The 72,089-nt window shown below is 45.0% G+C and overlaps 1 protein-coding gene and 3 non-coding genes across 4 annotated transcripts; all 4 read left to right on the top strand.

Moving 5' to 3' along the window:
* The first annotated feature begins 29,252 nt into the window (after window positions 1–29,252).
* CCT6A (chaperonin containing TCP1 subunit 6A) lies at window positions 29,253–64,761 on the top strand. The gene is made up of 14 exons (XM_086954576.1): window positions 29,253–29,574; window positions 39,028–39,091; window positions 39,552–39,686; window positions 40,420–40,593; window positions 43,329–43,432; window positions 45,258–45,368; window positions 45,789–45,948; window positions 46,291–46,373; window positions 47,305–47,401; window positions 48,324–48,471; window positions 48,738–48,871; window positions 62,159–62,261; window positions 62,616–62,688; window positions 64,424–64,761. The coding sequence occupies exons 1-14, from the start codon at window positions 29,438–29,440 to the stop codon at window positions 64,494–64,496; spliced, it is 1,596 nt and encodes a 531-aa protein (XP_086810702.1). The 5' UTR covers window positions 29,253–29,437; the 3' UTR covers window positions 64,497–64,761.
* On the top strand, window positions 41,038–41,171 carry LOC147729691 (small nucleolar RNA SNORA15). Its single transcript, XR_015308929.1, has one exon. It is a non-coding gene; the product is annotated as a small nucleolar RNA SNORA15 (small nucleolar RNA).
* On the top strand, window positions 45,016–45,141 carry LOC147729690 (small nucleolar RNA SNORA15). Its single transcript, XR_015308930.1, has one exon. It is a non-coding gene; the product is annotated as a small nucleolar RNA SNORA15 (small nucleolar RNA).
* Window positions 45,550–45,680, top strand: LOC147729689 (small nucleolar RNA SNORA22). Its single transcript, XR_015308919.1, has one exon. It is a non-coding gene; the product is annotated as a small nucleolar RNA SNORA22 (small nucleolar RNA).
* Window positions 64,762–72,089: the final 7,328 nt, after the last annotated feature.

Here is a 72,089-nt window from a genome sequence, read left to right as displayed (position 1 = left end):
GGCGGCATGGTATACAGAAGAGCTCAGACTGCACCGACAACATTGTCGGAATTTAGAAAGACGTTGGAGAAAATCCTATTGCCCCAATGATAAGCAATCCTATAAAGATGCCTTAACCATTTATAAAAAGGCCATCACTGCTCGGAAAATAACTTTTTTTTCGGACCAAATAAAAAATGCCAGGAATTCGGCCAGAGAACTGTTCTCAGTGGTCAACTCCCTATCCACCCCTCCATCGGGTCTCGGAGTAGAACCCTCCCAACTGTTTTGCAATGCACTGTCCACCTTCTTCACTACTAAAGTGGCAGATATCTATGCATCCTTTGGGGGAGATTCAGGGGCTCGATCCACTACCAGCAATAAGGAACTTCCCCTTAATAACCATAACCATCTTTCTTTATTTGCTGACACCTCAGAAAACCAAATCAGCAGACTCATTTCCATCACCAAGTCTGGATCCCCATTGGACCCATGCCCTCCCTCAGTGATGGCTAATTTAAGTGAGGTGATTTCCCACCCACTCATGGAAATCTGCAACACTGCCTTTCAAACCGGATGTTATCCAGCCCCGTGGAAGAAGGCAGTGATTAAGCCTCTTCTGAAGAAGCCCTCCCTGGATCCCTCCGCCCCGGTCAGCTATAGACCAATTGCCTGTCTTCCCTTCCCGGCCAAAATTTGCGAAGCTCTGATGAATATACAGCTCTCAGAGTTCGTCGACACGCACCAACTCTTAGACGAAACGCAGTTTGGCTTTAGGAAGGGACACGGGACGGAGACCGCTTTAATAAAAGCTTCTGATGAAATCAGAACCATCATGGATCAGAGAGGAACGGCCATTTTAATTCTTCTGGACCTATCCGCTGCTTTTGACACGGTCGACCATGCTATTTTGGTCGACCGTGTCACAGCTCTGGGGATTGATGGTTCGGCTAGAGACCTCATTTCATCTTTTCTGGCCGACCGCACCCAGACAGTCAAGTTGGGTAATTTCTACTCTCCCGTCTCTGCACTACCATGTGGAGTACCACAAGGCTCCTCGCTAAGTCCCACGTTATTTAACATCTACGTAGCGGACTTAGCGAGGGTAATAAAGGCCCATGGGGTGCGATTAACTTCCTACGCAGACGATACCCAACTGGTGCTGGCGATCCACAAGAACGGCACAGCAGTGGCAGCTAATTTTCAGGAAGCAATGCTTGCTGTCAGTGCATGGATGTCCTCCAACTGCCTAAAGCTCAACTCGGATAAAACGGAGGTTATGACCTTTGGCAACCTCGCCCCAGAATGGTCCTCCATCTGGTGGCCCAAACAACTGGGCTCTCCACCCGTCCCAGTGGTAAAGGCGAGGAACTTGGGAGTCATCTTCGACAGCAAACTAACCTTCAACCTTCATGTTAACAAGGTTGTCTCCTCTGCTTTCTTCACGCTAAAGCAAATAAAGAAATTGCTGCCTTACCTCCCCTCCTCTGCTGGGAAGACTTTAGTTACCACTCTGGTATTCTCCAAAATAGATTATGGAAATGCCCTCTTCCTCAACACCCAGAAATCTGTGCTGTCAAAATTACAGTCGGTACAGAACGCGGCTGCCAGAATTCTCTTAAACATCCCCCGCCGCCAGCCCACTACCCTTGCCATCCGCCAGCTTCACTGGCTCAGAGTAGAGAGCCGTATTAAGTTCAAGGCTCTCTGCATTGCCTACAAGGCAGTGCATGGCACAGGACCCAAATTCCTGACTGAGGCACTTCAGCTGTACACCCCCAAAAGACTGTTGAGATCTGCTAACACTTGCCTTCTTCCTGTACCTCGCACTAGAACTGCAACTTGGGGAGACCGTCGCTTTTTAGTGGCTACACCAAAACTCTGGAACCTTCTTCCTTTAAATATCAAAAATGCCCCCAACCTGATGAGCTTCCGGAGGCTCGTAAAGACATGGCCGTTTGACCAGTGAACTCTGCTATTATGGTCCTGCTAGCTCACACATGCGCCGAGACACCCTAGGGTATTTGTTTGCGCAATAAAAATCTCAAAAATAAAATAAATAAAATAAATAAAGTGGATAATTTCTTACAGTATGTTTTATCGAATAAAGTATTTGCACCAGTGTTGATCAGTGATGTTTCGAAAGTTCATATATTGAGCATCTTCTGTCTTAGTGATTAGTCCTTTTAGTTTAATGTCGTATTTATTTTCGGTCGGGCGGTAAGGTCATGATCGGTGAGCAGTAATTGGAAGATCCCTATGGGGGGGGCGTCACCCATTACGGATGGGAGCGCCCGGGGGGAGGTGGCCATTGGCCCCTCAACGGGGAGGCGGTCCCTTCTAAGGATGGGACGCCGAAAGGAAAGGGAAGGCGGTCAAGGCCCCTCCCTGGATAGGAGGGGCTACGGGCTCCTCCTGGGAATTTCCCGGGGCCAGGACATCTGCGACGGCAGATGTGGTAAGTTGTGTGGGGTGGGGAGGGGGGTCCACGCTACCTTCTAGACACCTCACACGAGTCCTCGGACGACCTTCAAATGGCTTCGAGTTAATTGGGGCCCCCGTCAAGACAAGGGAAATTGGTATGTGCACATGAGGTACAGTCCTCTGTGTGGCCGCACCTCACAAGTGAGGGGGTAGTTCTGGTTTAGGGATCTGACACCGGTTACGACCTTGCCGTTGGCCCTTAACGTTAGGATGTACAATTTCAATTTAAGAATGTTTTGTAGGATGTTAGTATCGGCTAGGAGAACCTTTGTATTAGAAATATGTTAAGGTCAGCCAAAACATTGTTATATGGAAATGAAATTGTACATGATATGAAACTGTTATTTTAATGTTTTAATTTTGTTTCATATTTTAATAAATACGGCCGGGAGGGTAACTCCCTCCCGCCTTCCAAAAGTTCAGAAATGTTTCCGTATTCCCATTCTTGGGGATTGTGTTGAGAGGGGGTGGCGGGTATCTCAGCCATATGAAGCTCGTAACAGACACCAATAGTACGTGGGAGGAGCAACACAGCGACAGGCATGCTAATAGAAATGACACGCCTTGCTATAGCGTGCGCGCGTGCGTTTACCAATTATGGACTTTTTTTTTTTAATTTTAATTATGGACTTTTTTTTGAACGGCGTGCTTTAAGCAACAGTAAAGGAATGCCATCTCTCCCTCGAAATTCGGCTCTAGTTGGGTGCGTTTACCAATTACGGGCTTTATTTTCCAAACGGCGTGCTTTAAGCAACAATAAAGGAATGCCATCTCCCTCTCGAAATTAGGCTGTAGTTGGCTGTCTGCACAGAGAAGTACAAAGGTAGGAGCAGTGACATACATGCAGGAAGAATGCGCGTTTATACCAATTACGTACTTGCAGCCGTACAGGAGTACTTAACAGATCTTTAAAACACCATTTACTTGTAAATTAGGCTTTTCTTATGTTTTCACTCCTTCTCATAGGTACTCTGTCTATGGTTGTTAGAATTAGCCTCCCCCCTCCGAAAAAATTCCCTCCACCCCCGAAGACAAGGATTTTTTTTATATCAATGTGGATATCCCAGTGGGCTAAGGATATGTGGGCATATGGTGATGACTGAAACGCAGTGAGTGAATATGAGTGAGAATAAAGAAAGAAGTGCAAAAAAGATTAAAATTGGAGAGGAAAGAGGACAATAAATTTAATCGGTACCTCTCTGCTTCCAAATCAATAAAACCAGTGCGAAAAATACAGTAGTTGAACAAATAGCTACTACACAAAGTCATAGGTCAACATGCAGAAACATGTTGACCTATGAATTTGTGTAGTAGCTTCTTTCTTTATCCTCACTCATATTCACGCATTGCTTTTCAGTCAGGTTTCTGTTCTCTCTTTATACTAGTAGTATAGATAATGAAATGAGCCTTACCGAGATGGTGTTGTGTTCACCTTCCCCTGATCTTTAGAATGCAGCACTCTGATCTCTGATGTATTACCTATTTAGTGAGCTGCAGTCTGATCTCTGATTATGACCTATTTACTGAATGCCTTAAACTCTGTTCTACTATTTCATGATTTAATTTAATGATTTGCATGGTATTCTGAGCTTCATGCTTCTATATGACAAATGACTGACTTCTTGCCATTTATTTTGATTCAGGCCTTTAATAAATCTGCATAGTTTGCATTTTAATACTGGTCCATCTTTATTGTGAAGACTACTGTGTTTTACATTTAACTGTAAAATGTTATTTGATATTGAATGTTTATGTTGACCAAATCTAGTGGTGGAGAAAATAAATACTTATGGGATTTACAATGCTCCCGGTTCATGGCAGGGCTCCAAATTAGACACTAGAGAAAAAGCACTACATGTAGTACCGAGCCTGCATAACGGCTAGAGCAGCTGACTTTGAAACTGATGAATTAGGTTTGAGTCTCCTTGTCAGCTCAACAGCCTTCATTTCTAGGAAATCACTTAATTTCCCCATGCCTACCAAAAATGTGTCCTGGTGTAATGTAACCAGTGCTCATGTATAGCGCTACAATACCTTTGCGACAAGTTTGCACAATATAAAAACTGCAAAAAAAATGGGTTTGAATCTCGGTGTCGGCTCGACATCCTGCTATTCTGGTCAAATCACTTCATCTAACCTTGCTAAAAATATATAACTGCAAAATCGAGCATTGGTAAATGCATTAGGTTTCACCTACGTGATTAATAATAAGCTGCTTTTGTTGTAGATTGCTGAATAGTTGAACAATATAAGTTACAGAAAGTCTGTTAAAGTGTTATGACATGTTTAAGTATAAAAAGGCAATATATTGTGCTGTTGTTAGTGTTTTAGTGGGGGTAAGTATTAGCAACCTTTTGAAAAGTGAAAGAGGGAAATAATAGAATTAATTGATGTGATAGCAATATTATGTGTTTAGAGGTGTTCTGACAACTTGTGGGCCTTGTGCCACTGCACCTGCTGCACAGTTGAAATCATGACCCTAGTGCCTGGAAGGCAACTGTACTTCTGACTGCTTATTTAGTAGTTAAATAAAGCAATATTTGGTGCTTAGAGGAGTTCTGAAAACATTTGGCCCCGGTGCCAATGCACCTGCAGCACTATTAAAATCCTGGCTCTAATGCCTGCTAGATAACTGCACTTGTGACTGCCTGTTTATTAGTAAACTTTAGCAATATTCTGTGTTTAGTGGGATCCCTAGAGCTTTTGGCCCCGCTGCCACTGCACAAGCTGCACCATTCAAATTAAACACCTTTTAACTGCAAGATAACTGCAATTGTGTCTGCCTGTTTAGTAGTAAAATATAGCAATATTAGGCGTTTTGAGGAGGTCATTACAAATTTTGACCCAGGGTCACTGCACCTGCTGCCCCATTCAAATTATGACCATGTTGTCTGCAAGGTAACATCACTTGTGACTGCCTGTTTCTTAGTAAAATATAGTAAGATTAGATGTTTAGTGGGGTGCCGACAGCTTTTGGTCCTGGTGCTACTGCACCTGCTTTACCATTTAAATTATGACCCATTTGCCTGCTAGATAAATGTTCTTGTGAGTGTCTTGTTTAGTAGTAAAATTTTACAATAATCTAGGTTTACTGGGGTCACTAGAGCTTTTGGCCCCAGTGCCACGGCACCATTTGAAAAAAGTCCCTTTAAACTGCAAGGTAACTGCAATTGTGACTTCATGTTTAGTAGTCAAATATAGCAATATTATGTGTTTAGAGGCATTCTGACAACTTTTGGGTCCAGTGCTCCTGCACCTGCTGCACTATTCAAATCATGACCCTGTTTCCTGCAAGGTAACTTTTCTTGTGGTTGTCTGTTTAGCAATAAAATATAGCAACATTAGGTATTTAGTGCTGTCCCTGGAGCTTTTGGTCCCAATGCCACTGCACTTGCTGCACTATTGAAATCATGACTTCAGTGCTTGCCGGATAACTACACTTATGACTGCCCGTTTAGTTGTAAAAGATAGCAATATTAAGTGTTCAGAGAAGATATGACAATATGTGTGCCCGGTGCCACTGCACCTGCTGCACCATTCATATAATGACCCTTTTGCCTGCTAGATAACTGCGCCTGTGACTGCCTGTTTAGTATTAAAAAATATCAATATTATGTATTTAGTATGGTGCCTAGAGCTTGTGGTCCTTATGTCACTGCACCTGCTGCACCACTGAAATCATGACCCTGGTGTCTGGAAGGTAACTGCTCTTGTGACTGGTGTTTAGTTTTAAATTTTAGCAATAATCTGGGTTTAGTGAGGTCTCTAGCGATTTTGGCCCAGATGCTGCTGCACCATTCAAATCAAGTCCCTTTTTAGGTCTCACCTGAGCTAGCGCGCATGCGCTGCTCAGCGAGGCTTCTAGTAAAGTCTTTAAACTCGGACCACACGCTCGTGAGTGTGCTTTTTTTTTGCTCACACACTATTGGCCTTTGTGTGCGTCTTTCTAAGAAAGACAGCACGTTATTGGCCAAAAGTGGGTTCATGTCCCGCCTTCTCTCTCCCCTGGCCTAGGGAGCTTGGGTGCAGCCTCCTGGCTCTCTGGAGGGGGCGCTGTGCGTGCTCTTCATGCAGTCTCCCCAGTTCTCCGGGGGGAGCGCTTCCATTCTTCCCCCTCACAGCACCCGCACTTCCCCCAGACCTGGCCGTCCCTCCCTCCCCCAGGCTTGCTGCCACCCGGAGAGCGTGGACAGCCGTCACCCGCGCCTCCAGAGAAGCCCCGAGGGCAGGTCTCGCTGATCAGCACCTCCTTCATGCTTAAAGGAGACACGTCGTACAACCAGGCGATGGTGCACTGGACAAGCGAGAACAGCAGATTAAGTCACTGATTGTGTCCCACTGGGTGTTTAAGAGGTTGGAGGTGTGTGCACCGTTGGATGTTAGAATAGTTGGCGCTAGAGGTGGGAATACTATCAGAGCTGTGAGCGCTAATAGTGTGAGCACAAGTAGAGGTGTGAGCACTACTGTTTACAAGGACCCTGCCAGACAGCCCCCCTCCGCTGGGAGCAGCACGCGCTGTATGTGATGTGAGCCTACCCGGTGTTTGCGTGCATATTGCTGTTATTTTGTGACACGCCATGCAACAACTGCACGACAGGCGTGCTCTCCTTATCGAACTTTAAGCGCCTCAGTTTTCCTAAAGTGAATGCATCTAAGATTGTATCAACTCCCACTTATCTGTCACGTTTATCAAGATTAACATGTGTCCATGCATGCAGTGTGTTGGAATCCGTATCTGCACCTGGTCATGTGTACTGAAATATCCAGAATCAGACCCCTCTTCGGGCTGTGCCTGCTTTCTTTCTTTGAGTTAACCTGTTGTGCAAAGTCCCTGTTCTCCCAATATCATAACTCAGACAGGAGAGCTTACAAAAATATGTGTGATCTTGAAGAATGTTTGGTCTGTGCAGTTGGTGGTACATAAAAATGTCTGTTTGAGGACAGTAAAGGCGGCTTGTGTCACTGCAAGGCTGCGTCCCCCTTAACAGCCATAGCTGCCAAGTACGGCACTCTGTAGCTAGTTGTGGCATTGGTTGTTAGTGCATGTCACATGAGGGTCATGTGAAGTATGTAGAATGTGTGTGGTCACATGAGATATGTAGAATGTGTGTGGTTGAATGTGTAGCCGGGTGAACTTCGGTTAGTAGACGGTTGGAGTTGGAAGAGGAGGAAGCTGTCTCCGGTGTTGCTGTTACCTTCTACCATTAAAAGAATTATAACTTACTTCCTACCGTCTGGAGACTTCATTCTTCACAATGTCGATGAGTTGGGAGTACAGCGGCACTAGTGACTTTGTGTTTTTGCCATTAATCCTTAATCAGCGATTTTGATTAATTCTGCGCTGAGATCTTGGATTGACTGACTGAATTTCTACTACTCTGCGTGCATTCAGACTTGGTCCAGTTTTCACTTCTTGGGCTTTTCTTTATGGTTTCGGAAATTTTGAAAAATCGTGACATCAGTCAACAACGCCTCCGTTCTGTGTTCAAGGTCCAATCAACGATGGTTGCGTTCCAGCGTTGCGTCCAACATTTCCATAGCAACTATTGGAATTAAAGTGCTACAACGTTCTACATTCAGTCTTCGACGCCTGCGTTCCAGTGATGCGTCCAATGTTTCCTTGGCAACTAATGGGAAAACCGAAGGGATCTTTAGTGTTCTCACAGAGGTTGTTCGTCATTACGTGTATGACGTTGGCAGCCATTTTTTTTTTAACAACTCTTTTAATTGACAAATTGCATATAAGACACAGCACTCCGTACCCCGGAGGAGCTGCAGCAAGTACAGTATAGCATAATCAGCGATTAATTTTACATTGTAATACTTAACTTTAACCCCCGCCCCCTTCCCCCACCTCCTTGGCCCACTCCCTCGCCTCTCCCCCCCTGCACAGTGTCTCTCCATTCCTGTAGAAAATTGTTCATACATAAAACAGAGTGTATAACATCGCCCCCACGTACCCATCACATCTGTCCCTCTGCGTCTCTTAGCGGTGCCGGGGGTTCCAGGCATAGACCCCTGTAATCCGCCCACCGTTTCCATATTTTATACTGTTTCCTGGGGCAGCGTTGGCAGCCATTTTTAATTAATTATCTCCGTCCATCAGGAGCAATACCATCTGTTGCGAATACCCAATGTTGTCTGCAGTTAAGTGCTTCTTCTGCTTCTCACGGAGGTTGCTGGAGTTATCTTCAAGTATTGTGTTCTTCCAGCTAACTGTTTAGTGGCTGCTACCTTCTACCATTAATAGAATTATAACTTACTTCTTACCATCTGGAGACTTTATTCTTCACACTAGTGCGGACTGTTTAATCTCTATTACTTTACACATTCAAATTTTGGAAGCTGTGTTTAGTGAACAAAAAAAAAAGACAAGGCCTATAATGCAGTGTTCTAATGGACTAAAAGGGATAAACACAACTTGGCGTCACTATAGTTGCCCAGGAGAAGCGAAGTTGTTTCTTGATGCTGGCCCTTGTGTGTGAAGTGCCTAAAAGCACATAGGTCTGTAACTTGTTTCCATTGCTGTCGTCATTTGGGGAAACACAACATTAATACCATGTATTGTGAATTTTTATAATGTGGGCTGCTCTTGCCGAGACATTGTAGAGCTTTATACACACAATTTCTGAGGTCACATACATTGGTACGTTGGTACGATTAGTGTATGTAATCTGTGGTAGTAGGGATGTCTAATTATTTCAGGATAAAAGGGCGATGTTCTCTATGGTCATTTAACAAATCAGTACTGTGGCAGGGACGAACGATTGCCACAGCTAGGCACGAAATCTGAGACCTCTGCCCCCTGAAGGGGATTCGTCTATTAAAACCCCCTCTTGTCTTCACAGCCACCGGTATGGGGACACACAGCAGAACAGGACTATATACCTGGCGAAGAGGAAGACGACGGCCCCTTTAACTGGGCAGGCCTGGGAGAGTGGGCGGAGTCACGATCTCCTTCAAGACCCGAGGACGAGATTGCATATGTGTGTTTTATCACCGGAGGCGTTGGAGGTATCGGAGAGCGGAGGATGGAGTTTGAGAGCGAGGTGTAGGACGGAGGAGTTGAGGAATGATTGGAGACCGGAGCAACATCAGCGGAGACTCGGAGGGAGAGTGGAGACCCATCGACGGCGCGGGAGCCAGGAGGCCATCTGCACTACGGGCCGCCCAGCCGCACACCTGGAGGTGTGTGGCTACACCAGGTACGCAGCCGTATAGCGGGTTGGGTCGGGAAGAAGGGAGGATCCGTAACCTGACCTGGGTTCCTTCTCAAGTGTCCCCCCCCCCCATCACGTACAGCATCCCTCACAGCGCTGTGTTCACTCACCGGTGGTGTTACCTCACTCCTTTTCCCCTGCACGTTTACGAGCACAGCAAGTTTAGGACTGACACTTGGTTCTTTTTCCTTTTCCTTTTGAGCACAACGTCGGAGAAAGAGAGAGATCTTAAAGCCCGCATCTCCCGTCACCACGGAGACTGCTGAGGACAGAGCAAGGAGCGGACTGGATTCAGAAAAAGCAACGGTATTTGAATTAAGGCGTTCAGGTGGCAGGCTATCGTATGGCAGGATATCATACTGAAAGCCTATTTGTCGCCCCTATGTCACACCGCAGATCGACCTGTAAAATATTTATTTCAAAATCATTGATGTGCGGCTAGCATGGGTTGCTGCTGATTAAAAATTATATGGCTTGTTATTTTAAAGGAACGGGCGCTGCCACAGAGTGCTGTTGGATGAAGCAAGATTGTGTGTAAATGATCAAGAAATGCAAACCATTAATATCACTCCTGCCTTGCATCCCTCAGCGGTGCCGGCGGCTTGTTCTTTTGGAAACTCCCTGGCGGCCGTTGGCCTACCTAACGTCTAGCAACGCATCTGTTTTTTCTAGAAATATACAATCAGGATCCCCCGCTGACCCCTGCCCGGCCAGAGTCCTTGCGGGCCTGGCTAATACAGTCGGCCAAGAGGTGACACATATTGTCAACCTCTCTCTCTCCACCGCCACTGTTCCGGCATGCTGGAAGCGGGCCAAACTGCTTCCACTTCTTAAAAAAAATGGCCTAGACCCGAAGGCCCCTGCTAATTTCCGGCCCATATCATTACTGCCGGCCCTGGCAAAGATATGTGAAAAAGTTGCATTCACACAGCTAGACAAATTTGTGGAAAGCTCTCAAGCTCTTCACCCTGCGCAATCAGGCTTCAGAGCTGCTTTCAGCACAGAGACGGCTCTAGTCGAGGTTTCTGAGGCCATTCGGGAATGTCTGGACGGAGGTGGCAGAGCGGCTCTGATTTTATTGGACCTCTCTGCCGCCTTCGATACGGTCCCTCACTCCCTCTTACTCACCAGACTAGCAGCCATAGGCATAACCGGCTCCGCTCTTGGCTGGTTATCATCTTTCTTGGATAACAGGTCCCAGCAAGTGTGGATGCCACCTTTCTCCTCCTCTCCCAAAAAACTCTCTACTGGCGTCCCACAGGGGTCCACTCTAAGCCCCCTGCTTTTTAATATATATATGACCCCTCTCATTTATCTTGCGGAACAGCTAGGAGCCAAAATTATGGCTTATGCCGATGATACTCAGCTTCTGTTTACCTGGCCCAAAAACAACTCGGACACGTCGAGGGTCCAATTCTGTTTATCATCGGTTTTCCGCTGGCTGGCGTGTGCCCAGCTCAAATGCAATGAGAGTAAATCGGAAATCTTGCTGCATGGCTCCTTTCCAGATAACTTTAGTGACTCCCTCTGGCCCACCGATCTCCCATGTCCCAAATCCATTGGTGGACCTGCAAAAAATTTAGGAGTCTGGTTTAATAACAATCTCAGATTTGAGGACCACCTGAAAAAACTTACTGGAATCTGCTTTTCCACCCTCAAAACCCTGCGCAGATTTCTCCCTCTGCTCCCGAGAGAGGCCAAGGAGACGGTCATTCGCGCTCTCATACTATCCAGATTGGATTATGCGAATGCCCTCTACTGCGGACTCCCAGCCTATTTGATCCACCGCCTCCAGGTTATTCAAAATGCCGCGGTTAGGCTGCTGTTCAACATACCCAGAAGATCTAGTGTCCGTCAACCCCTCAGAGATCTTCACTGGCTCCCAGTTGCTCAAAGGATCTTATTTAAGATCCTCGTGCTAGCATACCGAGCACTTCATCATACGGGTCCAGCTTATCTGAGAAAAAGATTTTCCCTTTATGTTCCCAATCGCCCTCTTAGATCAAGCAACCTCCACCAAATGACTGTGCCAAAGTTTAAATATAGCAGGCTCGGCGGCCAATCCATCTCTGTCAGAGCAGCGAGAGCTTGGAATGCCCTTCCGCTTCATCTGAGAACATCCCCATCCATCATGGCGTTCAGGAAAGGCCTAAAAACCCACCTTTTTAACATCACTGCCTAATGGATGTCTCTCTAACTCCGCATGTAATATGATCTGTCTCTCTTTTCTCTCGCGCCAGGATACTATACTTTTTAGAGCGCGCTACAAAAGCCTCTATAATAATAATAATAATAATATTTTATGGGGCTCGCTAAGTCTGGTGTCGGTAGTTTCAACCTGAATGTATTCATTCGTGTCCACTGTCTCCAGATGACTCATCAAGATCTTGCGCGCTATACTGATTTCTGCTGCACTGTCCAATATTGTCAATGCCCACTCCCCGTTTTTCAACTGTGTCCTCAGTATTCTCGGCATGGTTGATTACTCTAATACTGGCTACCTTCTTTTTTGAAAATTGAGATTTTTTACTCTGAGCAGGTTCCTTGTCTTTGGACTTGGTGTGCTCTCCTGGGTCTGACGGTCCTCTTCTTTCCGAATTCTGTGGAAAAGATCGAGAGGGACGTGTATCAATACTTTGATATCTATCAGGTTTTTTCAGATTATCCCTATTTCTAAGGTTATATCTTTTCTCAGAGGGCTCCCTCTGGGGAGACTGGCGTTCTCGAGTCGGAGTTCTTTCCCTCCGGCGAGGAGACCTTCCTCTGGACTGGAAAACTTTTTCCTTGGGAGTGGATTGTTTATTTCCATCCCAGCTCTTTTTAGGAGTATTTAAATTATTTTTAATAAATAATTTTACTAACTCTCTATAAGCCTCTGTTAATTCTCTTATGTTAACTAAGAGGTCTTCCTTTGACATTTTCCCAATGTCCGGATGTGGTGTGTAGCTGGCTAGAACCGGCCACGTTGCTCCTGGTCTACCTAGTGGACCGAGCCTGGTTATGTGATCTTTATGTTTTAGGGCGCCATTAAACCAGAGCAGGTGCTCTTGGAATTTAAGTGGAATTTCAATCTCCTCGAAAGGAGCATAATCTTCCGGAGGTTCTTCTATTTTGTAATAGTGAAACTCTTTTGTTGTAGCGTTTGCCGCTGGAAAGTTTATCCATGAATAGAATACCTCTGTCTGCCGATATTCGTGAGCCACTATCACGAAAATGACTGTACCACCTTGAGGTGTCAGTCCGTTTTCTATAAGTTTTAACGTTATAGATTTTCTTAAGTGTGCCGGGATGATTATTGCACCCGGTACTGTATCGTCGGAATCCTGCTGAGTCGCATTTACTGCAACCCCAGTGGTTCCGTTTTCTCCTGGCATTGTTAAAATGCAAGGTTTGCAGAGTTGGTCTCCAAGGAGACAAAGATTAGGTGCACAATATTTTGGAACACTGTATCCTTCAACGTTGAATAAACCAGAGCTTTACATAGGAATCTCTTCCTACTAAGGTCGGGCGGATTTTAACCTTTCACCCACTCCAGACGTCTATTGGAGTATTTACGGGAGAAAGGGGTCTGTGTGAAATATGCACGACTGAGTTACTCTAACGTCTTGCGTTAGTTTATCGCCTTACCAAACGTTTGGGCGCCATATAGTGTAGTTCCTAGTTTCCCACTAGGCCCTGCGCATTCGAATAACATAAACAGTAGTATCGACGTGGAACTGCGGATATTCCAGGCCTCCACTGACTATGCTAAACTTAATTGGGTGTGTTACCAACTAGCTCAGAGGTCACTGGAAACTTTCTTCTCTGCATAGGAAGTGATCATCTTCCCTGGCGCAGACAAGAAGGGATTCAGCTTTCCAACAACCGTGCAACATGACAACTTTGCTCCTCAGATCAAGAGTCGATCTCTAGGGTCGTGTGAAACAAAAGACATGTATTTCACTCAGTCAGGTTAGTGCAGTTTACTTTCACGATATGTAGAGAATAGAGAGACGGGCGTTTGTCAATAAAGGGTTAACATTTATTGAACAGTCTTTCTTCTCGTACAAGAGAAATGTATTGCCACAATTGCAAGACTTGTTATTATAAAAAGTACGTACAGTAAGATAAGTATTGCGAAATAATACTGTAAAAGCATTGATATGGTTTCTTAGCCATACAATGGTTTAAAAGTAATAAAACATATATACATTCATATATACATTAGGCTAAAATACTCAACTGGTGCTTCTAACTACGCCTACCCCAGTGTGCCTGACCTAAGCCTAACACGTGGAAGGGGAGTAAGTAAGTAGCTTAAGTTAAGTTGGTTTTGCCAAGGTTTGCTTCAAGAATTCTCTTCTAAGGGTTTAGTCAACACCATACCTCTGAATAGAATGATGGAAGTCTGGTATTTCCTTCAGGGGGTCTCGGTATCCCAGTCACCCGCGAGGGCAGACTAGAAACGCTGGAGCTGGATTTCTCAGCCGGAGAAAGGCAGCGTCTCTCTTCAGCGCGTCGAGAGGAGGAGGGGGGACAGCGTCCGCGGGCAGCTTGACATCTGCTGGGCTCTTCGCAGAGGGACGGCTGTTCAGCTCCTAAGCTCACCACACCATCGTTCGCGCTTTAGCAGCGATAATGGTATCAGTAGCTTCTGCAGCGGGGCAGCAGCATCAGCTGGCAACAGGGTAGTAGGCTGCAGCAACAGGCTACGGGCAACAGGCTCAGCAACACAGCATTTGCTTAAGGCAACGTTGGTAGTATTTATACCTGACAGGTGCCTGGTTTGACGCAAGTTTGCTGGACATAAGACGTCAATTAAAGATGTCACTAGGAAGTGATAGCTATCAGTTGCTCATTAGAGTTCCATTACTAATCAAAACACAGCAAGCGGGGATTTCCAGGTTTGCTGAGTTTTTATCTTGTTGAAGAACTCGGAGTGTTAATCTAGGAATATCAGATAGTGACTTCTGCTCTGTCATTGCACTAATTGGTTGCAAAGGAAGTGGCAGAGAACTATTCTGGAATGTGGCTCTGTTCGTGTGAGGCCAGAGATGACTTTCTGAATATCGCACGTGAACGGTTATGCCAATATAAGGAATAAATGGATTTATAGCCGAATAGGGGCATAAGGTCGCAGTATCGATCAGGAACCTAGATAAACACGCAACAAGGGTACAGCCCCATCTCGCCGCCCTGATCCACCCGGACCAATGTGGCTTCCTCCCAGGCAGGTGTACATCCCAGAACATGCGGAGGCTCCACGCCCTTATGACGGCCACACCACAAGATCTTCCCCAGTCGGGCTGTATTGCGTTAGACCTCAGGCAGGCATTAGACTCTCTGTTGTGGCCGTTCCTATTTGAGGTATTGCGGCGCTTCGGCTTCCCGGAGTCTCTGTTGAAATGGGTGCGTCTGTTGTAGACGGACCCTTCTGCCAGGGCACGCACCGGTCGGTACATTTCTGACAGCTACCTGGTATACAGAGGAACCCGGCAGGGTTGCCCTCTATCGCCCATTCTATTTGTCCTAACGCTGGAACCTCTTGCAATAGCCCTTTGGGCCCGTGAAGACAGGATGGGTATAACCATTAGGGGGACACACAACCTGATATCAATATATGCAGACGACAACTTACTGTATTTCCGTGATCTGGAAGAGGATCACTCGGCTATGGCCGACATTTTTACGCGATTTGAGACCATATCGGGCTTAGCTTTTCACCCCGAAAAGTCTACCGGCTTTTACGTCAAGGAATCGCAACACCCCCCCTTCATTCAATTTGGACGACACCAGTTCCCAGTAGCCCAAACCACGTTCAAATATTTGGGCATCCAAGTCTATAGAACGCCTGAAGACCAAATTGAGGGCAATATTAGAAGGGCTATTAATAACCTTCGTAGCAGCGTAGTGTTCTGGGCGTCTTTGCCCCTGTCAGTCATGGGTAGGATCGCTGTCTCAAAGATGGTCTTGCTCCCCCGTATGCTATATTATTTTGTTAACCTGCCGGTCATCCTACTGCAGCAGATATTTAACATGCTGAATACAATTTTGATAACTCTTGTTTGGGGGTCCGGACGGAGACGTATCAGCCTCCGGAAACTTCAACTAAGCACTAGACTGGGTGGCCTGGGAGTGCTGGATCTGCGCGGATACTATTATGCCAGTCAGCTCCAGTGGCTGACACGTTGGGTGGCTGGTAGAAATTTGCACGAGATTAACTTTACAACAGAAAGAATGTCGAGCGGAGAGTTACACTATCTTTTGCTGCCTAAGACTAGGATTCCTCAGGATTTTCATCCCCTCCTCCGCACAGCCCTGATGTGCTGGAGGAAGGCATTGGCATACACTTCTACGACCACGCCCTTCGCAACGAATGTCCCCCTGTTAGGCATTCCAACGCCGCACGGATGGCTTAACCAATGTAGGCTATTGGCCTGGATGGAGGCTGGGTTGGAAGATATAGGAGCCTTTTTTGGGGACGACACATTGCTAGACCATGACTCCTTCCTGCAAGCCACTGGGGCCCCACAAGGTTTATTCCTTTACATGCCGCTGTTTCACACTACATAAGACACATGTGGGCCCCACAACGGGATAAACCTATACAACATGCACTGGTTCACCTACTCTACTATATGGGGACGGGAGGCCACTTGGTTAGATGGCTTCCTTTACACTGGGATCAGGGAACATGTAGCCACCTCACTCAACACACTTAGAGATACCTGGTCACTAGACACCGGGGAGGACTTATCGGATAGGGCCTGGAAAGTCATCCTTGAACACCCCAGAAAAGTGTCCAGGAATGTTAAATTCAAATTCATTCAGGTCATGGTGTTGCATAGGGCGTACCTTACCCCCATAGGTTACATAGAATGTTCCCGGATTATCCTCATAATTGCCCTCGTTGTAAGATGGATGAGGCTGACTTTCTTCATATGCTCTGGGCATGTCCGCGATTGTGCGGGTATTGGGGGGAAGTCTGTAATACACTGACTACAGTCACCGACCTACTGGTGCTAGAGAATGCACTTTATTGTTTAGTGGGGCATCGTACACGTCCCAAGCACCACAAAGCCCAGTTAAGACTCTTGGATCTGGCTCTACTAATAGCAATTAGGGCTTTAACAATGAGATGGAAATCTCCCAGACCCCCTGGATTAACAGTGTGGCACTCTGACTTGTTGAAATGGGGCAGGGCAGAAGGAGCGGCATTGCGCAGGGAGGAGCAAAGAGGGCATCGAAAATACCCAATTGCACAAGACTGGGAACGTATGCTACTGGAATTAGAAGAGATGGAATTAGGCCCATCGCAAGTAGATGGGTCATGAGTGGATGGCCTGGCTATGGGTGCAGCGAACGAGATATGAGGGCATAAGATCCCAGCGCTGCGCAGGATGGAACCGCATGGACTCTGTATGTTCCTTGTTGAGTCACTTGAGAATTAGGTAATGAGATGTTATCCCTTAGATTAAACGAACCAGGAGACGTAGAGGGGAGGAGGTGGGGGGATTGTGGGGGGAGGGACGGGTTAGGGCTTGAGTTATTATGGTCAGTTCTGACAGACTTGTGCAAACTAGGATGTGTTGCATACCGATGTTAAACAAATTGATGCTTTCCTGCACATAATATATGAATGCACTTAAGTTTCTGTTTTCTACCTCTTCAGAAATGGTACTTGTTTAGTCGCCAACACCTGGCCTGTTGGGATGTGTTGGGGGCAAAAAATTCAAATGGACTGTATTTTGTAGACAAAGACAATGATGAGATGTAAATTGTACTATGCAGCCACTAATAAAGAGTTATAAAAAAAATTTTAAAATGCAAAACACATAGTGTTTCTCATAAAAAGTGCTCCCACGTCTCTGTGAGTCGCAGCACGCCCCGCCCTGTAGCTAGAACGGGAAGACCCCAATGATGAAGCATGACATCAAATGAATACTTGGTGTGTGAGGGGTATCTTACAAACACTCTGCGTCTTTTTGAACATTGCACTTGTGTGCAGGCCGCTGGGTACATTTATATTTCAGACTCTGTGTTGGTGCTTGTGTTCGTTGGTTTGTAGCTCAACATTGCATATGCGAGTACGCTGGGGGCTTCAGTATACCTTCCTGTTTGTGAGTGTGTCTTTGTACATACATTGGTGTCAGTGTCTGCGTCACTGCTTGTTCATGTGTTTGTTCCAGTATACATCACCTGGCAGTGAATAGTGCACCGATAGGAAGAGGGAATTTAAAATACTGAGCACAAGCACAGCTGAAGGTAATGACTGCAGGTAGTGCCAAGTAGACAATCCCACTTGCAAATAGCAGGTATGTAGCATAGCAGAGATGGTGGCGAGTAGACCATTACCCTTACAGGTGGCATGTGTGGAACATAGCCCAGTGAATTGTTGAGTAGCCTGTGAGTGTGTACAAGTCTGCCTCTGTGTATGTTTGTTTGTCAAAGCCTGTGTCTCTGTGCCTGTGCCGGTGTTACTACTTCTAGCTTTCTGCTTTTCGGTATATGCATGTTTGCATACCTTCCTTTCACTATTTTACTTTTTTTTAATCTTACTATATCTATTTATGCATCTTTGTATGTCCATGTCTCGATGTTCTTCTGGGTATGCACATCTCTATTGCTTTGTTTCTTTCAATCTACCATTATCAATGCATCGTTCTTCCTGCATGTCTATTACTGCTTCTAGCTTTCTTATTCTGTCTATGCGAGTTTGCATACCTTCATTTCACTCTCTATTCCGACTTCTAATGGCTGTTATATATGTATTTCATTACTTAAAAAACAATGCCAAGCAAATACAACATGTAAAAAGCATTCCATTGCTGTTGCTTAAAGCACACCTTTATTTAACATTCAATTTTCCAGAAATTAAAGCAATAGCAATTGGACAAAAAAAAATGAACCCGTAATTGGTAAACGCGCGCATTCTTCCTGCATGTATATATTACTGCTCATACCTTTATAGTTCTCTGTGCAGGCAGGCAACTACAGTCAAATTTCGGGGAAGGAGGGAATTTTTTCGGAGGGGGGAGGCTAGTTCTAACAACCATAGACAGAGTGCCTATGAGAAGGAGTGAAAACATAAGAAAAGCCTAATTTACAAGTAAATGGTGTTTTAAAGATCTGTTAAGTACTCCTGTACGGCTGCAAGTACGTAATTGGTAAAAACGCGCATTCTTCCTGCATGTATGTCACTGCTCCTACCTTTGTACTTCTCTGTGAAGACAGCCAACTACAGCCTAATTTCGAGAGGGAGATGGCATTCTTTTACTGTTGCTTAAAGCACGCCGTTTGGAGAAAAAAAAACGTAATTGGTACACGCACGCAACTAGAGCCGAATTTCGAGGGGGAGGTGGCATTCCTTTACTGTTGCTTAAAGCACGCCGTTCAGAAAAAAAGTCCATAATTGGTAAACGCACGTGCGCGCACTACAGCAGGCCGTGTCATTTCTATCAGCATGCCTGTCGCTGTGTTGCTCCTCCCACGTACTATTGGTGTCTGTTACGAGCTTCATGCGCGTAATAGACACCAATAGGCCATGGGAGGAGCAATGCTCGCGACATAAACCAATAGTCTGCAGCCTTTTATTATTGAAAAAACGCCAAGGTCAATGAGGTAACACTAAAGAAAAATGCACAAGCACGAGCGTCTTACAGTCCAAGGTGACTGCTGAAACTCCGTTTTTCGATTACAAAATGCCTCGCGCTACGCGAAGCACTGCTACGCAGTGCAACGCTAGGCGCGAGACCTAAAAAAAACATTGCCATTTACCATGCCAATAGCTCTAACTCAAACAAATGTGAGCACAATTGCATTTCCAATGCTTGTCTTCCTTGTCATCCGCCACCAAGTCTTAATCCAAATTTTCACAGCTACTGGCTATGTCAAATCGTGTTTTCTCTGTCTTATTGTGTCTGCTTCTTTCTGTCTTCATTAATATATACATTGTTAAATTTGAACAGCAAGGGAAAATAAACTTTACTGCATTATCTAATGTAGCGTCCGCGTCTTCATGCAAACCATACTTCCTCGGTCCCAGACACATGGCCACCATCCCCTCAATGTGGGCGGTCACCAGGAAATACATTCAAAGAGACCATATATTTTTAGGTCGAGCCTCGGCAATGCATGCGCTGCTCTGCGGCATGCTGTATTGGAATATGGAATAGAAGCCCCGCCCACTCTCCACCCATATTTGTCATTGGCTTGTGTCATTGTCCTTTCTAAATGCTGGCTGTTGATTCGTTAATAGGCTTGTTAGTCCCTCTTTAGTGCCGCCTTCTCTTGATTTGTAACCTCCCATGAGGACTAGCCCTTTTACTCCTGTTGTTACACAACACATCTTTTTTAGTCTGTAAGCACTATTTTCTTTAATGAGTTTCTCCTACTGAATGCACGACATGCTTTTCTGCAACATGCATGTGCGCCATGCATGCTTTCACTTTCCGAGCAGTCAGAACAATAGCGGCCGCTTCTTTGAATAGGTCTCACATTTACAAGAGTTTGAGCTATTGGCATTGTAAATGACAACACCTTGTATTTATATGTTTATTAGCAAAACAGATAAATAAAAGGCATTGTTATTTACAATATAAACAAAACAGTGATAGGAGGGTCCAAGGGGATGATTACCGACCTAACACAGCTCCAACCCCCAGAAAAGACAATCTTAGCAAACAAAGAGTAGCTGTGGGTCAAAACAATACAATCTTTCGACTAACAATGTATCTGACATCTGGAGAATGATTATGAAGAAAACATATATCGAGAAAATATATATATGTGAGCGTGCCAAAAAAGGTCAACAAGATACTTTCCATATGTGAAAAATACCCATCAGTTATCGACCGATACCGCCCTTGTCATTCCTTCACACCAGGAAGGTTACAAGGAATTTTTTTTTATATCAATGTGGATATCCCAGTGGGCTAAGAATATGTGGGCATATGGTGATGACTGAAAAGCAGTGAGTGAATATGAGTGAGGATAAAGAAAGAAGTGCAAAAAAGATTAAAATTGGAGAGGAAAGAGGACAATAAATTTAATTGGTACCTCTCTGCTTCCAAATCAATAAAACCAGTGCGAAAAATACAGTAGTTGAACAAATAGCTACTACACATGTTGACCTATGAATTTGTTTAGTAGCTTCTTTCTTTATCCTCACTCATATTCACGCACTGCTTTTCAGTCAGGTTTCTGTTCTCTCTTTATACTAGTAGTATAGATAATGAAATGAGCCTTACCGAGATGGTGTTGTGTTCACCTTCCCCTGATCTTTAGAATGCAGCACTCTGATCTCTGATGTATTACCTATTTACTGAGCTGCAGTCTGATCTCTGATTATGACCTATTAACTGAATGCCTTAAACTCTGTTCTACTATTTCATGATTTAATTTAATGATTTGCATGTTATTCTGAGCTTCATGCTTCTATATGACAAATGGCTGACTTCTTGACATTTATTTTGATTCAGGCCTTTAATAAACCTGCATAGTTTGCATTTTAATACTGGTCCATCTTTATTGTGAAGACTACTGTGTTTTACATTTAACTGTAAAATGTTATTTGATATTGAATGTTTATGTTGACCAAATCTAGTGGTGGAGAAAATAAATACTTATGGGATTTACAATGCTCCCGGTTCATGGCAGGGCTCCAAATTAGACACTAGAGAAAAAGCACTACATGTAGTACCGAGCCTGCATAACGGCTAGAGCAGCTGACTTTGAAACTGATGAATTAGGTTTGAGTCTCGGTGTCAGCTCAATAGCCTTTATTTCTAGGAAATCACTTAATTTCCCCGTGCCTACCAAAAATGTGTCCTGGTGTAATGTAACCAGTGCTCATGTATAGCGCTACAATACCTTTGCAACGACTTTGCACAATATAAAAACTGCAAAAAAATGGGTTTGAATCTCGGTGTCGGCTCGACATCCTGCTATTCTGGTCAAATCACTTAATCTAACCTTGTTAAAAATATATAACTGCAAAATCGAGCATTGGTAAATGCATTAGGTTTCACCTATGTGATTAATAATAAGCTGCTTTTGTTGTAGATTGCTGAATAGTTGAACAATATAAGTTACAGAAAGTCTGTTAAAGTGTTATGACATGTTTAAGTATAAAAAGGCAATATATTGTGCTGTTGTTAGTGTTTTAGTGGGGGTACGTATTAGCAACATTTTGAAAAATGAAAGAGGGAAATAATAGAATTAATTGATGTGATAGCAATATTATGTGTTTAGAGGTGTTCTGACAACTTGTGGGCCTTGTGCCACTGCACCTGCTGCACAGTTGAAATCATGACCCTAGTGCCTGGAAGGCAACTGTACTTCTGACTGCTTATTTAGTAGTTAAATAAAGCAATATTTGGTGCTTAGAGGAGTTCTGAAAACATTTGGCCCCGGTGCCAATGCACCTGCAGCACTATTAAAATCCTGGCTCTAGTGCCTGCTAGATAACTGCACTTGTGACTGCCTGTTTATTAGTAAACTTTAGCAATATTCTGTGTTTAGTGGGATCCCTAGAGCTTTTGGCCCCGCTGCCACTGCACAAGCTGCACCATTCAAATTAAACACCTTTTAACTGCAAGATAACTGCAATTTTGTCTGCCTCTTTAGTAGTAAAATATAGCAATATTAGGTGTTTTGAGGAGGTCATTACAAATTTTGACCCAGAGTCACTGCACCTGCTGCCCCATTCAAATTATGACCATGTTGTCTGCAAGGTAACGTCACTTGTGACTGCCTGTTTCTTAGTAAAATATAGTAAGATTAGATGTTTAGTGGGGTGCCGACAGCTTTTGGTCCTGGTGCTACTGCACCTGCTTTACCATTTAAATTATGACCCATTTGCCTGCTAGATAAATGTTCTTGTGAGTGTCTTGTTTAGTAGTACAATTTTACAATAATCTAGGTTTACTGGGGTCACTAGAGCTTTTGGCCCCAGTGCCACTGCACCATTCGAAAAAAGTCCCTTTAAACTGCAAGGTAACTGCAATTGTGACTTCATGTTTAGTAGTCAAATATAGCAATATTATGTGTTTAGAGGCATTCTGACAACTTTTGGGTCCAGTGCTCCTGCACCTGCTGCACTATTCAAATCATGACCCTGTTTCCTGTAAGGTAACTTTTCTTGTGGTTGTCTGTTTAGCAATAAAATATAGCAATATTAGGTATTTAGTGCTGTCCCTGGAGCTTTTGGTCCCAATGCCACTGCACTTGCTGCACTATTGAAATCATGACTTCAGTGCTTGCCGGATAACTACACTTATGACTGCCTGTTTAGTTGTAAAAGATAGCAATATTAAGTGTTCAGAGAAGATATGACAATATTTGTGCCCGGTGCCACTGCACCTGCTGCACCATTCATATAATGACCCTTTTGCCTGCTAGATAACTGCGCCTGTGACTGCCTGTTTAGTATTAAAAAATATCAATATTATGTATTTAGTATGGTGCCTAGAGCTTGTGGTCCTTATGTCACTGCACCTGCTGCACCACTGAAATCATGACCCTGGTGTCTGGAAGGTAACTGCTCTTGTGACTGGTGTTTATTTTAAATTTTAGCAATAATCTGGGTTTAGTGAGGTCTCTAGCGATTTTGGCCCAGATGCTGCTGCACCATTCAAATCAAGTCCCTTTTTAGGTCTCACCTGAGCTAGCGCGCATGCGCTGCTCAGCGAGGCTTCTAGTAAAGTCTTTAAACTCGGACCACACGCTCGTGAGTGTGCTTTTTTTTTGCTCACACACTATTGGCCTTTGTGTGCGTCTTTCTAAGAAAGACAGCACGTTATTGGCCAAAAGTGGGTTCATGTCCCTCCTTCTCTCTCCCCTGGCCTAGGGAGCTTGGGTGCAGCCTCCTGGCTCTCTGGAGGGGGCGCTGTGCGTGCTCTTCATGCAGTCTCCCCAGTTCTCCGGGGGGAGCGCTTCCATTCTTCCCCCTCACAGCACCCGCACTTTCCCCAAACCTGGCCGTCCCTCCCTCCCCCAGGCTTGCTGCCACCCGGAGAGCGTGGACAGCCGTCACCCGCGCCTCCAGAGGGAGCCCCGAGGGCAGGTCTCGCTGATCAGCACCTCCTTCGTGCTTAAAGGAGACACGTCGTACAACCAGGCGATGGTGCACTGGACAAGCGAGACCAGCAGATTATGTCACTGATTGTGTCCCACTGGGTGTTTAAGAGGTTGGAGGTGTGTGCACCGTTGGATGTTAGAATAGTTGGCGCTAGAGGTGGGAATACTATCAGAGCTGTGAGCGCTAATAGTGTGAGCACAAGTAGAGGTGTGAGCACTACTGTTTACAAGGACCCTGCCAGAGAGCCCCCCTCCGCTGGGAGCAGCACGCGCTGTATGTGATGTGAGCCTACCCGGTGTTTGCGTGCATATTGCTGTTATTTTGTGACACGCCATGCAACAACTGCACGATAGGCGTGCTCTCCTTATCAAACTTTAAGCGCCTCAGTTTTCCTAAAGTGAATGCATCTAAGATTGTATCAACTCCCACTTATCTGTCACGTTTATCAAGATTAACATGTGTCCATGCATGCAGTGTGTTGGAATCCGTATCTGCACCTGGTCATGTGTACTGAAATATCCAGAATCAGACCCCTCTTCGGGCTGTGCCTGCTTTCTTTCTTTGAGTTAACCTGTTGTGCAAAGTCCCTGTTCTCCCAATATCATAACTCAGACAGGAGAGCTTACAAAAATATGTGTGATCTTGAAGAATGTTTGGTCTGTGCAGTTGGTGGTACATAAAAATGTCTGTTTGAGGACAGTAAAGGCGGCTTGTGTCACTGCAAGGCTGCGTCCCCCTTAACAGCCATAGCTGCCAAGTACGGCACTCTGTAGCTAGTTGTGGCATTGGTTGTTAGTGCATGTCACATGAGGGTCATGTGAAGTATGTAGAATGTGTGTGGTCACATGAGATATGTAGAATGTGTGTGGTTGAATGTGTAGCCGGGTGAACTTCGGTTAGTAGACGGTTGGAGTTGGAAGAGGAGGAAGCTGTCTCCGATGTTGCTGTTACCTTCTACCATTAAAAGAATTATAACTTACTTCCTACCGTCTGGAGACTTCATTCTTCACAATGTCGATGAGTTGGGAGTACAGCGGCACTAGTGACTTTGTGTTTTTGCCATTAATCCTTAATCAGCGATTTTGATTAATTCTGCGCTGAGATCTTGGATTGACTGACTGAATTTCTACTACTCTGCGTGCATTCAGACTTGGTCCAGTTTTCACTTCTTGGGCTTTTCTTATGGTTTCGGAAATTTTGAAAAATCGTGACATCAGTCAACAACGCCTCCGTTCTGTGTTCAAGGTCCAATCAACGATGGTTGCGTTCCAGCGTTGCGTCCAACATTTCCATAGCAACTATTGGAATTAAAGTGCTACAACGTTCTACATTCAGTCTTCGACGCCTGCGTGCCAGTGATGCGTCCAATGTTTCCTTGGCAACTAATGGGAAAACCGAAGGGATCTTTAGTGTTCTCACAGAGGTTGTTCGTCATTACGTGTATGACGTTGGCAGCCATTTTTTTTTTAACAACTCTTTTAATTGACAAATTGCATATAAGACACAGCACTCCGTACCCCGGAGGAGCTGCAGCAAGTACAGTATAGCATAATCAGCGATTCATTTTACATTGTAATACTTAACTTTAACCCCCGCCCCCTTCCCCCACCTCCTTGGCCCACTCCCTCCCCTCTCCCCCCCTGCACAGTGTCTCTCCATTCCTGTAGAAAAATGTTCATACATAAAACAGAGTGTATAACATCGCCCCCACGTACTCATCACATCTGTCCCTCTGCGTCTCTTAGTGGTGCCGGGGATTCCAGGCATAGACCCCTGTAATCCGCCCACCGTTTCCATATTTTATACTGTTTCCTGGGGCAGCGTTGGCAGCCATTTTTGATTAATTATCTCCGTCCATCAGGAGCAATACCATCTGTTGCGAATACCCAATGTTGTCTGCAGTTAAGTGCTTCTTCTGCTTCTCACGGAGGTTGCTGGAGTTATCTTCAAGTATTGTGTTCTTCCAGCTAACTGTTTAGTGGCTGCTACCTTCTACCATTAATAGAATTATAACTTACTTCTTACCATCTGGAGACTTTATTCTTCACACTAGTGCGGACTGTTTAATCTCTATTACTTTACACATTCAAATTTTGGAAGCTGTGTTTAGTGAACAAAAAAAAAAGACAAGGCCTATAATGCAGTGTTCTAATGGACTAAAAGGGATAAACACAACTTGGCGTCACTATAGTTGCCCAGGAGAAGCGAAGTTGTTTCTTGGTGCTGGCCCTTGTGTGTGAAGTGCCTAAAAGCACATAGGTCTGTAACTTGTTTCCATTGCTGTCGTCATTTGGGGAAACACAACATTAATACCATGTATTGTGAATTTTTATAATGTGGGCTGCTCTTGCCGAGACATTGTAGAGCTTTATACACACAATTTCTGAGGTCACATACATTGGTGCGTTGGTACGATTAGTGTATGTAATCTGTGGTAATAGGGATGTCTAATTATTTCAGGATAAAGGGCGATGTTCTCCATGGTCATTTAACAAATCAGTACTGTGGCAGGGACGAACGATTGTCACAGCTAGGCACGAAATCTGAGACCTCTGCCCCCTGAAGGGGATTCGTCTATTAAAACCCCCTCTTGTCTTCACAGCCACCGGTATGGGGACACACAGCAGAGCAGGACTATATACCTGGCGAAGAGGAAGACGACGGCCCCTTTAACTGGGCCGGCCTGGGAGAGTGGGCGGAGTCACGATCTCCTTCAAGACCCGAGGACGAGATTGCACATGTGTGTTTTATCACCGGAGGCGTTGGAGGTATCGGAGAGCGGAGGATGGAGTTTGAGAGCGAGGTGTAGGACGGAGGAGTTGAGGAATGATTGGAGACCGGAGCAACATCAGCAGAGACTCGGAGGGAGAGTGGAGACCCATCGACGGCGCGGGAGCCAGGAGGCCATCGGCACTACGGGCCACCCAGCCGCACACCTGGAGGTGTGTGGCTACACCAGGTACGCAGCCGTATAGCGGGTTGGGTCGGGAAGAAGGGAGGATCCGTAACCTGACCTGGGTTCCTTCTCAAGTGTCCCCCCCCCCCCCATCACGTACAGCATCCCTCACAGCGCTGTGTTCACTCACCGGTGGTGTTACCTCACTCCTTTTCCCCTGCACGTTTACGAGCACAGCAAGTTTAGGACTGACACTTGGTTCTTTTTCCTTTTCCTTTTCAGCACAACGTCGGAGAAAGAGAGAGATCTTAAAGCCCGCATCTCCCGTCACCACGGAGACTGCTGAGGACAGAGCAAGGAGCGGACTGGATTCAGAGGAGGAAGTCGAGGAAACCCGTAGAAGAGGAAGGAGGGAGAGAAGCCGGTCGCCACTACGCATCCTCTCCAGGAGAACATGTACTGATCTATATTTGGCTCAAATAAATCCCACCTTAACTAAGTCACGTCTCTTGCCCTTTTCTGCCACCCGCGTTACAAGTACATTCTGGGAGGTGTAGTCCTTTTGAGGATAAATGTAACCAATCGGACTGAAGCACAAAAAGCAACGGTATTTGAATTAACGCGTTCAGGTGGCAGGCTATCGTATGGCAGGATATCATACTGAAAGCCTAATTGCATGTTTACGTATTTTAAGTCAAGTAGTGTTTCTGCTTGTAAAATGTAGGCCATTTGGCATGTTACTGAGAGGCATTGCATTTAAAAACAAGCATTGGCATAGCCAATAGGTCTCCCTCTTTAGTTATCCAGCACAATATCCTTGTTCAACAACATCAACTGTTGCATGGCTAAACACTTATAAGGTCCTAAAGGCGAGACCTATTGGCTATGCCAATGATTGTTACTGCAAGGTAACTACAATGGTGACTGCCTGATTAGTAGTCAAATATAGTAATATTAGGGGCCTTATTAGGATTTCAGGCGGACTTAAGTCTGCCTGAATGGTTTCGGTACTGGGACCAACCGACCTCCTGCCGGCGGTCCAGACCGACCAATTAGGATGCAACTAATACTGTTTGTCGCACTCCTATTCTTTAGAATGGGAGCATGCATTCCAACTGGTATTCATGCTCTCATTGTAAATCGAAGAGGTGCAATTCACCCCTGCTCCCTGTGGCAAACACCGGAGGTACCCCCTCAGTCTCCAACCGGAGGTCTTGCACACATTGGGGCCCTGCTGGGGGTCCTCAAAGTCGACTTCCGGCAGCCTTTCTGTGTCGGAAAGGCCAGCACAGAAAGGCTGTTGGAATCGGACATTGTAATACCTCGGGCAAAATGAGCCACCCTTCGGATTACTGAAACCATTCCGACTGGCGGATGGGCTCTCAGAGCCCGTTGGAAGCCAGTCGGAATGACAGGTTGGAGCCCTTTGCGACCGACACCATTATAGTGGGTCGGTCGAAAAGGAATATGACTGGCTGATTACAATGCGTTATCAACAGCTCTGACCGATGGATGGAGCCGCTTCTTAACGCATCGCAATCAGCCCCTATATGTTTAGAATAGTTCTAATAGCTTTTGGGCCCAGTGCCACAGCACCTGCTGCACCATTCAAATCATGGCCATGTTGTCTACAAGAAAAGATGACAGCATTTGTGGCTGCCTGTTTAGTAGAAAAATATAGCTTACCTCTTGTATATTATCTTTATTCTTAACATGCAATGTTTATTACAACATTTAGAATTTGATCATAATGACTAAAGAGATTAAGTTGATAATATCTACCCAATAATGCCTACAAAGTGCAAAGAGAGTTTCAGAGACACGAATAGGAAATGCCACAATAATGCTAAGGCATCTGCTTTACACAACTAAAAGTAATAAAAATCAAGCATTCCAGCATACTGTTAGAAGCTATCAGCCTTTTCTGTGAGAAGAGATCTTATCAGGACAGTGAATGGGGCTTAAACAGCATGAACAGCTTTAGTAGATGTATCATAAATGCGTGGATCAAACGAAGTTAACAATAAGAGTTCCACACAAAAGCGAATGAACACAGTAATTGGGAAAGGGGGGAGCAACTGATGTGATACATTAAATACAAAAGATTTCACAAGCACAGCACACGCGTTGTGCAGGCAAAACTTAAAAAAAAAAAAAAAATTAAATAACATCTCCATGACTTAACAAGCACGGTCAATCATTGCCAGACCTACAAGCCCTGCCATCTTGTTCAAAACTCGTATTAAAAAGTGTTCCAAAACATTAGCAGATGTGAAATTGATTCCTGATAGAATCACATTAGGGTACCTAACATCAGCCTCCTAACGAGAGAGGCAATGTCGTATTTCGAAAAACAATTATTTTACTTGAGAGATAACGATGTTTTGGAGTTGTAGGATTTCGATTTATGTGGGCGTGTCCAGTTCTAATAGTACCCATATTAAGTCAAAGCATGAATGAGCTGCAAGCTGGGAGTGGACACACTTTGCCATGCTCTTGCACAACCCTTTTACTCTTGCAGTAAGCAGTTTAACATTCACGAGTAATTTTCTACACCTAACATGGCTGAATACGTCTAAATGCGGTCTAGTGTTGAATACGAATATGATACCGAATAGCAGAGAGTGGCGTCACAATGCCGAAACACTCACAGCCAATAGTGAGGCGCGCAGCACGTTAGACCGTTCTGGAAACGCCGGCTGCACGCTACCCTGCTCCTTTTCCTTCCGAGGCGGCGTGTTGGAGGTCGCACATTGATCCGCTCCGAGTGACCAGCCCGGAAACCCCCTGATTTCAGCCATGTCTGCCGTGAAAGCTCTCAACCCGAAGGCCGAGGTAGCTCGGGCGCAGGCAGCTCTGGCCGTAAACATCAGCGCTGCTCGTGGGCTGCAGGACGTGCTGCGGACCAACCTGGGCCCGAAAGGGACCATGAAGATGTGAGTGTTCTTCCTGCTGGGTTAAGGGGGGGTGGAGAGGATGGTTGCGTAGTGCTCGTTGCAGCTGAGATGACCGGGCTAATATTGAAAATATGCTTACAAACTATGGTGTGAATACAGTGCCTCACACTAGCGTGCAGGTTTGCGAACCCAACAGTTTGAAACCCCCTGTGTGTGTGTGTGTGTGTGGGAGCCATAGAAATAACGGCCGAAGTGGAATAGCTGCATCGAAGACGGACTTGAAGGTCATGGAGATAGAAGACGGACTTCTATAGTGGTGGGTGTGAGTTTTTGTGGCTAGTTATAGAAACGAGTGTCTGGAAAGCTTTGAAGTTGATAGTGCGCAATACTTGACCTGAACTTCCGCGTGTGAACCCGACTTGTATAAGTTCTGGGTTGGGCTTCCTCCACAGAACATTTAGGAAACAATTGGTTCAAATTGTGCTCTTGAAAACCAGTTTTTTACGTAAATTTGGTAAGACGCCATAGGCCACGGATGGACGCTCGTGAAATATTCAAGCACGTTTCTCATGTGCTAGTAAAACTTAGCACTTCTCAGAAGTTAATCCTATTTTTTTTTTTCTTCTCCATGTTAAGAATTGCCTCTAGTATGTTATGATGCGGTAGCCCTTTATGCCCAAAATTGTATACTAGTACAGCTTCTCCATGTGCATCAAGGCCATGATTTTCTCTTGGGTGCCCCCCTCTTCATATAGATTGGTAGGCCTCCCTTAGACCAATAATTATCTCCAGGATGGCAGCACCAGCATTTTCCCAGTGGCGTCCTCCTTAGAAGAAATACCTCCCAATATGCAGTGGCGGTAGGCTTCCATAGATACCACCATAAGTGAGGAGATGCCTTCAGTACGCCATAGCCAGCTGCAGTGTGGCAAGCATACACACTCTCACAACCCCTCAACTTATTCTCACTCAAATTCACACTCCTTCATTCTCATCCTAACTTCGAACTCCTCCCTCACCCCGCTCGCAATCACACTCGTGCTCTCAGTCTGATTTTTATTTTTAAGCGCCTCACTTGCTCATTTTAATGCACTCATACACATCTTTCACACGATACCCATACTCACCCATGTCAGTTACTCCTACCACATACACATTGTCTTCCATACTGTGATTGTAACATTCGCATATGATGTCGCTAATAATATTTTTTCATGCACTGCACCTGCTGATTCCCACCCCTAACACATACATATGCAGGTTCGTATTTTGTTGCCTTACTTCCTCTGTTGTCAACTCAATTGCTGCTGCGCGTCTCGGTGGGCACAGGGATGTACTGAGACAGCCCTATTATAGCAAATATACTTCAATGCCTGAGACGTGCATGTGTAAGAAGCGAGGGAGGCTAAATTAAGTTAAAATATTTATTCAAATGCCAGAAATTACACACTGGTGCACAAGCTCGGCGTCGTATCAGATAAGCTCCAACTGCTTGTCTGGCATTCAAACCTAAACTCAACACCAGTCAGTTCTACATTACATGGTATAGTTCTAAAATGACGTAGAAACAATTCCAAATGATGTTACAATACTTGGTGTCATAAAACAAATCTTCTAATTCTACCATAAACAGTGAAGAAAGTCATATATACCACATGTATCTTTTCACAACAAAATAAATAAAATTACTCTAAAATTTATTCTAACTTTTTAGGCAATCTTGTACTTCTCTTATGAAAAACAGAAGAATCATGTGTAGAAGAATCCATATTAACATTAGTCTGAATGAAGAGGAACAGAATTCGAAGATTCTTTCGAGCATAGCTCGGAAAATGATTCACAAGATTCATCAAACCAAATTTCATCATCACCATCTTCTATTTTTCCCCAAAAACGTTCTTGACCTGGTTTGAGAATGATGCTATAACTTTTACTCCACCACCACCCTTTGTCCTTCAACAAAACAGTGGAATCAGTGATTTTCTCGGCTTTAAAAGGAACAGTAAGTTTAGATGTCCTTTTAGGTGTTAAAGTAGGCTTAATGATCCGCACCCAATCACCAACCTTTATACTTTTATTCTTACAATTGTGAAAATTGTCATGGTACAATTTGCCAGAAGTGCGAGCATCAGTTATGTTGTTCCTAGCTTTAATGGCTGAAGCTTCAAAAGTCTCTCTGAATATTTTTATTTAGGAAGGGCACTAACAAAGATCTGGTTTGTCTGCCTCATTAAAAAATTAGATACACCCGTACAAGTGTTTAAAGTTAAATGGTAACTCCAAATTTTCTCCTTAAACTCAAATACATCAAGATTGCTTTCTAAAGCAGCTTGTATACCTTCTTTAAAGAATCTGTTTGCCCTCTCATTCTGGCCATTAGAACGAGGACTATAAGGTGGAGCTCTTTTTAGTACATACATAAAATTTCTTCAAAAATGTTTGCATCTTACTCTAAATAAATTAAACTCAGTTATCGGACATAATGGAAACAGGTGCCCCATAAATCCTAAATATTTTATCCAGGAAAAGTAGAACTTCATCCGCTTTAGGATGTTCAACAAAGGTGTAGTATAACCATTTTGAGGAATCATCAATGCGCACAATTAAAACTTTTTTTTCTCTACCTAAACGTTCATAAGGCCCAGAAAAATGAATAGAAAGCTTTTCCCAAGGGCCCATAGGTGCATCTCTGACAAAGGTTCAGTAGAAACCTTCCAGTGTTTATAAGATTTAATACAAATTGAACAATTATCCACAAATCTTTCCACAGATGCACCCATACCGGGCCACCAGTAATGAATTTTTAGTCATTTTTTTGTCCCTGAAATTCTGTGATGTCCAGAATAAGCTAAATGGATGAGTTTGTCTCTGATACCAACCGGTGGTACAAATTTTGCCTCAACAATATCCGCAAAGGCTTAACCCCTTAAGTGCTGCGTCGGTGAGTTGGCCGACGGCAGCACTACCTCCCCAGTGCTGCGCACGACCATTGGACGTCCATTCAGCACTAGTTCCAATGGACAGCGCAGCACTGGGGAGGGATGTTTACTAGCATCTATGAGGTTAAGCATGTCCTCTAAACTCTGCACCTTGTTGTCTTCGGTTGCAAGGGCACTTGCAAAGCATCTGCTGGGTCACTCGCTGCGTATGCTGACATCACTGCACGAACACCCTACTAGCGAGTGCAGTATATTTTGTGTTGTGATGTTTGAAAGGAAAAAAACGTACTAAATGCTTGTGTCCCCGTAATTGATGTGGAATTCATGTACGTTATACATGAAGAACTGACTGCTAATTTCGTTATCGAAGGTAAGAAAATAATAGGACAGCATGTCACTGTTCTTGTGAGTGTTGTTGCTGCTACTTGTACACCATTAGAATGGGGTCCTTAAAAACTGTCAATTCAGACTAGGTGATATTGCCCTATCGGGGATCTATTCCTTATAACCAGGACTACTAGAGGGCCAAAGTTTTCGACAAGGGTGAATAAATTATGCAGCAAGAAAAAGCAAATAATGCATCTTGATGCAGCATTTTTTGTGATAGTGTTACTTTATTTAGCTATTTATATACTTGTTGATGCTTTCTGGGCATTGGTTGCACACATTGGTTCCGGGTTAACCCTCAGATACAGTAATGAGCTACAGAAAGGATACCATTCAACCTTTGTGCAGGACATGCATGTTTCTGTTTTTTTGTAATAATGACAACTGGAGACTTTGTAGAAGGAACGATTAATTTATTTATTGAAATGTTGCACCCACAACCAGAAGCCTCACCCGCACACACCAGGATTACCGACAACTGAATAACTGTGTCTGAACCCTGGAACGCGAAAAGCAGCGTCCGATCATGGAACCCTTTTTAAATGTACACGAGTAACAGAGCGAGGCATCCTCAGGCCTGAATGCAAGCACAAGGAGACAAAATGCTCGCAGTGGCTACATGTTAGTTTTGTAGTAACTTTTGAACCGTTAAAGTTTGGAACAATTTTTTTGGATTTTAAACTCTGAATATTTTGCAGCAAACTGAGGCAAATCTATAAGCGAATAACGCCATAGCTGCACAATTCTAGTGACCGTGCTAATAACCTATAGTGTCCTAACCAAGTAAAGGTCCTCCGGTCTGGGTTTGCTGATTAGTCCAAATATTGCCCCATGGAATGTTATCATTCAGCACCCTTATGAGTTGATAGCCCGTAACTCCCATCGTTCTTTTCCAAGGGGTATTTCAGGATTTTTTGTTTTATTGTACAGCTGTTTATCACCGAATAAGTTAATCTGTGTCAATTAGTTATGAAATGCTTCTTACATGTGGTGCTGTTATTGCATATTTTAGTCTTCACCTTCCTTAGACATTCCAATATATTGAAGTCCCCCAGGGCAGGTGATCATATAGTTTGCTTCCTTAGAGCTGCAATTGTCTCCTAATGCTCCGCACTGAATGTAACCCTAGATCAACTGTTTTGGTGTCTAGGTGGTAAATGCTGCACTGGTAGTGTCCTATTACTTTATAAATGATTAAGTATGGCATTGTGACTTGTGCTGTCGCAGGGATCCTGCTCTCACACAGAACTGTGCATAGAGATTTAGAACCTCAGTGAATTAGGGTGTCCCAAAACTCACCTTAGTATCCAAAATCCCCTACCAGACTAGCAATCGGTGTCTCATTGGTTCTTACCGACCCCCAACGATTAAGACCACCCCGAACATGGACTTTGAACACCTCAGGTTACGTGGAACACATGAACACTCTTTCATTATACTAACCTATCAATCCAGAACCAGGAGTAAATGACACGTGCGAGTTTGAAATGTTTATTTCTAATGCAGTGTTCTCAAACACAGTATCTTAGCTAATACAAGACAATTCTTAGGAACAAGGTAAACAGGATGGTTATTATGGCGTTTAAACTTTAAACAAGCTCATGCTAACATAACACGGTGCAAAGGTGAAACCAAAACACAAGACCGTTCTCATATGCTTAGTATGAAGCGGAGCATCCCTGGAGCTTCTCCCTCGTTTGTATGGAGCATGGGTAACTCCTATAAGAGGCCATGTGTTCAAAATGCTCCAGTTCTTCTTAACTGATCTTTTTACCATGTTGGATGCTATATTGAAGGTCTTGCAGATCAGCCCGTTTTCTCTATAGTATCTTGTGATCTTTGTGTCTTTGCACAGGAGTCCTGCTGCGTAGTTTTCAATGCTTCCGGTTTTAATGCATTTTTAGGTCGAGCTGGTAAGCATCCGTAGGATGCAGTCCAGATCGACAACTATAGTTATTGACTTCGGGGGAATGGCGGACAAGAGGGTGCCACACGCTTTTCCCGCTGGATTTGACCTCGCGCACGTCGGCTCCATCTACATTTGCAGCAATTCAGCCGTGCATGCACACAGACACACACGTGCGCACACACAGACTCCAAGACACATACACGCACGCACACATACACAGCCTCCCGCCGCAGGCGCGCGCGCACACTCAAGCCCCCCGCCCTCGCAGCTCAGCAACAAGGTGAAGCCCCACTCACCGGCTTCCTTGGTGCGGCGGCTCTCCTCAGGGCCCGGCAGCAGGACTCTTCCTCCCTCCTTCGGCACCGGGGCGCAGGGTAGGCTCCTGCCTGCTCAGGTGCTCTAAACAGCTGCGGCTCTTCCGTGGGAGGGGGGGTAGGCTCCCGCCCTCCTACTTCCGGTTTCCGGTTGTCCCGCCCGCCCGGCCTGCCTGACTTCCTGGTCGCAGGCCGGCGGCGATGCATTAATTATAAGTTTCTTGGCCCTGCGCTACACAGGGCTTCAGGATTTCTTGAGAAAACATACAGAGGCTCGAAGTTGTATTTCAAACGGAGTCCTCCGAGAACAAAGTAATGGCAGGAAAAGAAGCAGGCCCTTCCAACTCTGTAGGTTGCTTGCTAAATGAATAATGCCTGCATCACACTTGGAGCTTGTTGCCTATGGTTTATGCGTCTGATGTGTTGTGAGCGTATGTTTATGGGTGTCTGAAGAGTGTGTATGTGTGTCTGAACTGTATGTTTGGTGTTTGCTTGTGTGTTTGTCTGGTTTTTAGGGCGAGCAGACCTTAAAGCAGGCAGAGCCTGCTTTGTCTGCGAAGACAACTGTTGTCGGCGTGTTAGAAGGAATCTGAGACGGAGCTCAAGCACGAGCGTCGCGGTCTCAGATTCCTCCTCGGGGCCGCGCACAGCACCACACACGCATGCGCATACAGAGACACACACCACACTCACGCATGCACACAGACACAGACACACACGCAGACCCACACGCACACACACAGACACATTCGAACAGACACACGCGTGTACACCCCCCCCTCCCACTCACCGGGCTCTTTCGGGCTGGTCGGGCACTCACCGGGCTGTTGCTGGGCATCGGGCTCCTCTCTGCGGCAGTCTCCTCACGGCACCAGGGGACAGGACTTCACTTCCGGGGCTCCCTCCAGCACCTGGGAGCCCTGCAACACTCTGGCTGTTGGCAGTCCCGGGACTCTCCTCAACTCATTGGAGCCCCGGGCTGCGGAGAGGCCATCTTCACTTCTTCCTCGGTGTCGGCGGGCGGGACTTCCTGCCGGATTGCAGGCCCCGCCCCCGTCTCGGCCAAAAGTGCCTGACTTCCGGTTTTCACGGAGCAGGGCTGCGGCGGTGATTTCTTTCGGGGGCAAGAGGGGTAAGCACCCTCGAATTAAAATATAATTATATTTCCTTCTTGTGTCGCTTGTTTTTAATGCAATCTAACATTGTTAGTAGACAGGGCTTGTTTTTTATATTGCCGCGTTTATCTTCAACAATGGCTGACAACGCACCTTCCATTTCTCTGGCTCGGCTTGTTTTTTAAAGCAGCCCCACACGCCTGATGTTTCGCTGCTCGGAAGAGGCGGCATGCGATGCGAGGGGCAGTAGTATAGTATATGTCAACCTTTTTCTTTTTTCTTTTTCAATATGGCGGCCTGGTGCATTTCTGTTAACACAGTCACCAATGCCGCCGGTACTTAACGACCCCCATCCAGGACACCGCACTTTAACATGAGCGCCACACACTTAGCAGCATTCCAGCTCTTTTAGTACTCGGCACAGCAGGTGCCCTCATTTTCACACTTTATTTCTACATCCTTTTTTACCCCTCCCATATCTGGATTGTCAGTAGTGGGTCCACAAATAAGGCTGCCACTGTGCTTGTAACTCTCTTATTTATCTTCCGTTTCCCACCGATATCAGTGCCAGGGGGCTGCAAATGAGAGCATCGTTCATGCCTGATCAGAATGACTCGCAGACTGAGGTGAGACGAGTGAGCGGCTTCCAGCAGTACAGCCCTTAGGCTCTAACGTCAGTGCCTTCTACGTAGGCAGGTTATTACTGCGAGTGTGTTAAAGGCTGAGCATAGCGTGTAGCTTTGAAGCTACTGTGCGACTGTCATGACTTGGAGTTGTGCTTTGGGGGTTCCTTCCAGAAGAGCCCCTCCAATGCCATCCTGTCTGCACCTCAACTTGTACGCTAGGTCCTTTTTGGCCTCTTCTTTTCAGTCCAAGGTGTGAATGTTGTTGCCCCACCTCTGCTGTGGATTGGCAGTTCCGTATCATTGCCATCGGATGGGGCTTTCTTTTACACTTCATATGAAGTAGCAGGATTACGGAACCCGGAAAGCCTATGCAGAATGGCACCACTAAAGCCGACTCTAAAAAGAGCCTTCGTCCCCCCTGCCCCAGGGTCGTCCTCACACCGAGAGCGGAAGCGGACCAAAGTGGTGGTGAAAATTGCGCTTTGTGTAAAGTAAAAAAACCTTAGCGCCCGGTGAGCCCCCGGGTCTTTCAATGACCATATGCAGTGGTGTGTGTGCCATTCCATGCTGGGGAATCACTGAGGGGGGGAAGGGCTGGCTGTTGGTTTTCAATGGTTTTTTTTGTTATCTTTTTATGGGAGACAAATGCGCATTTGAAAAGCTGCTCACTGATCACACAGTTGCTCCTTTTTAGACAGTGGGACGTTTCTAGAACAAGCATTGAAAATGCAATAATTCTTGCATATGATTAAGTTAAAGCCATTTGCTTTGCTAATGGTATTGTATAGCAAAGCAAATGGCTTTTTTCTTTTCTTGGTCCATTTTTTTTTTCTTTTTTTCCTTATTTGTAATATCAATACATCCAAGTCACGTAAATACAAAACATGTTGCATTACAAATGCTATAGGTGTCACATTTGCGAAAGTTATAACTATTGGCATTGTAAATGACAAAGCTATTAATTTAGCTATTTTAAAAAATAACCCATAAATAAAAAAAAAAATCATTTATAAGACCAATAGCTCAAACTTTCCTAATGCGAGCCCTATTGCATTTCCAAAGCTTGTTAAGTCTGATGTGTATGGATGTGTCTGTCTGTACATGCATATGTGTGGGTGTAAAAGTGCCAGTGTACAGTCTCTGCATCACCACAAAAACAGGTATCGATTCGAAAAACTTCCCTAGTAAACTCTCTTACTGTCTGAGATACTTCGCAAATCCAAGCGCCATCTCCCACGCAAAGTGCTCACCAGGAGACCTTTCACCTCGCACTTACACGGAATCCCCTGTTTATATAAGCCTGGACACCGGCCTTTTCTCCCCCGCAACACACTATTTAACTGGTTTAACGAAGGAGTGTTGTCTGATTAATTCAAGAGGCATTTTAAGAGCTTTGCAATTGCAAGCAACATAATGCAACCATTTCCGAGCATACCCTCGGGACCCAGGTGCATACAGCATACCCATGTCTGATTCCGAAGGGGCCCAGAGGGCAAAGGTCACTGGGTCGAGACAGAAGCGGCTCAGCAGGTACTACACAGACTCCCGTTCTGATCTCTGTCGAAAGATGTTCCAAGTATTATGTGAAGTGAGTGAGCTACTGCTGTGCAGGTCTGTCTTTGTAAATTAATAAACTTTAATATTAGGGTAAAACTTCTGTGTGTCTGGGTACCTCCGAAGCGAGAATCCAGCTCCTTACCAAGGAGCGCTGTACTGGGCGCTAGCTGCAATGGGCACACGTGGGGGATGGAATTGAAGTCAGTAACAGATGTTTAATCTAGGAAGACACAGAAAGGTTCGAGTTAGGCAGAAGCAGGGCACTAAGTGTTTGATAAATACATTTACACACACACTATAACAAGCATTTGCAATGCAATAGGTCTCACATTTACGCGAGTTTAAGCTATTGGCATTGTAAATGACAATGCCTCTTATGTTTTGAAAACCAATACGTAAATAAAACGCGTTGCCATTTACAATGCCAATAGCTCAGACTCTCACAACTGCGAGACCTATTGCATTGCAAATGCTTGTTATTTTAGTGAGTCAAAGAAGTGTACAGTTGCAATCTATGCGAGATCACAAAGTAATTTGGGACAATTGAAGCATTACTGCATGTCAGACCTTTATGAATAGCCTTTTTGTGTTCGAACATTAACAGTGTTATTGTACATAAATTTGAATCTTGCTGCGCTTTTACAGGCTTGTTTCCGGGGCTGGAGACATCAAACTTACCAAAGACGGCAATGTGTTACTTCATGAAATGGTTAGTTTCATAAATGCCTACATGTAATCATGTTAACCATTGAGTGTTCGTTCTCATTTGTCTTCTCTACTTTGGGGTTGTAGACATAGCCGTATCAATTACATGTGTATTTGGGTAATGCAAGTTTGGAGGACGGGGTTTCAGATTTGTTGGTGTATACATCTAGTGCAGGAAAATTCATCAGTTTTATGCTGCATGCACTAATTGGTTTCCTGGCTTCTGACGATTAAAATGCAGTGTGTGCTTTAGGCATGTATTATTGTGATTCAATGGGATACCAAGATTTTGTTTAAGGTGGGTCGCCAGTTACTTTATTTTAATGTTACTTTTTAAATTTTGGCGCGTGTTGCATGTAAAACGTTGCGATCCTAGAATAAATATATGAATGAGGAAGCTCACATGGCTGCTTCAGTGACTATAAATTCTGCTTGTTTGTAATATACTGTTTTTGTTTGTTAAGCAAATTCAACACCCGACTGCTTCGTTAATAGCAAAAGTTGCAACAGCGCAAGATGACATTACTGGAGATGGCACCACTTCAAATGTGTTGATTATTGGTGAGCTGCTTAAACAGGCTGACGTCTATATTTCTGAGGTGCGTTATTGTTTTGTTCTGATTAAAACATGTTATGTTCCCATGTACTCAAACCTTTCTGTTCTCTAACACAATCAAAGTGTAGTTTAAGGCAAATGTACAGTGCTGTAATCTTAGTCCCTTTATACCTAATGCTTGAGGCACATGTTTTTATTGGGTTACGCTTTTCCATATTGTCCTGACCACTACATTTTATACCCCGTTACCAAGGTGATCCTCTTCTGCAAATGCAGTTTAGTCTTGAATTTTGTGTGTGGTGGAACTGGTCTAGATGTTTCCTTGTGCAAATTTGTTTTGCCATGGATTCTTAGCTGGCTGTATTTCTTTCCTGCTTCTGCAGTCATTTTGAGACTAAATTGTTTTTATGTTTTGCCCTAAAATCTAGGTGTTCTGTAATTTCTTTCTAACTTTTGTCTTTCTAACTTTTGTCTAATTTCTTTAGTTGGTATCCAAACGCATATAAACACTTATTACTGGCCACTTTTGCAGCCCTTGAGGGCTACATTATAGTCTCTGTAAACTACCATGTGTAAGTCCAATCTTTAGTGAGCTATAGGCCTGATAAACTTGTTCAAGCAAAGGAATCTCGTGTGCTATGGGACAACATGCCATAACTAGTTTCCTAGCAGTTCTTCTGTGATCACTCCTCCTGGGCCATTGCAGGTTGATTACTTAAGGTTAGTAGCGGAATCTGTTTTTATGACTTTAAATCTTCAACTTTATTTCTTTATAGGGCTTGCACCCCAGGGTAGTGACTGAAGGATTTGAAGCCGCAAAAGAAAAGGCCCTTGAGGTCCTGGAACAAATCAAGATGACCAAAGAAATGGACCGGGAAACGCTCATTAATGTTGCAAGAACATCCTTGCGTACTAAAGTTCATGCTGAATTGGCTGATATCTTAACAGAGGTAAGTACTACAGTATTTGGAGTGCGACGCAGCAGATAACTTTGCAGAAAAACTGCCTGCGTTTTAAATCCAGGGTTGGCATTGTGCTTTCCAGTAGAGGTTTGTCCGTAATTTGTAAATGGGTAAAGATGTTACATTTTCCAAATGTTGACTAGTACAAATTGAGTGACGTTAACTTTTGTACATCAGTAACGTCTCTGGGATTGTCTGGGACATTTATCTACATGTGGAGGCAGAAGAAACCTATTCATTTTAAGCACCCAATTAGGATTAACAACGAATGGGTCAAATCGTTGGCTGTCCACGGTGTAGCCTGGTAGATGTAATAGCGTTCACAAATGAATGTTTGCACATGTTTGGGGGGGCGAGGGTGAGCCTTGTACTGGACGATGTGTTTTTCACACTTTACCTTTAAAACAACTTTCTAACCTGTAGAGAAATGCTGCATGGGCGAATTCTGCATTTCCTTATCAGTAGGTAATGCAGTCAGACACCATGCTATAGTATGTTTCACTTTATTTATTTAAATAACCAATGGCCATCCACAGTGGAATGTTGGTAAAGAAAGGTGACTACAATGAGACCTACCCAGTCGAGTCCTTCATACTCTCCCTCCTCCTCCCAGTGCTGTGTATCGCAGCAAAGCACTACTTTGCTGTACTGCGCTTTATCACTATACAGCATTTTCACTTCCTTCCCTGTATAAACATTGTTTTGGTTGTGCTATTTATGAATGTTGCAGTAGTTATTCATGTAAAATTTCTGGATTTGGTTGGATATTTCGTGTTAGACTGCAGATTTGCATGCATTGATCTGTTCACTCTTGTGTCAAGTCTCGACTAGTCCACTCAGAGGGGTAGAGTCTTGGTCCCCTTCCAGTCCCACCACATTATATTTTGTGCTTCCAATTTCTTTCTACATAATTTAACACCTTAGCTGCTTCGAACGTTCAGCACCCAGTGCTGAACGTTCGAATAACGAGCGCTGGCCCGTCGGCCAACGGTCGTGCGCAGCACTGGGGAGGTAGCGCTCGTGACGACCGTTCACCGACGGCAGCGCTTAAGGGGTTAACAATGTGATGTTTTTAAGCTAGTTAAGTTTACAATTAAATCTTGAACTGCTATCCTATCCATGCTATTGATCTGTGAGGACCAAATCTTGAATTTGTTTCAGTGATCCTTTGTGGTTGGGTCAGTGCTCTATGGATCCACCTGATTTCATTTAGGGATTTCTTTTCACGTTTAGAAGGAGCTTGAATTAAACTAGCATTGGAAAAGCCAATAAGTCGCATCTTTGTATATGAGCTATGCTATACAGCATCAGCAAGATGTAGTGCAGCTGGCAGGGGGGAAAACGTTAAAAGCTTTTTTAACCCGTTCAGTGCTGCGAACGTCCAACGGTCGTCGCGTGCACTACCTCGCTAGTGCTGCGCACGACCGTTGGACGTCCGGATCCCGTTAGCGCAATCGAACGTCCGCACTGGGGCGGAATTTGCGGCGCGCTTAATGGGTTAAACGGCTGGTAAATTTAAAAAACAAAGGTGCGTAAAAGTGTTTAAAGAGACGGGCCAGCGGCAATTTGCTGTCTGGTCCCCTGCAAGAAAAAGAAAAAAACAAGCAGGGTAGTGAAAAGGAGGGGGAAAGCCAAACAGAACTGGAGGTAGTCATGAGGGAAACCAACTCGGATGGGAAACAATCGAGGGAACAACATGGAGTGCTTAGGAAGGGCAGAAGAAAATTACCTAGTAGAAATAGTTGGAAAACGCATTCACTGTGTCCTGGAATGTTTAACCAAAAACAGAAATGTAGTTCTCAAATTAAGCAGTAAAAGGACACCAGCAAGTATGCTCCAGAGGAGGGCCAGGCACAGAAGAGTAAGGCAAACTCACACCACAACAAATCAAAAGCAAGCTAATGAGTGACAAAGCCCTCTAGTGGTAAGCAGTGGACTGAATCTAGGCCCGCTAAGTTCATGGTAGGTTAAACCTTTAAACAAAAAAAGGCATTTATTCAAAATGTGATTTTATAAAAAAAAATGGAATTAATTGGAGGTGAGGTTTCTTTGTTTAAAAAAAAAAAAAAAACAGGTAGAAGATACAAGTAAATAAGTCTAGGGTGTTTTGTAGAATGAACTAATTTTCCAGTTGACTCCACAGACCTACTGACCATCCACAACCAATAGCCTTTTATTCAATTTCGGGTGATATTTCTTTACTCTTGCAAAGTTCTTAGAGGAACTTTAGCCTTTACTAATTGAGCATTTCAGGTGAAGTTTCTTTTTTATAGTGGACCAAAATGAGACTTTTTGCTTGACCTGCTCATAAAATATACAGGGGTCCACATGAGTGGGCATGGACCGGTGAGATTGTAATATGTATGATCAGTACTCTTAAGAGTATATTCTGCAGTTCTTGTATTGCTCAACATATGCTTTTTAGGTGGCATCTCTTCACTACCTATTTTATAGCAAGACTGCAAATTCTCAAAGGTGGTATTATATCAAATCAAAATCTTGCATGTACTAAAACATCTGCAAATAGCCTTCAGCTATCTACGCAAGATATTGGTACTCAGTCTTGTTACTTCAATTACATGATTCTGTAATAATGACAGTTTGAGGAATTGATGCAAATTGCATTTGGGTCTTAATTTAAAAAGGGAACTAATAACACTTGTGGCAGAAATGACTCATTGATTTACAAATCTTTAATCTTTGCTTTTGGCGCTTTATTGCAGGCTGTCGTAGACTCTATTTTGGCCATCAAAAAGCCAGATGAACCAATTGATCTGTTTATGGTAGAAATTATGGAGATGAAACACAAAACCGAAACAGACACAACGTAGGTAGACTTTACTTATTACATTGAAACTTTGTGTTAGGCATGATTTCTGTGATATTGTTATGTTTTAGTTTGGCCTGTGTGGGATCATAGCCTAGTTTAAGGTTAGTCTTTATTATAATCGTATTTTAGTTACAGTGTGAAAATTAGTTTAGCTCTACATATTTTCGTGTCTGTATTGCATCGCCCATTTCGGAGCAGTTGGTATTTTAATTTCTGATACTGAATGTCTCCAAATCCACTGATAACTATTCGGCTTGAGGGACTAATGGCCAGCTTTTGTAACTACAGGTATTTGTGAATTGAGATACTTTTTTCGTGCTTTTGTATAAGCTTCTCTGTCTAAAGAAGCTTCACTGGATGATTTTGTCTACCTGTGGTATAAAAAAAAAATACACATTGATCTTTAGAAGGAAACCATTGCAAATAGAAAAATCAAGACAATTTACTTTAAGGCACAACTAAAATCTTGACAAAGCATCTTTTTTATAACCTATTTTTTTTTTTTTCAGTAAAAAAAAGTAGACAATTAGGCACTCAGCACATCCTTACAGAGACTAAAACTGCTCTGCTCGAACAGCAAATGGCGGACATTACCATAAAAGACCACTTCTCTAGCAGACTAGTTATTTTATTTTTTTGTTTCAAGTTAGGATATGTACACACGGCTCTACCTTTTTTATTTTTTATTTTTTTGTAAATTTTTTGATGACCTTTACTCAGCTACACCATTTGTCACCTATTGGCGAATTAATTCCTAGTCCTTTTGAGAGAGCTCTAGTTTTGGCATATTTTTCCCAAGATCTCTTGCCATAATTTGTGTAGTGATTCTCGTGTGAATGAAAATATCTTCCTCAAATATGCTATACTTACCAACCATACACTGTCATATCCAATATATTAGAAGGCCTATATTACAAAATAATCTGTTTGCCTTCCATGATGAGGGAAATTCCAACGTCTCCATAGTTGGCTACTGATTAAGTAAATTCTGTCATTAAAATATATGATCCTATTTGCTTTTATGTCCATGACCAGTGTTTTCTCGGTTGTTTCTAAACCTTTTGGGATTGGTTATCAGTGCTTCAGCTGCCTAACCTTCTAAAGAGACAAATGGTGTTTTTTCCAGTGTTTACAAAAGTAGTTGGTGATTATTGTAAAGCACATTTAATTTGAAGAAATAGTGGATGTGTAGTGTTAGTACATTGGCCACAATGCCAATAAGATTAGACTGTTTAAAGCACAAGGTCTGTGTATTGCGCTCGAACACTTGCTCTGGGAATCTTACTTTTTAGCCCATGAATAGTTTTTAAAGCAGTCAAAATGCTATATTCGAAAGTTTTGATAAACTAATACCTGGACTCTGAGCATTCACCTACTCCTTACTAAATGTTATGTCATATAGCATGTGATCGGGGGAGGCCAGTGCTTTCGGATAGTAAGGAGTTTGCTTTCAATTTCTGACTTGTGCTTTGGAAGCTTGTGATGCGAGTACTCTGTTTAGATATGGGTTCTTTACGGCATGTAGCTAGCAGTCTAAACTTTTATTTTGTTTGTTTAACCAAATGTGTATTTCATGTGAAGCATGGATGAATTCTGCATTAGCTCTTATAGTTAATGCAGTCAGACACCATGCAAGAGCAAAATTCACTTTGCATTATCAGTCATGCTGTTTTTGAATCTGCATTTCTGCGTGAAAGTGAATGACATCCTGAAGCTTGCTTGCATGAGCTATTTATACACGCAGCACAATGGACTATAAATGTATGAAACGTGAAAATGCAACGAACAAGTATTTTAAGTGTTATCCTGTCTTCTCGTTAAGTTTGATTAGAGGCCTGGTTTTGGATCATGGGGCTCGGCATCCTGATATGAAGAAAAGAGTTGAAGATGCTTTCATTCTCACCTGCAATGTTTCCTTGGAGTACGAAAAAACGTATGTTATTTTTTGTAGTACTTATGGAAAAATTGGGTTTTTAGTGCTTTGGGTACCTTGGTGATAACTTGAGATCATGTTTTCCACTTCCTTCTTAAGCCCCCGGTGACCCTCTGCTGGTCACCGGGGGCCCTCCCATACAACGTGGGGATGGTATATTTAAATATTTATGTAGTTTATCTGGCACAGTGAACACCCATGCTTGCCTTGTGGTTATCTTGGTTTTAACTCTGTGCTATAGCAATTTGTACTTTACCTCTGCAAGTGAAGAAGTCCAGTTTTTCTACTTGTATTCAAAAGTACAAAACAATTGAAAGTGCTAATTTTATTTAATATTTCCATAATGGTATAAAACGCAATCTTCAAAATTGGATGTATTGTTTGTGGTAAGTCAGTTTTTTTTTTTTCTCCTTTTTTTAGGGAAGTAAACTCTGGATTCTTCTACAAGAGTGCCGAAGATCGTGAAAAGCTGGTCAAAGCAGAAAGAAAATTTATTGAAGCAAGAGTACAAAAAATTGTAGAACTGAAAAGGAAGGTCTGTGGAGATTCAGGCAAAGGATTTATCGTCCTCAACCAAAAGGTAAGGTAGGTCCTTGGCTCACCATTTACAAGATGCACCTGGTGGTAATTTTTGGTTACCCACTAAATCTTATTTTACTAAAGTCTTTCTGGTAGCTGTGCTGATTAAAATTGAGAATAATCTGTATTGACTATTAACCTTTTATGGCAAAGTTTTGAAAGTGGGATTAGTCCTTAACACGACGAGTTGTCCCATGACGAGTTGACCTTGTCATGAGCATGCAAGGGGTTAATGGTGTAAAGTATGCAGTTGTAGGTGCTGGTGACTTGTGTGGGGATGGCGAACTTCCACTTGTAGCATCAATGAGTCTCTTTACATTTTAACTTTGGCTTAAATTTACAGGGAATAGATCCCTATTCTTTGGATGCGCTTGCAAAAGAAGGAATTGTAGCTCTTCGCAGGGCAAAAAGACGAAATATGGAGAGGTAAGCTTTTGAGATGCCATTGTTGCTGCTTGTTTTGAAACTTGTTCTTGCCTCTTAGCTTTGCTTGATGCAGCCTACATAATCCCATTGGACAAGTTTAAAATGTTCTATAACTAGGATCTGTAGTCGATTACAAGAAAAGCATTTCCTTTTACGTAGCCAGCATTTTGATAATCTGGTGCCAGTATACTTAGATGTGTTAACTTTAGTGTGTCCAGTATTAATGACAAGATGCTTCATTCCTCTCTGGGCTGCTGTACTTTTTAGTTGTATTGTAGACAGTTCTCACTGAGCCTTTCAAGTAGAAGCGGCTTGTGTGAAGACAGTCGGCACATCCGCAATTGAGCATAAATTGCACGTTCGCATTATTGGCAGCGCTAGCCTAACATTGTCCGCAAACTTTCGGATCCTCTCTAAATTGTGCCCTTTTTTTGTCACTGTGCTCGTGTTTTTTATTAATTATTTTTTTATTAGTATTTTCCTTGGTTCATGGTCCCACTTCTAGCCTTTGTTGTGGGCTCGGGACTATTAAAGCCCTTCGAACTGTTAACGCCCATCCCACAGTTATCCCCGGCTTGTCTTTACATGGTTGGACATAAAAAGCCTCTTGAGTTCAAGCAGTAAAATACTTAAACTGGCATGCAGGGTTAAGGACCTCCTGCAACTATGCAGTTATCACTTTGTATCTATGGGGCCAAGGATGTGTTTTGGCATGGTTGTGGCCCATATTTGCTAGACTTTTTTGAATAGATTAGGTGACTTAAGTTTGGTATCAATTTCCGACATTATTCATGCGCCGTTGCTTTCCGCAGTTGTCATAAAAATAGTTTTCATTCCTGCTTATTAATTCGAACGTGCAATCTATGTAGTAAACTTTGGCAATATATTGCTAAAATGCTTGCTGCTCACTTTTTTCCCATCTTTTGTTTAGGTTAACTCTTGCATGTGGTGGTACTGCAATGAACTCCATAGACGACCTTACTCCTGAGTGCTTAGGACATGCAGGTCTTGTCTACGAATACACAATGGTATGCATTGTTAAAGCTGTGCTATGAGGACAGATTATCTGCGGTTGTTCTTGCTCCTTGGACAATTGATGACAGAACTCCAGATTTGCTCCTGTTATTTTTGTACTAATGTGACATATGACTTTAAGAATTGACAGGGAATCATTGAATTTAACTGTATGCTAATGTCAGGGTCACTTTAATTATCGGATTTTGCTGCTGCGTTTCCCATGGAGCTATGAATTTGCCACATAATCAATTATCTGCAGATTTCAACAATAAATATCTATAGCGCAGACCTTTTGAATAAAATCCAGCTACACATTTTGCTATGTAGTAAAAGGCCCTTCGCAAAGGTTGACTAGTCCCCATCCTGTTGCTTATTGCTTTGTCTGTTCATTAATCTGGTGCTAATGAGGTGAAACTGGTGCAGAAATGACAAATTGAATAACTGCAGCACATTTTTTGGTAGTATTGGTCCGCCTAATTTTCCTTTATACTGGTGCATAATTTAGTCCACTCCGTAGCATGGTTTGGAGACTAATCCAAGGGAATTGCACCAACATTTCAGCTGCAATATCTGATGTTTTGGTCTTGCAGCTTGCTAACAGATTAAACTCCAGGGAACTGGGAGTTTCTGCTGTACCAAATTGGTATGTTTCTAAGTCCATCCTCGTTTGGCTTGGAGTTCTCAGTTTCTCAATGGTTTTGGTGCACTTTGACCAGTCAAACATTTTAATAAAACTGCTCCCATATCCAAGCTAAAGAACGAATTCATTCATATTGTGCATGTCTAGACCACTTAAAACATACCTCTTCATTGGATTGCTTATTAATTATTAATTTGGTGGTTCAGAACTGTAAACTGAGTTCCAACTGATTTAGGTTGAACTGAATGAGTTTGCCTAAACACTTTTTTCTTCCCTCTTCCCCCTCTTTCTAGGGCGAGGAGAAATTCACTTTTATTGAGAATTGTGACAACCCTCGTTCTGTAACTCTGTTGATCAAGGGACCAAACAAGCACACACTTGCTCAGATCAAGGATGCAATCAGAGATGGCTTACGTGCTGTAAAAAATGCTATTGAAGATGGTAAGTGATAAAATCTTAACTCTTTTTGCATATTTTTTATTTAATTGCATCACATTGTCTTTTCTTTCCCAGGCGACCTATTTTTCAGTCTGCAAATCGTCATTACCACAGTTCAAGTTAACATTTTGACTGTTAAGAGATTTATCATAAAATGGTCTAGGGTTAATAATTGCTCATGTAGTTAAATGAGCACGCTTGCCATATGTCCCTCCAGTACGGCTTTGGCCGGTCTAATTTGTGTTTTTTTTTTTTTTTTTTTTTCACAGGTTGCGTAGTTGCGGGGGCTGGTGCTGTGGAAGTGGCAATAGCCAATGCCCTTGTTAAGCACAAGCCGAATGTTAAAGGACGAGCCCAGCTTGGAGTACAAGCTTTTGCAGATGCTCTGCTAATCATTCCTAAGGTATTTGATTATATCTTTGTGGTTTTTTTTTGTGTTAACCGCAGTTCTATGTTCTGATTTTTGTTTCCTGATAGTACCTTATCGTCACCCATTACATACTAACTTGTACCCAAAACACTTTTTTTCCTGGTTTAACTAAATTATCTATAAATTACTTGAAATGGCTTTAAGCAACCCTTTTTATCAGGACTGCATATTTTTGCAGTTATTACAATTGTTCGCTTTACTCCTGCTAATCTGTAGTTAAGTGCCTGTCTCCCCCTTAAAAACATAAATAGGCTTGGACGTTGAATTGCCACTTTTGTACCACAGCACCTTTTGGGCCATCCATTACTGTGTCCGTCTAAGCATGGCGTCAGGCCTTACTGTAGTAGTGTGAAACCTGTGCTTTGGCCTGTCTTAGTAAATCCTTTTGATGGGTAAAACCTCCTTTTCAAATATTAACTTTCTCCTATGTAGGCCGTGCAATCCAAAAGGCCGGTTACATGATATATATTAAAGACCTGCAAAAATGTGATTGTCCGTGCTGTGACTTGTACCCAAAAGCTTTCTTCACTGTACAAAGGCTGACTGATTCAGTGCAACACTGGCAAGTGATATTAAATACGAATATTGCAAGCATGTGGAATTCTAAATTTTATTTTTGATTTCCTGTGATCCTCTAAAGCTGTGTAGTTTGGGTCGGTGATTGGAGCATTTAATGGAGGTGAACTGGTTTCACAAAGGCTCTGGTGTCCAGAATATGGGTCCTTAAAGTGCCATACACCCTCCAATTACTGAGATTTAGCTCCCACAAAAACAGTTGTGACTGTACCTTCATATGTTTTTACCACTTAATGACTTAGTGGTTTTTTTGAAGGATCATCTGCCCCACTTATTTAAGCCAACAGTGACGTCTGGTGTCTAAACAAGGGCAAAAGTTAACGTTCGCAATCATTCTGTTAATGTTTCTTTAGATTTTAGTTGGTCTAAACCCATCTAGTAGTTGAATTATGCAGGTTAGTCCCATGTCTTGTGATACATCACAAATTCCAAAGATTTGTTATCCACTTTAGGAACAAGTGGGTCAAATAGTACTTCGTTGTTCTAACCTTAATGAACTGTAAATCTAGTTCTGTAGTAGGGGATCTCTGTGTATAGTCCTAATCTAGTGAATAGTCCCGCCCATGTGCGTGGACCCCGGAGCAATCAAAAAAAATCTCTTAAAGTGTCGAAAAAATGGAGAACTGCACAGGCACTTAAGAGAGAATTTAAAGACCTATAATGCAGCCTATAAACAGGCTACACTGTCCAGTACTTCAACTAGAAATTCCACCAAACATCCACAAACAGCAAAGCCTGTCAAGATTTCCTTTGCCCTAGCAGCAAAAACCCTCTGAAATGATAGAGAGGAAGACATGGACAGACAAGCCCCATAGGCTGCCATTATGTGGCTCAAAACAGGATACTGTGCCTTCAAGAGAACTTTCCAGAACTTTACAGTATCCCAGAATGCACTGCAGGTCCCTTTTCACTTTCAGTTCTTTTTTCCGGCTCCTGCCAGCAGGAGCATTGAGCTCTCCCTTTTTTAAGGGTTTTTGGTGATTTTTCACTAGTTTTCTCATAGTTAAGTACTTTGTTGTACTTTAGTGCCTTTCTCCTTGGTTCTTGCTGTGAGAAGTTGGCCTGATATATGATGCTCACTAGTTCTAGTGATCACCTTGTATCAGTCCAAACAACCCTTATGGTGATTGGTTGTAAGTCAACCTTATAGACCAGCTATCCTAGTGGTAGCATGGACAAAGCAGTCTTGGGCTAAACTCTTTTGGCATGTGAAGCCAGCTGTTTTACCACATATAACCCCTTGAATACCAAGTGAAAGGACACCACACAGGTTGTTATGAAAATAAACCAGTATTAACTAACATACACCTATGAACTCTGACAATACATTTAAGTTGCACAAATTACAATGGTGCCCTAGGGGCACGACAAACCATATACTAAGTAAGTGGAATGTGAAAGTCGATCATAGGAATGGAGGTGTCCAGAGGCTGTAGGATCGCTGGGACCATGCTATACTAACTCGGTAGGTAATAGGAGGCCCACGTAACACGTGTGCAGAGTATGAACTCACACGCAAGATGCGTAACAGTGTCTATGGACAGTACAGTTAAAGAAAAGGGTGAGTACGGACAATCCTGACTAGGTAGGACTAAAACAACTGTGGAACTGGACACTAGGAGATTCAAGCTACCCTTGAGCACCGACATGCTCGTGTTACCTCACCCACAGGCTGCAGGTGCATAGGTGCCAAGTCGTGTCTGGTTCCGGCGTTGAAGTCTATGGAGCCTGGAGGAAAAGATGCTGCAGGCGGTCAGGAGGAAGATGTCCGGTGTGATCCAAGGGTGGATCAGTGAAGTGTAGAACCTGAAAGCAGAGGGGGACAATGTTCAAAGTCACTAGCCAGTGACTGGGGTGGAACCAGATGCCGTTGTCGCGATCAGGTGAGGGTGGACGCTTGTCTCTGCAGCCACGTGGACCAGGTGGTGTCTTAGACGACCAGGATGGAGGCACGAGCTGTCCCACGCAGGCTCTCGCTGTCGGCGGTGTCTGCTTCGGATTCGGAGTCAACAGGCCTTGGCAAAGGCAACCCACGAGGTGAGTGGAAACGGCGTCTGGAGTGTACCAGGAGGGTCCTGGGTGCTCCTCTTTTGGAAGGGAGCAAGGGCCAGTCTGGAGCAACCAGACCAGCAGTGAAGATTTCGGGTTTCGTCGTCTAGGAGGTCACTAGCCAGCCTGCAAGTGACCAGACAACGCGTCGAGCAGCAAACCGGCAGAAGGGCCCCATGCAGATCTCGTGGATGCTGGATGGCTGGTCTTCGGTGCAGGAGCTGCTCGGGGCTTCTCAGTCCCCAAAGCACTTGGACAAGGATACCTCTGAAGTCGTGCTGGAGCGAAGTGCTGCTTCTTTCAAGATGGCCGGTCCCACGTGTCGTCGCACCCACGGATCTCAGCTGAGCTGCAGATGTAGGTAGAGGTCGGAGAGGTCTGGGAATCCGGGTCTCGTCGGGCTCTGAAGTCTGGATCCTTGCAGGAAGACGACAAAGTTAAGCCGCTGGACGCTGATGGTGCCTGCTTGTGCAGGGTGGACACTCCTTGCCCACAAAAGAGATTTCCTCAGTCTTCTGGGGAGCAGAACGTCGAAGTCACGAGTTTCTTCTTGTAAAGTTGTTCAGGATAATCTAATTTGGAATGGGACCAGCTCCTACCTTTATCTGGCTAAAGGGGGCTGTACTACGACTAGGTCCCTCCTCTGGGTGGGGCCAGGAAGGGGGGTGGTTACACCCTCTATCCTTTGTCCGGTCTTGCGCCAGCTCTGGGGCTGGAGTGCCCCAGGAACTGGTTTAGACCGAAGTATGCACAGGGACACCTTGTGTGCCCCAGGCATGTCCCATTCCTTTCAGCCCTGTCCTACCTAATACACAAAATCCTGTCTGGGGTGGTGCTAGCACCTCCCAAGGCAGGAAACCCTTTGTCCAAGCCTCCCTCGCTGGAAGGACTCCCAGCAGCAGAAGGTCAGACTTGTGTCTGTGGTGGCAGCATCCATTTTGTGATGCTGAGGCTCGAGTTAACTTTAACCGGGGTTCAGTTACATACATGTCGTGTCCCTCTAGAAGGGTGGAATGCTACCCCCGTCGCCAGAATTGGCGAGGGGTAGTATTCCAATTCGTTTGACACCCTACTCGACATGTTTTGATAATGCTATACCAAAGTTGGCAATAACCGCGAGGATTATAATGCACTTAAGAGTATATGGTATAGCGTTATCATGGAAACAGCTAAAGGACTTGGTTCCGAAAGCTGCAGACAGGCTCAGCTCATGCTAGAGCACCATCTCACAATTCCAAGCAGCCTGCCATAGGAGTGACTGATAGGAGGATATGTGTCCATTTTAGAGTTAGATATAGGGATACTAGATATAAAGCAAAGGGTGCCCCTGTAGGGAAGTGGACCACCTAAGAAGTTTGGAGTTTTCACCCGTCATTTGGTTTAGCCATAAGAGGGGCTTATGGTCGGTCTGAATCTTGTAGTGAGTTCCAAACAAGTATGGCCTCAACTTCTTCAGGGCCCAAACCACAGCAAAGGCCTCCCTCTCAATAGCTGACCAACGTTTCTCTCTAGGGGTCAGCCTTCTACTTAGGCTGTGGGTCTGATTAGCAGGCCCACAGCCAGGGAAGTCGTAAACCAGTAAAGCAAAAAGCAAAAATCGGGGGTGACCATAGGATTGCAGACCCTACTCTCCTACACTTGCACTCTGTTTTTTGTCGAATATGCCTGCATTATTCGATAAATGCCCGGAGTGCTCCAGGAAGAAGGCCAAATCGGATTCCCATGTCCCAGAGGAGTGTGTGATCTGTCAAGGCTTCTCTGGCAGGACCCTGAAGGACAGGACGATCAGACTTCAGGGCCTCGAGGAAATAAGATTGAAGGCACAAGGTGGGTCTGGAGGGGCTTCTTCTGCCCATGCTGAGGCCTCTGGGGGGCTCCCCAGGGGCAGGAAGGCCAGCAAACGTCACCATTCTCCGCCTGGGTCCATTGCGCCCTCTACGGCGTCGAGAGGAGTGACTACAGTCTGTTCCCCATTGTCTGAGTCGAAACGACTGCGACGCTCGGCATCGAGGGATGTTACTAGACTTCAAAGTCCACGGTGACTGTTTCGTCGTCGTCGTCTATGTCTGCGTCGAGCGATCGACGTCGACAGGCCAGGTGTCGGCGCTCGCCGTCGAGGCAACTCCGCCGTTCGCCGTCTAGGCATGGAAGGTCGCCGCCGAAGAAGAGACGCTCGATGTCAGGGGGCCGGCGCTCGACGTCTGGTCGCCGTTCTTTGACGTCAAAGAGGTGGAAGGAGGCCTGACGCCGTGCGAAGTTCGCCAACGTCCCAGGCTGGTAGAGGAGGTTCACCGGGCTCGGTGTATTCCGAGGTGTATACCCCGTCGGGGAAGGTGACTCCTACTCCTCCTCCGTTGCCTCCACCACAACCTGGGCCAGGGTTGCCAGTGAAGCCACCTTCAGTTCCACAGAGGTCGACTTTGTTGCCTATTCTTCCGACGCCTCCCAAGGGTACGCCTAAACCGAAGGCCCTGTCCAAGCCCAAGTCACCCGCTCAGGTGGATCCGGTTGATCGTCCTCGGCCGAGGAAGTCACGTTCACGCTCCGGCCGGAGAGGAAGATCATGGAGTCGTCATAGATCCTCCATCCAGATCAAGGCGTCGCCATAGGAGGCGGGGGTCTAGGTCCTGCACGGACTCTTCCAGGACCCATTCCTACTCGCCGACCTTATCGGACTCCCCTGAGACCAAGGTTTCTCCAGTGGATGATATTGCCACTTTCCAGGAGGTCCTCCTGAGTGGGGTTGGGTATCGCTGTGACTGCTCCTACACCTTCGGAGTCAGTGATATTCGAGACTCTTCACAAGAGGCATCTGTCTCGCCCTCTTCTATCACTAGTACCTGGATTGCGGGAACCTGCAGAGGAGCGGTTCCTCACGCCAGCGGTGGTGAAGGCCGCTCCCTCCCGACTTCTAAAGAAGTACAGGGCCCCGGATTCGGACCCTCCCTTTCTGAGAGTAGATCCGGTACCGGATTAGGTGATGGTGACGGCGGCCAGGAAATTACACTCTACCTCCCCGTCCTCCACCATGCCACCAGATAAAGAAAGTCTATGGATCGACTCAGCTAGAAGGAAGGCGTGTGGGACCGCATCCACAGCCATGAAGGCGTCTAGCGATACAGTTCTGCTGGGATGTTATGACCGGGCGCTATGGGTCTCCCTGCAACAGTTCGTGGAACTGCTACCGAGAGACAAGAGGGAGGACTTCCAAGAGATTCTCAAGGAAGGGATGCTGGTGTCCAATCAGGTCATCAGCGCGGATGCCTCCTTGTTGGCTGCCCATGGTTACTTTCAATAATCTCAGACGGGAATGGACACTTGTATCTACCATAACCATTGGTTATTTGTTGACAACACTCATAGACGCTGAGATGTTAAACGTGCGGTTTATCTTTTGTCTGGACACTTCTACTCTTCTCAGAGGTTGCCTCGGGTGAGGCTGGCATATAGCACGGCGTTTGTTAACCCGATGAATATGCTATGACGCTAGAGAAGGGGCGGACAAAAGATAAACCGCACGTTTAACATCTCAGCGTCTTATGAGGGTTGTCAACAAATAACCAATGGTTATGGTAGATACAAGTGTCCATTCCCATCTGTGATTATTGAAGGTACCTATTCAGGGGAACTGAATGGACGCAAATTCCTCTTCCCTCCCATGATCAGAATGCCCATGGTTACTGCCATGGAATCAATCAACGGCGACATGCCTGGCTCCGGCTCACGTCACTCAAGCCGGAGGCCCAGCAGCGGGTGGCAAACCTGCCCTTTTCCGGGGATACCTTATTCCGAAAACACGCAGATGCTGAGATGGCCCGCATGAAGGCGGAGGCTGAGACCCTTACGGCTGTGGGCTTGGAGAAGCCCGAAGAGAAGTCCTACCGGCCGTTCCAGAGGCGCTACGGCGCACAAGGAAGAGGACGGAGACAGTCTTCGGGACAGCAGCAGTTCCGGAGACCCTTCCAGAAACGACAGAAGGGTAGAGGGTGACAGCAGTCCTCTACCACGGAGAAGGGCATGGCCGGGTCTCGTTACTTCCCCTTCATCCGTTACCCGCTCCGGTGGGGGGAAGCGTTCAATTTTTTTTCTGGCAGAGTGGAGAAAAATTACTCAGGACCAGTGGGTGCTGAATATTGTTTGCAATGGATACAGTCTTCGGTTCATCAGCCCTCCTCCAGCGATCCCTCCGGTCAGCTCGCAGTATCAACTGCGCGAGCTCCAGGCGGAGGCCGATATCCTGTTAAGGAAAAGGGCGATAGAAGACGTACATCTGTCTCAAAGAGGAAGAGGTCTGTACTCCCAGTTCTTCCTGGTTCGCAAGAAGGACCAGAACGAGTTCAGGCCCATTCTGGACTTGCGGCAGGCAAACCACTGGATTCGCAGAGAAAAGTTTTGCATGCTGTCCTTGCATCAGATTTATCCTCAGTTTCAACAGGGAGACTGGCTTTGTGCCATAGACCTAAAGGATGCTTACTTCCACGTGCCCATCTTGTGCAAACACAGGAAGTTTCTGCGATTTCAAGTCTGCACCAATCATTACCAGTACACAGTGCTGCCATTCGGGCTGAAATCTGCGCCCAGAACATTCTCTAAGTGCATGGCAGTGGTAGCGGCACACCTCAGGAAGAACAAGGTGTTTGTCTACCCGTACCTGGACGATTAGTTGATCAAGGCCTCCTCCTTCTCAGAAGCTCAAACACACTTCCAGAAGACTTGCGTTCTCTTTATAAGTTGGGGTTGTACATCAACATGTCCAAGTCTGTCCCGGTCCAGTGCATTCAGTACTTGGGAGCCACCATCAATACGCTGTCAGCATGCGTGTCTCCTTCGGAGGAGCGACGATGATCGATCCTTCGGAAGGCTCAGGCTCTTATGACCGCTCCCATCTACAACAGTGGGGACGGTGTCTTCTCTACTGGGGTCGATGGCCTCTTGTATCTTCCTCACTCCTCATGCACGGCTACACATGAGACCTCTGCAGGAGTGCTTGGAGGACCAATGGGACCAGAGGAAAGGATCTTGGGACGACCAGATACGACTGTCTCTGCATGCTCGTCAGTCTCTGAAGTGGTGGTGTTCAGCGGAGAATCTCCTCGGAGGGGTTCCCTTCCACAAGGACATTACCACTCAAACTATTGTGACGGATGCCTCGCTCCACCCCAGGGGAGCGCATTCGGGAGACTTACAGATTCAAGGAACGTGGTCTCCGATGGAGTCCACGTATCACATCAATTTCCTGGAACTCGGAGCTGTTCACTTGGCGCTGAAGGCTTTTCAGCCATCCTTCCAGACCACCTCTCTGCTTGTACAGACGGACAATACGACCACAATGTATTACCTTAACAAGCAGGGGGGCTCGAGATCGTGCACCCTGTCTCGGGAGGCGCAGACGGTCCGGCACTGGCTTCTGGCCAGAGGATTGACTATAACGGCTACCCATCTATCAGGTGTGCAGAATGTTCAGGCAGACTCACTGAGCAGACTAATTCAGGAAAACCACGAATGGGTCATAAACAACGAAGTACTAGGAGAAGTTTTCGAAAGGTGGGGGACTCCAGACGTAGATCTGTTCGCCACCGCAGAAAACAGCAAATGCCGAGACTTCGCCTCCAGGTACTACCAGCAAGGGACGCTGGGGAATGCGCTATGGATCAGCTTTGTGTACGCTTTTCCACCCATTCCCCTGATTCCAGCGGTGCTCATCAAGCTGTCCCAGTCCCAGGGCACGGATGATCCTGATTGCCCCGGAATGGCCCAGGCAGTGGTGGTTCACGGACCTGCTTCACCGGTCTCTCCTTCAGCACATACGGCTGCCGTGCAGGCCGGACCTTCTCACGAAGTTCGGAGGGCAGATGTTGCACCCCAACCTCTCGTCTTTGAGTTTGGCGGCATGGCTCCTGAGAGAGTGCAATATGGCCACTTGAATCTGCCCGAAGATTGCATGGACATACTAAAGGAGTCTAAGCGACCTTCCACTCGGACATCCTATGCTTACAAGTGGAAGAGGTTTTGTATCTGGTGTGCGTCCAAGAACTTTGACCCAACGAAGTGCAAGGAAGATGTCATCCTTCCTTACCTTCTACATTTGGCGCGGTCTGGCCTTAATGTTCTAAGCAGTCCATCTCTAGGTGGATTGTGTCCTGCATACAACTGTTACCAGAAAGCTTATAAGACCGTAGGAGGTAAGCCTAAGGCTCATTCCACCAGGGGCAAAGCTGCCACGACAGCCTTGCTCCGTAATGTGCCGATTGCAGAAATTTGCAAGGCGGCCACTTGGAAGTCGGTTCATACCTTTGCTAAGCATTACTGTCTGGACACTGATGCCAGGGCAGATGCTCAGGTTGGACAGGCTTCGCTGCGGAATTTGTTTGCACAATAGTGGTGTTGATTTCTTTCTCCACCGCCGCTTTGGTGTGGGGGGATGGGCTTGCCATTCTATTCACTAGATTAGGACTATACACAGATCCCCTACTACAGAAGTTGTTTCTGTCCTGTAGCTCCAGTTCTGTAGTAGGGGTATCTCTGTTATAGTCATAAGCGCCCGCCCTCCTCCCCGGTGGAGAGAGATTCATGTAAGGAATACTACAGGTCTGGCGTGTTACGCCTTCAAAAAGAACTGAAAGTAAAAGGGACCTGCAGTGCATTCTAGTAAACTGTGAAGTTCTTTAAAGTTCTCTTAAAGGCACAGTATCCTGTTTTGAGCCACATAATGGCAGCCTATGGGGCTTGTCTGTCCATGTCTTCCTCTCTCATTTCAGAGGGTTTTTGCTGCTAGGGCAAAGGAAATCTGGACAGGCTTTGCTGTTTGTGTATTTTTGGTGGCATTTCTAGTTGAAGTACTGGACAGTGTAGCCTGTTTATAGGCTGCATTATATGTCTTTAAATTCTCTCTTAAGTGTCTGTGCCAGGGGTCTCCAACCGGTCGATCGCGAGCTACCGGTAGCTCGCCGAACCCCCATGAGTAGCTCGCGCCTTGCATCTCAATTTTGTAGCCTGTTATTGTCATTTATTATTCTTGGGCCTTTTTTTACAGCCGTTACCTGCCCTCACCAAACCCAACTGCTCAGATTGGCCTAACTGAGCTTAGCTGGGGCGGGGCAGGTGAAAGATGATGACGCTATTGCTGATATTAGCCTCCAGTCCATGCTACCGGCCTTTCACAGCCTGGCACAGCGCTCTTGATCCAGCACGACGTGTGCTGGTGCGAAGCAGCAGGTCCTGGGAAAGCCTGCTAGCATGCAGGTGGTGCAAGCAGTATCGAACTGCAACGAACCCGCGTAACCTGCTTTTTTTCTCTCCCTGGCAGGCCAGCGCCTGCAGGTCTCATCACAGGGGCAGAACACGTGGCGCATAGCGTGGTGCGATGGGCCCACTAACAACAGACACTGTGTCCGGAGTGGCGAGCAGGGACAGTGAAGCGGAGGCTAGTGCGAGTGATGAAGGGGTCTAAACACCAGCCGGGGGAAGGGAGAGAACAAAGACGAATGAGAAGGGTGGTCGAGGAAGGTCGTGCTGCGTGGAGGTTCGAGAAGCAGGTAGCTGTGAGAGGGAAGGGCGGAGGAGGAAGAAAGGCAGATGAGAGTGAGAGACAAGCGAGGAGCAGATCAATCGCTAAGGTAAGAATTATACCTCCTAATGCGCTGTTCTCCAGACTGGAGCCTCCTGTACTGTAAACGTGTTGCAGCCGCAAGTATGCCACGGACACTTGAAGATTCGAGTGAGCTGAGCGATTTGAGTAAGGCAGCTCCGGGCTGTATGGTTAGCAGGCTACGCCGCAAATTCAGTAATGGCACGGATCGCAGCGCTGGTGCAGACAGCTCACAGCTCTCGTGCAGGCAGTTCACAGCACTGGTGCAGGCAGTTCACAGCACTGGTGCAGGCAGTTCACAGCACTGGTGCAGGTAGTTCACAGCGCAGCTTCAGGCAGTTCACACTGGCCCGGAACACCACTGTGCTACCTCTGCTGTTATAAATGTTAGCCGGGCCCTACCTAGTACCGAATGCAATTGTTTCAAAGAAGTGTGACCCGCAGATTTCAGAGCCATGAGGCTGCCAGGACATTATCACTGGTCGGCCCCGCACTGAACTGTCAGGACAGCTGCAGCCCGATCACTGTGTGGAGGTCGCGGGCCGGGTGGCAAATGGTATCGGAATCACGGCCTCGCCTGAGCTCAGCCTGTCTGCAGTGCCGCAGCTAAGGGCCAGAGTGAGTTGCTGCCTAGAACCGCCGCCCGTCTGTAGCCTCCGGACACACAGACACTGAGACTCCTCTGCAGCCGGGCCGCGACCCAAGTGAGTTTCATGATGGTCCTGATGCTCATTTCCCTGACGGTATATTATAAACCCCCGTTATTGTGTCCGGTATCATTGCCATTGGTGGTGCCATATTTGTGTCGCTTCTGGTGGTTATCCTCGCAGACCCCTTATCATTGTCATCTTTGATGCTTTGTTATTGCCCCACCTGATAACATAGCTCCTCTGATTCGCTCTCTGCCCTCTCTGTTGGCTTATTATTATCCCCCATCTGAAGCGCCACTTTTATTCTCCTGGACGCCCTGTTAATGTCTTATCAAATTTGCTGTTATTCCTGCCACTGATGCTCTGTCATTAACACCTCTGAGGCCCTATGGTTGTCCTTTCTGATGCGATGGTATCCCCCTTAATGTCCTCTTAACGCCCCCTCTGATGCAGTATCATTGCCCTGCCCGAAGTAGTATGATTTCCTTATGTATTGCCCTGTTATTAACCCATTCCATGTGTTATTATTATCCTACCTTATGCCGTTATTGCCTGTTCTATCTCCCTGTTAATGCCCCTTCTGATGCCTCATTGCTGCCAACTCTGATGCCAGTATTTCCCTCTCTATTGTCCCATTAATGACTCGTCTGATGTCTCATTATTGTCGCCTCTGATGCCTCATCTTGCCCTCTCTCATGTGTTTATTGCCTGCTCTATTCTCTGTTAATGTACCCTATACTGACTTCTTATTGCCCCCTCCAATGTTGTCATTTCCCTGTCTGAGGCCCCGTTATTTCCCCCTCCCTGGCTCCAGGTGTCTGCCCTGTCCCTGGTATGTTTTATTTGAGGCCTCCGGGCAGGAATTTCAATGATGGTGGGGGCAAGAGAGCAGTAAGGAGTTTTATGGTTGGTAATGATGGCTTGGAAGAAATTAGGCTTAAAGTCAATGAAACTGGGCGTGGGAGGGGTCTCTCAAAAATGTGCAAGTTTCCTAGCCTTCAGTAGCTCGCGACAATTTTCACTGCTCCGAAGTAGCTCTCACTACAGAAAAGGTTGGAGACCCCTGGTCTGTGCAGTTCTGCATTTTTTCGACACTTTAAGAGATTATTTTAGATTGCTCCGGGGTCCACGCACATGCGCTGGACTATTCACTAGATTATGACTATAACAGAGATACATACCCCTACTACAGAACTGGAGTTACAGGACAGAAACTACTCCTTTTCCAGAATTGGTATCTGCTGTACTTTAACATGTCAGCCACCCATACAGAGAGCGGAGATGTTTATGGTATTAATCTTTAAATATATAATGTAAATATAAATAGGACGGTGGCTCCCAGATATATTGTAAATATAAATAGGACGGTGGCTCCCAGAGCAGAGGTCAGAGTTAAGACTTATTCACCAAGAGCCAAACGTCAAAAAGGTGGTGATGGCTTGCGTAATGGATAGCAAAATGTTCCCTACTTGTTTAGTAGGATTTCAAACCGCTTGAAGCTTCGAAAGTTTGGATTAGGAAAATTCTAAATTGAAACCACTGCGTTTTGCTACTTGACATGAGCAGCACTGGGGGTCATGCAAGTGAACTACTAATATATGTATTCTGCTCGAAACTTTGTTTGGAATGACTTGCGTCTGTGGTTCTGTCCCAGGCCATATGTAGAGAATAACAGAACAAATAATAATCCACATTTGTAAAGCGCATCGCCCGTAAGGGTCTCTAGGCGTTGGTGGCCGTCGGGAAGATTAAGCAAGCTATTGCCCAGAGTCACATGGTGCTGGGCTAATCTGCCGGGGATTGCACCGTGGTCATCCCCCCCCCTCCCCCAGTCATTCGCCCTAGCTGCGGCGCCACACCTTTTCCCTCCCTGAACAAATAACAATATGGAAAAGGTGATTAAAATCTGCTTAGCAGTTTTTTAAAAAGGGTGCTTTCCTCATGCTGCACTGAATTGGAGGCTGCGTGATTTTGTCATGTTTGAGGGAGAAAAAAAATTCTCTCTCCTTGCAGTAGTTTTTAAATGTACAATACAATTAGTATTATCATGTTGGACCATATAATATACAACATAGCACATAGTTTAAAGCTTCTAAACAGTAATGCACAATGATAATTATCAGTGTTCCTCACACCTTTCCCCGTATACCAACACAAACCATATATTTGAATTGTGGCTACACTGGTGGGCTTGATTTCTTTAGTTAATGTTTATAATGTTTTACATTACTGGACTCCTTAAAGTAATTAGTTATTGCTTTTACATGTTAGCAACTTCAATATCTTGAAAACAAGGCCTTTCATATTTCAGTGTAATGTAATGTGTTTGAAAGTGGCAGAAAGGAAGTGCTGCTTATAATTTTATTTACTTTTATACATTAAAAACATTTTTTTTAGGTTCTAGCCCAGAACTCTGGTTTTGATCCACAAGAGACGCTGGTTAAAATTCAGACAGAATATATGGAATCTAGCCAACTCATTGGTGTGGATTTAAACACCGGTAAGACATTTTTTTCCATTCTATTCGCCCATTCCTTATTTGGACCAATTCTTAGTGGGTTTTTTTTTCTTAAATTGATACAAAAGGCAGATTACTAAAGGATTCACATTTCAGGACTTCAGGTACGATGGTTTGGTTTCTAGTTCTCTCTGAAGAGGTATTTGGTAATAATCCTTAACTGAAACCTAGTAGTAGGCCCGAGTTGCGTTTAAATGATATAGAGCTAGGCATCTTCGGGTTTTAAAAAATAATTCTCTCCCCCTGACACCCAGATCTTTAATAAATCTTGCTATACATCCGAAGAAAATGTACTTAAATTTGATATGTATAGTCATCTGTAGTTTTGTACTTCAGGTGAACCAATGGTTGCAGCAGATGCTGGTGTCTGGGACAACTACAGTGTTAAGAAGCAGCTGTTGCACTCCTGGTAAGTAACACTATTACAATCACATTCCTTTGAGTAACTAGCATATCTCCTTTTCAGCCATGCATTTTTTGCAGTGCATTGTTAAACCTGTTTCTCCTACTTCTTGATGTAAAGGGGTGTTGATTTACTCTTAAAGGAGTTGGCCTGTTTTATGTGAGGAATAAAGTTGCTGTTCTGTTTTTCAGTCACACTCTGATAGCGTTTCTTAAACATGGGGTTTGCACAGCCTACTTGAGGTTTTGTAACTTTCTCGAACTAATACTGTGTTTATGGGAGTGTATGTGTGTGTGTGTATAATTTTCTGTATATTTACACATTTAATATGCTGTATGCATTTGAAATTAAAGGGTAAAAGTTGGTATCCATAGCGTGATTTGAGGGAGCAGAGCAAATACAAAAATCAATCTCGTATAGGCGATTGGTTGTCTCAGTTGAAGTGCTTGTATGTGCCAACAAAAGGAAAAGCTTGCATTGTGAGCTAAGGACAGTGATACTTTGAGTCTAGCAGATTGCTCAATCTTTTTGGAAATGAAACCAACGTTTTAAAAGCTCCAGCCTGCCTGTTAACATTTTTACAATTCTATTTTCAAATTAACCAAATTTGTGTTTTGCTTAATGTATACTCTTTTTCTTGTTTTGTGGTCCAAACATTAGACATTTCTTTGGTCAGTTGTCCCTGGCCTCCACAAGTAATGGAGTGTGGGTACAAAAAGTTAAAATCTAAACGTTTAGTTTAGTTGCCCGTAGGCTTTAAACAGCTGTTTTTACTATGTCATGTAGACAGAAAAGCTAGTCTGTGTCCTAATGCCACAGAAAACAGCAGTTTGATATGCTCCTGATTGTTTTAAATCAAGTGCTCCTAAGCTAGTAAATGCTGTTAGTTTAACATTTTATAGTTAGTTTAAAACCTCCGTGTATGATTCACAAAGTCAACTGCTTGAATGGCACACTTAGTAAGCTCAGCTGCTGAGACCTGATGCTGAAGGCCATCATGTCACCTGGAATCTAGGGTACAAAGTTATGTACGCTTTTGCGATTGCTTGATATCCCCCACTAAAATGTGATGCTTGTAAGGTTACTGTGCTCTCGTTAGTATGCAGCTGTTAGACTGTAAATGAGAGAACAGTCATAAAATACTGCTTTTCCCGTGAAAGACAGTGGGATCTAAAACTGTTAAACATAATACGCAGCCACATCATTTCTGAAGATGGCATTCTGAATCGGTTTCAGTCCTAGCATAACCTTTACCTTACTATCTGGGTTAAGTGCCCAAAAGAATAACTTAACTATCCAGCTGGTGTGTAGTGAACCCAAGGTAACAGTTGTAAATGACTGATTTATCTCTAGTGTCCCTCCCTTTGGATTGTGTTGATTCCGCAACCCATTTAATTTTCATAACAGTTGTAACTCAGTTACTAAAAGACTTCAGAAACTCACCCCTTAATTCGGTAATGCGATGGGTAATTTGATGCATTTTTTTGTTTATGATTCTGATGTTGTGTGGGTGCTGTTAAGAGGGTTTAAAGAAATAGGTCAACTATTTTTACATAAGACAAACTTACAGACCTTGATGTGCAGTGCATTCACTTTGCTGTAAATGCTTACTTTCTCTGGCAAATTAAAAAAAAATACTTATCACCATTTCAAAAGCCAATTTGAAATTAAGTTCTTAAATTCTAAAACTTTCATAGGCAAAAGATTTTACCTAAGGTTAAAAGTTGTCTTTGTCTTTCAGCACTGTGATTGCTAGCAATATCCTCTTGGTGGATGAAATCATGAGAGCGGGCATGTCATCACTTAAAGGATGAAGTTTCTCATATGAAGAAATGACCATGAATTGGATGCGAACCTGTCCTTCTTGGTTGAAGTCTGCAGTGTTGGCCCCAGCATTTTACAACAGTGTTGGGAGTGGCAGTTGGAGCTGTTAATCGTCATGTCTATTAAATACAGTCATAGCTTTTTCATTGCATCACATGACACTCAAATCGGTTATTTATTATTTTTTTTTTATTGCACTTAGACCTATAAATTGACTGCAGTGTTTATACCTAATTAAAACAAAAACTAACTTAATTTTCACTTGAGTTTGTGCCTGGAATGACCTACCTCGGTTCTCGGAGCATGATTAATTTGCCCTATTCACGTTTGGGCTCCCAGCCCTGTTAGAAAATTGTGGTGATAACAAAGGCTTTGCGAGCAACTCTCACCACCTCGCTTTTACTCTTTGCACTGGAGGCTTAATTGCTAGAAGTGACTTTGTGGATATTCTTAGTGTTCTGGCTGAGTGAGCTAGAAAATTAGACTACCTTTGGCAGTAGTAGCAATCAGTTGGCAAGAGACAACCAAACGATGTGTTGTAATGGCCATATTGTACGAGAACACAGCTAATCAATCAGTTTACTACAGCTTAGTGCAGCCACTTGTTGGGAAGCATGGAATATCCGCGTTACATTTTAAATTTCAGTGCACATAAAGTACACTTCTCTCTGAACGAATTCATAGAAATAAGTAATCAAATTAAATATGGTTATCCTGTAACCCCTAGAGAAAGCAGTGCCTCTTGAATTTTTTTTTTTTTTTTTTTAAGGCGAGTGGTACTTGCTACGGCTGTGCTTCAAGTATAGTACATGTTTTGTTTTTTAGCTCAGAGTATGTCCAAGTGTGTTTAATCATTAAATCTTAGCAAAAAAATGTAAGTGCCTAAGGACCTCTGAGCCTATACAAATTATTTTTTGTTGCAAAAATATAACCAAGTGATAAGATGGCTGGCCACTGTTATGCCCCATGGTTGACTTAATTCTAAGTTGTAATTTCCAGTCCACAATACTAGTAATTTTGCTGTGCACAAGTTTAAAACCATTGCTTGTTGTCTGCATATTGTTAATACTTAATCTTTCAGATAATAAAACCCATTATCAACCAGATTATATAGCATGTGAGACTGAACTACACTGGCACAACTTATTTGGGCTATATTCGTCTGCGGAGCCATTCTCTCAACATGCTATCTTTGTTAATCATCAAACATTAGAACACCTTCAGCATGGTGGGTTTGCATAAGGCTGAGCCTCCAGGCAGTTTATACATGCAAGTGTCTTATAATAAACTGGCGAATATATAGTTCTGCATCAAAACTACAGCTACGATTTGCTTCCGTTATCAGATCACTAACCATTTTAACAGAGCACTCGCTATAGCTGTTGAATGTATTTCATTAGTACAGCTCTGTTCCAGTAAAATAGGCTAGTACCATTTACCAGTGACAATGCCTTAAGATAGCTACACCAAGCTCAGAGCTGTCAGTGTGGAGAGATCTAAAACTGGAAGGCTAACTACCAACAGCAAATTCAAAGGAGCCTTGAGCAAGTCTCCCATCGCATTTTGGTGTACCGTTGCAATCTAAAATCAGTGAACTGGTAGAGAACTCTTGAGTTCTGTAGATGGGGAATCTGTTATAGTCATAATCTGTGAATAGTCCCGCCCATGTGCGTGGACACCGAAGCAATCAAAATAGTCTCTTAACTTGTCCCCTTCTGCATTGACACTTGAGAGAAAATCAACGACAAATAATGCAGCCTGATATTAACAAGGCTACATTGGCCAGCACTTCATCCTGAAGTGAAAACGGATAGCCAAACTATATAGAAATTTACACACTTTACAGAGTTTCACACAAACTCCCCATCACAAAAATCCTTTGTTATGATAGAGAGGACGGGTTGGACAGACAAACCCCATAGGCTGCCATTATGTGAATGGAAAAGGGGATACCATGCCTTTAAGGAACCCTCCAGAGACCCTCAGTTATCCCATAATGCACAGCCAAAGGCAAGTTACTTTCAGTTTTTTCCTGCTCCTGCTAGCAGGACCCTGGAGCATCGATCTCCACCTTTGTTGGTATAACTTCAATTTTGGAGCTTTTTGAAAAGTTTTAGTGTTTCACTCGACGTCTGGGGCCCTTATCTGCCATCTTCTGTCCTTTTTGAGCAGCTAAGCCACCTCTTCCTTGTCAAAATGCCAGCTTTATTTCACTAGTGCCCTGTGTGTGGCAGGAAGAAGGCCAAGTCAGACTCCCACAGAGTATGCATACTGTCTTTAATCTACTCATGTTCCTGACTCCCGTGTCATCCGCAAGTCATTTTCCAGGAGGACCCTGCATGACTGGGAGAAGATTCGTCTTCAAGGCCTGGAGCACAGAAGACAGGATGCATGTGGGACCTCTGGGCATGGAGGGAATCTATCGGTTTCCTCTTCCCGTGATTCGGCCTCTGGGGGGGGGGGGGGGTCCCCAGTCACAAGAAAGCCCAGAAGCGACATTGGTCCGGGTTGAGGCGACACCACTGTTTGCCGTTGACGCGCAGGTAGACATCGAGGGAGATCTTCGATGTTGAGGAGAGAGTCGACATCTAGGAGCAGGTCAAGCTCTCTGGTCAGCATTTCAACATCTGACAGCAGTAGGTGAGGGCGGCGCAGACTTTCTTCATCGGGGGATACGGCTTCCAAGGTGCCATCTTCAAGGCCTACCCGTAAGAGGAGGAGAGATCCGTTCCTCACTCTGAATACTCCTGGACCTATTAATCATCTAGGTCTCTGGAGACTGCCCAACCTGTGGTCCCTTATCTGTTACCTCCACGGCCTTGGACCCTGACGCCTCTGCCTTCCTCCTCCACCTCTGCTGCTTCCTCAGGCTCTGCTCAGACTGCCACAGCCTCAACCACCGATGCCTGTGCCCAAAAGGCCAAGATCTCGCTCCCGAACGAGGCACCGCTCTTAGCCGGCACAGGTCTTCCACCAGATCTCCACATCGCTGCCGCCGTGAATGATCACGCTCAAGATGCACTAGGGACACTGATTCTTCTAGTGGTGGCAAATGTTTTCCGATCTTGTCGGACTCTCCTCCTTCGATGGTATCTCCTGTCGAAGACATGCCTTTCACGATGTGCTGCTAAGGGGAGCGCTAAACTGGGGATTGCACTGGCTGCGCCTACCCCCTCCACTTCTGTCATCTTCAAGACACTGCAACAGAAGCAACTCTCACGCCCCCTGCTTCCTCTAGTGCCTGGTTTGGAGAAACCAGCTATGGAGCTATTACTGACGCTTGCATATGCGAAGTCAGCTCCAACTCGACTTCAGAAGAAATAAATGCCTCCGGACTTGGACCCCGCACTCCTTCGGACTGATCCTCCTCCGGATTAATTGTATAGTGGTGGCGGCAAAGAAACAGCACTCCACGGCTCCATCGTCCACAGTGCCACTGGACGAAGAGCTGAAGACTGGACTCTGGGAGGAAGGTCTGCTGTACAGCAGCCACTTCCATGAAGGCAGCAAGTTCAACTGCCCTTTTGGGCCGCTATGACCGCTCTGTGTCAGTCTTTTCAGCAATCTATTGAGCTCCTCCCGCGGGACAAGCAAGAGGACTTTCAGGAGATTATTAATGAGGGCATGATGGTGTCGACAATTCATCAGTGCGGCTGCAGACACATCTCTCCTGGCAGCCCATGGATACTGTCACGGTTTGACTTTGAGGCGGCACGCATGGTTGCGGCTTACATCCCTGAAACCAGAGGCGCAGCAATGGATTGCCAACCTGCCCTTTTTGGGCTCCATGCTCTTCGGTGCCCATGCGGACGAAAAAATGCCTTGCGCTGTTGGCTTGGAGAAGCCCAAAGAACCGCTTAAAACTTTCCGCCCCCATCAACTCTATTCCTCCCAGCTGTTCCAATGTGGGCATGGTTGTCAAGCTGGGCAGCAACAGCAGTTGCAGTGGCAGCCTTTTCAGAGACGCCAAAGGGGCAGAAGCAACCAACAGTATACATCGGGGAATAAGGGCCCGGCTGGCTCTAAGCCTGAGGGATTACTTCCCCCTCTTCTGTTACCCACTCCGGTGGGGGGGGAAGCATTCAGAACTACCTGGCAGAGTGGAGAAAAATTACTCTGGACAAGTGGGTGCTGAATATTGTTTGCAATGGATACAGTCTACAGTTTGTCTGCCCTACTCCAGCTATTCCACCAGTTTGCTCACAATACCTGTTGCGTGAACTCCAAGCGGAGGCCGTTGCCCTGTTAAGAAGTAGGGCGATAGAATCTGTCACATCTCAAAGGGGAAAGGGTCTATACTCCAGGTACTTTCTTGTGCGCAAAAAGGACAAAAACTAGTTTAGGCCCATTCTGGATTTGCGTCAAGCAGACAAATGGATTTGCAGGGTAAAATTTTGCATGCTGTCCTTGCACCAGATTTCTCCTCTGCTGCGTCGGAGACTGGCTTTGCGCCAAAGATCTGCGGGACGCGTGCTGCACGTTCCCATTGCACAGAAGCATTGGAAGTTCCTGCGCGTCCTAGTCTGCACCAACCACTATCAGTATACCGTACTTCCGTTCAGTCTGAAGTCTGCGCCCAGGACTTTTTCAAAGTGCATGGCGGTGGTTGCAACGCTCCTGAGGAAGAACAAGGTGTTTGTTTATCTGTACCTGGACGACTGGTTGATCAAGACATCCACGTTCCAGGAAGTGCAACTGCAGTTCAACAGAACGCGACTGGGTCTGCACATCATGCCCAAGTCTGTTACGACTCCGGGTCAGTGTCTGCAGTACTTGGGAGCCTCCATCAATATACTCTAGGCAAGCGTGTCTGGAGGAGCGATGCATATTAATCCTTCGGAAGGTTCAGACTCTCGTACGTTCCTTCAACGACTGTGAGGAGACTCTCCTGGGGTCGATGGCCTCTTGTATCTTTCTCACTGCCAAGTGTGCAGAATGCTCAGGCAGGCTTGTTCAAGAAAATCACGAGTGGATCTTAAACAATGAGGTGTTAAACATCTTCGCAAGATGGGGCACGCCAGGCATTGATCTGTTTGCCACCGCCGACAGCAAATGCTGAGACTTAGCCTCCAGGTTTTACCAACCGGGGACTCTGGGGAATGCACTGTGGATCAACTGGTCCAACCGCTTTCTACGCCCATTCCCCTGATCCCAGCAGTGCTGATCAAGCTGTCCCAATCCAGGACCCGGATGACCCTCATTGCTCTGGAATGGCCTTGGTGGTTTACCGGGCTCTCTGCCCCATTTTCGGCTTCCACGTCGGCCGGACCTTCTCACTAAGTACAGATGGTGCACTCCAACATCTCGTCGTTGAGTTTGGCAGCATGGCTCCTGAGCTAGTGCAGTATGGACATTTAAATCTTCCAAAGAACTGCATGGAGGCAAAGAGACTAGGACTTCCTACGCATACAAATGGAAAAGATTCTGCATTTGGTGCGCCTCTTAAGATGCTGATCCTACATCCTGCAAGGAAGATGTCATCCTTCCATACTTGCTGCATTTGGCTCAATCTGGCCTTATTGTTCATTCTATTAAGGTTCGCCTCGCAGCTTTAACTGCGTATAGCAAATGCCCTTCACAAACTTCTCTTTTCCAAATCCCTGGCATCAAAGATTTTCTGGATGTTTTGAAGGGGTTTCCTCTCATTAGGCGTCCTTCGCCTCCGTGGGAGCTGAATGTGGTGCGGTCTAGATTGATGGAGCCGTTTGAGCCTATTCCCTTTTTAAAACTTTTTTTATCACTTTTTACTGAACATTGTTCTCCTTCACATTACACTTCGCATACAGTACAACTTGGGCAAAGCAGAAAATAACATGGAGGTCCACTCAACACAACCATGTGACATCTGTGTGCAGATCATGACATTGTGCAGAAGTCCAGACTATGCACCCTGCAACTCCCACATCCAAGATCAATAATCTGCAATCTGGTCAGTGCCATGATCTCTTATTATTCTTATTCCTGCAGCGTGGTCTCCGACAAGTAAGGGTATTTGTCAGTTCCATGCATCAGTATCGTTGGTCGCATACAGTATTCTTAGACATGACATCTGCGTCGTCAGAAGGCGCAATGAAGATCCATGCACACTCTACGATCCCCAACAATAATAATGTACAATAGAATAGGAGAGAGGATGAAACTGCTCCAACAAGACATTCATTTTCTAATAAACCTCTCCTAACAATCTACCGCAAACAAAGGAATTAGAGGCTGTCATTGTAGAAAGATTAAAAAAGAAACATTGTAATATTCTGGAGCTGGGCTGTGTATAGGATAGTGAGCTACTACCACCGCAATAGGGGGATATACTGGCTGAGACTTAAATGCATAAAGGTTTCTAAAAGGTAGTGGAATGTCGTGCACGTTCTAGCAGGCAGGGGAGATGGAGTGGGGTGGGGGTGGGGGCGAGGGGTCCACCACATCAAATGACAACTGTGTTGTAGTTCCCAACAGGCGTCGATCCTCTTCCCTAAATGCTGCATCCCCTATGAACTAGGGCCACCGTTATGTGTATTACGTGCTAACCCGGCTATTGTCGTCTGTCTTCAGTGCCCTTGCCATTAAATGCTAAAAGTTTAGTGTCCCAGTATTGCGCAATGGGGAATTAGCGTATTCCCGCCACTTCCTCCCTACGCAGTACCGTGCTTTCTGCTTGAACCCAGTTCGTAAGAGACCGTTCCCAGCTGATCAGTACAGGAGGGTCCGAGTTTCCATTGTTTTGTAATCGGGCGCTTCGCAACTGTCAACCACAAGTCCCTAAATCTTGACGTTACTTTGTTTCTCTTGGTCCTTGCGTAGAGTCCTAGTATGCAAATCTGCCCGGACAGTGGCAAGGATGTGTTTGTGCAGTGCGCTGGGGAGGCGGCAACCCTGCACCAATAGTTTTGATGGGTACCACAGCATATGCAATGAGTCGGCATCAGGCGATCTACAGCGTGGACACATGGAAGTAGTAATGTTGAAATATCTGTTAATTTTATCGGGGAATAGATACGCTCTATGCAAGATGTAAGTTTGTATTAATTTTAATTTGGAGTTTCTTGGTATATAACTAGGGCAGGCCAAGAAAGTGTCCCACTCCTTGTCGGTCCAGGGTTGACCACGGTCTGTCTCGGCGAGTACGGAGGGATGTCATCGGCTTCAACATGTGCACAAGTAAGGCTGTTGTCAGGCAATGTACTATGTGTGACCCTGACCCCATGACGTAGAGATATTGTATTAGTAAACTAATTTGGGGTTCTGTTATATCCCCCCCCCCAAAGATTCGACTGCTCTCACTAACTAGGTGTATAGTAAGAATTGCCCTGCGGCCAAGTCTGTCGTCTGACAGTCTCAAACGTCAAGAGTATACCGTCTCTGTAGAGTGTCCACTCCGCCAATGGGTGAGGGCCTCCTCAGAGGTACACGTCCTCCCTCTTGGTGTTCCTAGAAGTGGTACAATTGCGACCATGTCGCACAAGTGAGTTGCAGGCCTCTTCTGTAGCATCTGTATGCTGGCAGCAATATCGCGGACTTATAATAATAAATTGTCCGCGTACAGGGTCCCATCCCCGAGCAATATGCCCCAGTTTTCACCACCACCA

Source organism: Lissotriton vulgaris, chromosome 2_1, assembly GCF_964263255.1.
Source record: "Lissotriton vulgaris chromosome 2_1, aLisVul1.2, whole genome shotgun sequence".
Classification (NCBI taxonomy): Eukaryota; Metazoa; Chordata; class Amphibia; order Caudata; family Salamandridae; genus Lissotriton; species Lissotriton vulgaris.
This window is presented reverse-complemented; position numbering and strand designations above follow the sequence as displayed.

What these genes read in the sequence shown, in the direction of transcription:
- CCT6A (XM_086954576.1), top strand. Translation starts at nt 29,438, where the DNA reads ATGTCTGCCGTGAAAGCTCTCAACCCGAAGGCCGAGGTAGCTCGGGCG. An exon ending in CTGACGTCTATATTTCTGAG is followed by an intron (nt 39,687 to 40,419) that starts GTGCGTTATTGT and finishes ATTTCTTTATAG; the next exon opens with GGCTTGCACCCCAGGGTAGT. An exon ending in TCCTTGGAGTACGAAAAAAC is followed by an intron (nt 45,369 to 45,788) that starts GTATGTTATTTT and finishes TCCTTTTTTTAG; the next exon opens with GGAAGTAAACTCTGGATTCT.